Consider the following 72,089-nt stretch of genomic DNA (forward strand, 5'->3'; position numbering starts at 1 on the left):
GTCGCTACCGAAGTACCCCTCCTCAAAGAAGGATTCCAAGATCGAGATTCACCGAGAAAGCCTGCATTCTTATATAATGCTCCCTACTTCTCCACTCTGAGGAGTATTAATGTAGCATTTATGTTTACATCGCCCAAGATTTTTCTGAATCACTGACTTTTTTTCTATTTCAGGTATTTAACTTTCTGTTTCAGCCAAACATTATGCGATTATGAATAATTAGTCGTATTTTTAGGAATAGTTTCTAGCTTTATTTTCTATCCTGTTTGGATACCACAAATTTAATCGGACGAGAAGGTAGCTTTAGATAGCTGAATCAAAAAGTTGGCGTCCAAATTCATATTAATAACATAAATAGGTGGAAGTTGTATTATCCTGGAATATGTGTATCGTTTGGGTAGGAATGTAACTTCGAGGACGTGCTGAAAAGCAGTGCCTTCGAATTTTCTGTGTGGAAACTCTTAGAGCTTTTTGAATAAAAGAAACATTATTATCATTCTACATCTTATTCTTCATGTATACATATTTATTTCTCACCATGGTCACCCTGGAAACGAACACATTCCCCCAAACGAGAGAGCAGTATGTTGATGACGTCACTGTAGAATGTTCGATATTCTTGATGGAGCCACAACCTCACCTCTGCTTCTAGCCCTTCATCACTATCAAAGCGAAGTCCTCAGAGGTGTTGTTTAACTTTTGGAAACAAAAGTAAATCAGATGGGGACAAGGCGGGATTGCGTGGAGGATGACCCAAGGCGTCGGATTGCTGTAGATAAAGCAGCGCTCATGTGGGATCTGACATTGTCATCCTGAAGGGGGCTGTGCTCCACATGTGGATGAACTCTTCGAATTCGAAACTCGATTATATGATGCTGTTTCTCACACACCGATGTAGTTACGATACATTCAGCCATATGAAAAGTTATAATTCGGAGCCCTCTAACGGCAGAAGGCTGCAAATATGTAGACATGAAGAATAAAAGTAAAGAATATTAACAACTTTTGTTTCATATAAGCATCTTTAAGTGTTTTCACACAAAAAGTTCATAGGCATTACATTTCAGCACGCACTCGTACCTTAAAAGTACTGGCCAGAAATTTATCATACTTTTAGAGTACAATATTTATTGTACCCTAGTTCTTTGGACACGACACTTTTCCAGACTCATCGAATCTTTTATATCCAAACCGGCAAGTTTTGAATATTAGCCCCTCTTCGAAAAGGTTAAGCGTACGCCCATAGACGTAACCTTTTAGTACTGTATTGTTTTATGCTACGCTAGTTTTTGAATCGTCAGTTATGCAATAGTGGCTATTAGAAGACGTTGTCGGGTAACAATATCTGGAGGTGCCCACATACAGCCATCGCAGTAGTGAAATGACAATTACGACGATACGAAAGTGAGAACAACACATCACACAGTCTCCAATCGGAGAAAATCACCGACCCATCGGGAAAACGAACCCGGACCACTTAGGTTAGCAATCCACTGCGCTCACTGCGCAGCTGCCAAGGTGGGCAGCCAGTGTCCTTCATAGAGCTCTCTTAAATTAGGCGATAACAGGTAACCACAGTAGCACCAGGAAAAATCCTAGACAGCCCAGAACTCCTTCTACATCAAGACCTGTTATCAACAAACAGACTTAGATCTAGGTCGCCTTTGTGGTACGGCTATACAGCTCTTTAAACAGAATTGTCGCGTTTTTCTATATGAGGTAGTATTCGCCAAAACCAGAAGTAAAATTCTTGTAACAGTATGATCGGAAACCAGTAAGATTATCTGTTGATATATGGACCCATCTGTTGTCATTCCTATATGACTGTTTCATAGAACTAGACACCGAAGGCAGTACTGTATGTGGTTAACACGCATCATGACACATCCTTCAGTCCATCTTCGCAGTGAGTCATGTTCTCTTTTCAATACACGTGGCTTCAATCGGATTGCGTCGCGTGCATTGTTCGGAGGCTCCTGCAACATCCGCACATTTTCGATGGGCTGGACGTACATAATTGCCTTTAAATTTCCCCATAGCCAGAAATCCTACTGGCTCATGTTCGACGAACGGAGATGCCATACTGGCAGATCTCCTAGATGAATCTATGTCGCATGAAACGTCACGGAAAAGTACTGATCCATAGAAAGTGGGATGGCACAATGAACAGTCGCTTACTCTTCGCAAAGGTAACGTTCTCCAGTAGCTCTAGTAACTTATTGTGCAGAAATCTGTGATACACAGTACATGTTATTCTGTTTGGTAAAGTTTATGGCCCTATGAGTCTGTCACCGACAATTCTTAGCATACATCGATACTGAATCGATCTTGATTGGTCGAATGTTCGTTTCTTTCCACAGGTGCATATTGTGGTAATTTACTATACCATCTTTTGTGAATCATGCTCCATCTGTAAAAACTATACATTATTCGTCACAACTAAAACGGCCCATATCTCAAAAGCTATTGGTTCCCTCACGTTTAATTGTAGTAACCTTTCTTCTAGTTTTGACCAATACTAGCGCCTGTTTATACAAAAGTTTTATGTGTATACACAACAGATAACTTGTATGTAGCATGCTTTAGAACTCTAGAAAATTTCAGCTTAAATACTGCAGTGTGGCACTATGGAATGAAAGAAGAAAAGTGTACCAGAGCTTTTATTTTTTTTTCACCTATTTGTGCCCACATTCTCACTGCAAATACAGATTCGTCTGGATGTTGAAGCCGTTCTCTAATACCCTATTCCCAACTGTATTCAGTATCGATTTATAAAATAAAGAATTCAGCACTGCCAAGGTACTGCAGCTGCACAGACTCATGTTTTATGTATATGCTCCTTGGAAAGCACTTACAGGTTGTGAATTGTGTATGTTGAATCCTTTCAAAGTTGCTTACAAATAGTTTATTAATGTAAATTAATATTTTATTAACTTTTCTTTCTAAAATGTACCCTATTTCATATTTTTCACAATATTTCTGTCATCGATAAAAAGAGAAAAGCTAGCATTTGACAGCGTGGCTGATAAAAGTTTGTTGACATTCAGAAGTAAAAAATAAAGATACCATCAGTATTATTATCAAATAGAAATTTAGTGTAGATAGCCACACGGTAACGTTAACGAAGAATGAACTGGATCGGTTTCGTCACTTGCATAGGTGTTTCAGTCTAGACGCCATCTCGCAGCAGTGATTCCTTTGATCTGATCAGTGACGTCATTGTAACAGGGGCTACAGAAAAATCAATTACTGTGATAGGGAAAGTAAGGAAGACGAGAGTCTCATGTCCCGTCGACAACGATGTCAGTAGAGACAGATCACGAGCTCGTATTAGGGAGGGAATAGCCCTTGTTCTTTCAAAAATATCGTCCCAGCATTCGCCTCAAGCAGTTTAGCGAAACCACGGGAAACCCAAACCTGGATGAACGGATGGTGATTTGAAGAGCCGTTCTTCCGAATACAGGTCCAGTGTATAAACCACTGCGTCAAGTCAATCGGTAAATGACACCATAATTATCCCGTTATACTGATTTAAAAAACCGGCCGGCAGTAGAACTAACAGTTATAATGAAATGCTCAAGTGTATGTGGACGAAATGATGTGCACAACTGTGGAGCCCTAGTGTGCATCAGCGTCTTAAAGTTTGTTGGTAGAGGTCAAATGAAGTCTAGAGAACGTTGGCATTATTAAATTGTAATTCACGTTCCACACAACGATCAGATGGCGATGCACCAAGAATTAACAGGAGAACTGGAAAATACGAGGTGTGGCTATAACATAAGCGGACTATTCCTGTAAGACTTCACATTTCAAAAACATACATATTCTCCCCTCCTCAGTCTTAGAACGCTCCTTGAGAATTTTCGAATGGTGGAAACAGCGCAGGACGTCTTCCTCTGTGAGCTCCTTGATGACGTGTGCCGCTTTTTCTTTCACTGCTTAACTGCCGGCCGGGGTGGCCGAGCGGTTCTGGACGTTACAGTCTGGAACCGGGCGACCGCTATGGGAATGGATGTGTGTGATGTCCTTAAGTTGGTTAGGTATAAGTAGTTCTGAGTTCAAGGGGACTGATGACCTCAGAAGTTAAGTCCCATAGTACTCAGAGCCATTTGAACCATTTTGAACTGCTTAACTGACTGAAATTCTGTTTCTTTCATTGAAGATTTTTCCTTTGGCAGTAGATGAAAGTCGCATGGTGCTAGGTTTGGCGAATATGGTGGATGGTCTAAAAATAGATGTAACTTTCCTAGAAACCTCTTAACAGATAACGCCGTATGAGCCAGTGCGTAGTATTGAAGCAGAACCTATGGCTTGTTCTTCCACAATTTGGGTCTTATTTTCTCATGGAGTTGAGCAATAACCTCAAGGTAATAGTGTTGATTAGTAGTTTGACCTTGAGGAACCATGTGAAGATACATAATTCCATGAATATCGAAAAAAACAATTACCATCGCTTTGGATGTTGATTTTTGCTCATTCGAGGTTTTTCCCTCTGGACGAATTGTGCCCTCGAGTACATGGATTGGCGCTTACCTTCTGGTTCATAAGTGAAAAACCAAGATTCATTACATGTCGTCAATCTTTCCAAGAAAACAGGATCATTTTCAATGATATTCAAAGTATCACTGCAAAAATTTTCACGAGCTTCTTTTTGTTCGATCGTGAGAACTTTTAGCACCAATTTCACACACGCTTTTCTCATGTTAAGTCGGTCATGTCAGATTTACCTTACGCATTATTAGTCTGTTCTAGCAGTGTCAGCAATCGATCAAATAGTCAAGCGACGATCAGATAGAATCAGATTGACTACTTCTTCGGTATTTTATCCGTTTTTGATGTTGAAGGGCTGTCCGGGCTGAGTCATCTTCAACGTCTTCCCGTCCATCTTGGAAACGCTTGAATCACGCTAAAAGTCGTGTACGTGATAAACAATCTTCCCCGTATTTCCAGAATGAGATTTTCACTCTGCAGCGGAGTGTGCGCTGATATGAAACTTCCTGTCAATATCCTTTCTTTCAGGAGTGCTAGTTCTGCAAGGTTCGCAGGAAAGCTTCTGTAAAGTTTGGAAGGTTGGAGACGAGATACTGGCAGATGTAAAGCTGTGAGGACGGGGTGTGAGTCGTGCTTGGGTAGCTCAGTTGGTAGAGCACTTGCCCGCGAAAGGCAAGGGTCCCGAGTTCGAGTCTCGGTCCGACACACAGTTTTAATCTGCCAGGAAGTTTCAATCTTCCCCATACACTTTTTTTTTACTAAAAGGTAGGTATCAGTAGCGGTTTCTCCATGTTTCGTGTGAAACTGCACGACAATTCGTTGCTCTATTAGGACACTTATCAATTTTCCGGCAAAACAAAATAACAGCGATTAGACAAACGAAGGGCACATCTTTAGTCCGGAACGGTGCGACTGCTACCGTCGCAGGTTCGAATGCTGCCTCCGGTATGGATGTGTGTGATGTTCTTAGGTTAGTTAGGTTTAAGTAGTTTTAAGTTCTAGGGGACTGATGACCTCAGATATTAAGTCCCATAGTGCTCAGAGCCATTTGAACCATCTGAAGAGCACAGCCGCACTGATTTGTCTACAGACACTAGGGATGCCGCATTCAACTGAGAAGGCTTCACGCTTCACAGTAACAGATTTATATATACAGTACATTACTAGACAAGGAAAGGCACATCTTTTACTGAAGTCTGACGTTTGGTGAGGTAAAATGGCGGCGTCAGGAAAGTTGTATGTGGTGGTACTATCATTTTCTGAAACAAAATGACGTTGTAAGCTTTATACGAGGTGATCTAAACAAGTTTTGCAGCAGAAGAAATATTTGCTTCCTAGTTGTGTTTAACACATATATCGTAGAATCGTGCTATGAGAACTTTAAGTTACATATACAAACGTTTAAAGCATTGAAATATTTTCCTTTCCTTGTTTCCTCCGTCTGCTGTACGATAAATTACATCAAAACAAGAGCATGTATTGACCAGGATGTCAAAACTCTAAGGGTAACGCAGTTATATCAGTTTATCCTCACTTCTTACGACTGTTTTGTCAGCAAACAAACAGCTGTTTACACGGCCTTTAAGCTCGCCGCTATATTGTCTTTCTGAAGTAATGGCTTCAGTGACACCAATATGCTATATACGGTATTGTTAGTCTAGTAATTTAGAACAGTGTTTACGGTTATCGGTCGTTCATCTTTGGTGCCAGCCTGCTCACCCTCTGACACAATTAGTTCAGATATTTTGTAGCCACATCTCCCGTATGGTCCTGAAAATAAAGTAACTTCAGCGTAAACAGTTTCTCGGCATGGGCCCTGTGTTGACATATTTTAGAAGAAATAATTCCTGATACAGAACCATTAGAGGATTGGCATTGCCACACGAATACCAGCAGCGGAAACCTCGTGATCTACTGTATGATAAACGGTAAATATTAGCGTTGCGGAGCAAATAATAAAGGGAACACGGGTTAATGCTTGTTAAACTCTGCGGAAGGTGGAATGTAGCCGGAATTACGACAGAGGCCGTTATTAAACGGCGAGGCCGGACCTAAATATTTCATTGCTCGCGAGCGCTGGTGTGAAGCGCTGTAATTCCGGCACCGCGCCGGCTGCACAGACAACGTGCAGGGAATGCAGAGCCCGCGCCCGAATCCGTGCATTTGCGCGGAAAAGCTGCGCGTCACCAGAAGTTACCAGGCCCGCCGTCCGTATATCAGGCTTCCGGGCGCGCGACATAAACCCGCGGCTTTATTCCCGCCCCGCTCCGGCGTCCCGTTCCGGTCGCACACCCGCTCGATGCGTCGCCTCTGGCAGCGAACGCAGCCTAGCGGTAACGGACGAAAGCGGCGCCTGCCAGCTGACGCCTGTCAGCACACTATGTTTGCTGGGACACGGAGTCAAAGCCAGGCTGGAAGGCATGCGATATTGCCGGTTTTAACTATGTCCGACAAGGCCTGAAAGTAAAATTATTTAAATAAAAATATATTTTTAGTGTAACGCGTTTTTAAATCGGACTAAAAAGTGTAAAATAATTCCTCGTAGCCCAGTACACAAGGGTGGTTTGATAAATCTGCTAAAAAAGCAGGAAAAAATATTTGTTTCGAAAAAAGCTCATCTTACTTCTCGCAGTAGTCTCATTTGAGGAATATACACCCGGTCTAGTGATTCTCCAGCTCTTTCTGTGGTGTCACCGCCAGACACCACACTTGCTAGGTGGTAGCTTAAATCGGCCGCGGTCCATTTAGTACATGTCGGACCCGCGTGTCGCCACTGTGTAATCGCAGACCTAGCGCCACCACCAAGGCAGGTCTCGTGATACGAGAGAGCACTCGCCCAGTTGTACGAGAACCTAGCTACCGACCAGATGTACGAAGCCTTTCTCTCTCATTAGCCGAGAGACAGAATAGCCATCAGCTAAGTTAATGGCTACGAACTAGCCAGGCGCCATTAGCCATACAGTGATTGTACTTAAAGTCTCCTGTGTATCGTCAAGATCGATGTACCACAATAATATTAAAGATAAGTATTAATCCTGCTCCGTACTTTTCTTCCTAACATTAATTACGTATCCTGTTCCAGTGCATCACGCCCGTCTGCGTTAGTCTAGCGTACATTTTCAGCCATCTCAACTTCACGGTGTCGGCCCAGATACCGACACAACACTTTCACCACATCGGCAAAGTAGATTCTGTCAAACTCTGAAAAATACTCGTCGACTTCAACTACCACTCCGTCATTGATAAAAAAAAAATTCCCGGCAAGCCGAAGTTTCAAGTTAGGGAACAAGAAGAAGTCACTTGGGGCGAAGTCTGACGAAAAGGGTGCATTAGGAACCATTTCAAAGCCCAACTGATGCACTTTGACAACTATTATCGCTGATGTGTGAGATGGTACATTACCCTGGTGAAACTGCACTTTCTGGGTGCCACCTTCGGTCTTTTTTCAGCCAACGCAAGTTTCTAAAGCTCCAAAAATAAAGCATAATTGGGTACAATTATGTAATCTATGAGGATTATTCCTAGAAAATCCCCAAAAACAGTAGCCATCACTTTACCAGATTGGTCTTTGTCTTCTTCGGTGGACTGCCGTTTTGACTTTTGTGTGTAATTATGAATCCAGGTTTCATCAGCAGTCACAAATCGATGCAAAAAATCCTGATAATTGCAAAGAAACGTCGCTAGACACTGTGTTGAAGTGTTGTGCCGGATGCTCTTCCGGTCGACTGCGAGCAATCGCGACACCCACTTCGCTCACAGCTTCCTCATAGCCAACTCTCTGCGCAGTTTATTATGCACTCGTTCAGTGGAGATGCCTGCAGTCTCAGCAATCTCACGAATTTTTATTCGGCGGTCTTGTATTACCATACCAAGGATTTTGTCAATAGTGTCCTTCGGGATGCACTCTGTCGGACGGCCAGAACGTGCTTCGTCTTCGGTGCTTGTGCCACCAAGTTCAAGTTCATTAATCCAAAAGTAAATGGTATCCAGTGCTGGTACAGAGTCCGAGTGAACTTCATGCAGTTCTGTTTTGGTCTATGCGCGAGCCCACCATTTCAAATCAAAATGTTTAACAAGAGCACAAGACTCAGTTTTGTTTGTCTTCAGTCGCAGTCGACACACTGACCAATTCAGACGGCTGCTAGCAATGAACTGTATACTGTACGTTGTTGAAATACATCATACGATCCTTGGAATGATAAAGCTTATCACCAACGAAGGTGCAACAAGAATGTTCCATTCTTTCATGGAAGTTTAACAGACATATAAAACTACCCTCGAAGATTCCTAACACTATAGAGACAGTTCTGAAAGTTTGTGATTGGGAATTATTAAGAGATATCAAAATCAGAATGTTTAAATCCGGAGGTGTGCATCAAACATCATTCGAAACCGTGTTAAACGCGTTTTCTCAAAATTTTCTCGAGCAGTTAGTTCATGACCCCACTCGAATAGTAAACTGGTGTGAAAACAAACTTGACCTCTTGGCGACAAATAATCCTGAGCTAACAATGAGCATCAAAACGGGTATCGGGATTAGTGAACACAGGGTTGCCGCAGCGAAGTTAAATACCGTAACTCCCAAATCCTCCAAAAATAAACTAAAAATATACCTATAAAAATCAGATAAAAATTCGCTTGACGCCTTCTTGAGAGACAGTTTCCATTCCTTCCAAATTAACAATGTAAGTGTAGACCAGATTTGGCTTGCTTTCAAAGAAATAGCATCGACAGCAATTAAGAGATTTACACCAACTAAATTAACAAACGATGGAACTTGGTAAACAAAACGGCTCATAAGACTGTTACAGAAACAACGAAAAAAGCATACCAAATACACACGAACGCAAAATCCTCAAGATTGGCGATCTTTTAATTGAGCTCGAAATTTAGCGCGGACTACAATGCGAGATGCTTACAATAGTTTCCACAACAAAACGTCGCCTCGAATAGTGGCAGAAAATCCCAAAGGATTCTGGTTGTATGCAATGTATGGCAGCGAGAAAGACACAATCAGTGCCTTCCTTGCGCGAGAGCAATGGAAACAGTATCGATAACAGAGTGGTGACAGGTAGCCTTTGCAGATGAATCAAGTTTAATTCTCCATCGGACAGAGAGCGAACATCTGCAACAATCATGTGAAAGGTACAGGCCGGAGGAGGGAGAGCTTTGGTGAGGGGAATGTTTCCATGGCATTCAAAAGGTGATCTCGTCATTCTGGAAGGCGAACCCAGCGCGGTGGCATCTACCTGCAGGTCAATGCGACGTGTCACTCTGACCCCAGTGTACGTCTGTGGTTTAAAGAACATCAGAATGAGTTTACTGTACTCCCCCAGCGACCAAACTCCCCTGATTTAATCCCAATCGAGAATCTGTGAGACCACCTCGATCAGTCTGTTCGCGCCACGGAGGAACGTAGCGCAGGTGACTACGGCACCAGAGTGGGAATGGCTCCACATCCCTGTCGGTATCTTCCAGAAGCTCACTGACTCTCCTTCTGTACGTCTCGCAGCGGTTCGCACTGCAAAAGTGGGCTATTCAGGCTTTTGACAGGTGGTTACATTAATGTGACTGGACGATATAGCTTATCCTGCCGCCCTCTCACCGAGCAATATTCTTCGATGCAAAGTCAAATGCCACGGGAACGGACATGTGTACGCATAACAAAATACGCACGTCCGCAAACAAGGAAGCATGCAGCTAATGAAGCAAGCTTCATCAGGTCCCCCATACTCGTTCCTCTTCGCCGCAGGAGTGAGATGCTGTGTCTGCCGTCGGATACGTTCTCCATCATCCTAGAAAGTATGTAACATCATCACGGAATCACCCGTGTATACGTACATTTACAGACGCCTGCGCCTGTAACTTCGATGCTCTGTAGTCTCTTTGGGTGACGTTTCCGGACATGTGTTCCTATTCAAAATACGATGTACTCACTCCCCTCTACAAGCCCTAGAAGTCTGTAACGGGAATTTCCGACCACCCTGTATATCCGCTATAATTTTGCTCTGATGTTACAGGAGGCGCTGATAACGGGAACTACGAGTACAACCTGCTTGCACTTGATGTCAAATAATTCGTAAATGTCCACAAATAGCGGACAGCTTCACTCGGCCCTTGAAGAAGTGACCATCAGTTAGAATCAGTAACCAGTAGTCATCAGAAGTTATCACGCTGCCATAGTCGTCGCAATTTGTCGCAGTAAACTCCTAGTGTACCAGTAAGTTTTAATAATGGAGGCTGACCTTAGATATCGTTACCGACAGCAGAGCCGGATTGTAGCTATTATTGCTCATAGATTATATAGTCATCATTCACTGAGTTAGATTTAGACGACTGTTCATATTATTAAATCAGTGCCACGCCTTCTCATCTTTAACTAAAGTTGTGTATCTGTATCAAGTTTTTAATAAATTATTGTTAATTTTCACCCGTTGTCTTGCCATCATTATTTTGCAATAATTGACATTGCTCTTTGACGAGACATTTATTTATTTATTTGTTACTTTGTTTTAGTCTGTTGTCTAGATGGCAGAACAGACAAAATGTTGCATGTAGACTGACATGAACAGAACACGTAATATTTTAAAGTAATTTCAAATGTGGTTCTATGACTAAATGTTATGGTGTGTAAAGGAAAATCTACATAATATATAATTTGCTTAAAAAGGACCTTTCGGCCAACTCTCGCACGTGTATTCACCCCGTATGAAGAAGACACACGCTACTGGTCTACTGTATTGAGCTGCATTGCTGTGTCACTAATTTTGTAACTTATAATTCTGATCTACGCTACTATACAATACCACACTACACAGCACTACACTACATTGCTGTACTTGGCATCAGAAGCAATCTACATTTTCTCATTTGCTTGGATAGTTATGTAAAGGATGAGCCAGACAATAGGAGATTTTACTTTATTATGTGAGCCTCCAACCAGTAACTTCATTACTCCATTACGGCCAAGCCACTGCCGGCAGTGTTAGCTGCCTGTAAATTCTTTCGTCCCACGGTCTAGTAACAGGAAGTCAGCACCGAGAAAGGGCACCTTGTTCACGCGCCTCTCTCGTGTGCTGACGAGGTAACGCCGCCCCAGGCGTCGCTTAGCTGGAAAGTTCCATGCCGCCCGCACGGTTTGCTCGGTCCTGACCAATCAGGGCGGAGGAAGCCGCGTGGTGCGTCGAACATACCCGGCCGCCCGTCGCCGGGCTCGCTCTCTTGTATTCTTGCTCACCCGCGAGTCGGATGCGCGCCCTGTAGCATTGAACATCTCCCGCTTCTCCCGGTGCTGCGGCACTGTGGACTTAGTTTTGGCAGACAACAACTTCCGGTAGCTTCGCGAACAATGTTCGCCAAATTGCAAGCTCTGGCTCACCCTCACCTCCCTAGGCCTATGTAGCCCCTTTCATCATGCTTTAGCCAATAAATGGCCTTTCTCTAAAAATTACTCTATTATTCCATAACGCCCACCGCCTGCCCATACCCGCCATCCTGTACAATTGGTGTCAGAAGTGGGATCCGTTCCCGTAGTGACTTTGTCGCTACACTAAATTTCTCCCGGCAAGACGCCGTACACTTCGCGCATGGAATGCGCCAACCGGCCGCCACGTTTGCTCCACGTGGGCCGTGGCTGCTCCACTAAACACGCACAGGGCGCGCGCTGCAGCGAGGCAGCCCACGCTAGTCAGCCACGTGAGCTGGACGCCGCCGCGCTGACCGCTGCTTGAGTTGGAGGGGCCTGCGCTGCGCGACGGGGCCGGGGCGCCGTCATCCGCCACGCCGCCGCCGCCCGCCGCTGTCACCGACGCGCCAGGGGCTGCCGCCATCGCCGACCGGCCGAGCCACCGCCGTCCGCCGCCAACACATTCGCCGCCGCCCGAGGGTCCGGACGCCGCCGCCGCAGCCACTGCACCACGCCGTCGCCGCCACCACTGCGTCGCACCGCCTCCATCGCCATGAAAGTCGCTGCGATGCTTACAACTATAGCTTCGACGATCTTCCGCCGCTGGATTGAGAATCTTTGTGGCCGTTCTTTTTTTTTTTTGTAACAATCATTACTTTTTTCTGGTCACTAGCGTCCCATAAAATTGTAAACATGCCGATGGGAACACGAGCAACGGAACGGGATACCCCCGTAGAGGCACCTGCCTCGCAAGACCCGCTCGAGGCCATAAATGCACAAATGCGCCAGTTATTCGCACAAAATCAGGAGCTACTTGAGCAAAACCGCGTCTTGAAACAGACGCTGGAAGCTAGTGCGCGAACTTCCATACCTGTGGCTAGCTCCACCCTTGTAACAAATGCTCAAACAGAGGCAACTAACACTAATTCTGTCTCTAATACAAACGTCACAATTTCTGCTAACATGGCGACTGTAAGCAATTTTCCTGCGGCTGATTTCATTCCCACCTTTTCTGGGAAGTCCCACGAAAATGTAGCTATGTTCTTACAAAATATTCGTGATGTGGGTCGCACGTGTGCCTGGCCGGATGATCTATTGGTCAATGTAGCCAGACTCAAGTTGACAGGGGAAGCCCGAATGTTCATAGAAACAGTGGACGAATTGCGTGACACGCACGAATTTGAAGTATTGGCCCGCGGATTGACTACGCGTTATTCCGATACCAGAGGTACCGCATATTACAGAGATCAGTTATCAACCCTTAGGCAGAAGCCTAACGAGGATTTTGATGCCTTTGCAGATCGCATACGAGCAGTATCTTGTCGTACCTATAAGCTAGGTGAAAATGCCAGTGAGAACAGAATTTTGCGCTCAGAAGCGGAAGCGCGTGCAATTGATGCATTTGTTCGCGGTATTGACCCCCGCATCGGAGGAGAAGTCAAAGCAGCCTCCCCCACTTCTCTGTTTGAAGCTGTTCGTTTGGCAATGTTACGCGAAGAGGTACTGCGTTTTTGCGCTGCCGCACCGCGCCCAACGGACCCAGTACCGGTCCCAGCAAAAGAAGTATTTTGTCAGCGTTGTGGGAAGCCCAACCATACGGCAATGCGCTGTCGCGCGCCGTATTGCACTATTTGCCAGACAGTAGGTCATGCTAATAATGTTTGCTCCACAAAGTCACCATTTTCAAATCAGATGCGCGGCCACTGCCGCAACGCGGGGTCGAATCAGGGAAACGCTTGGGGGGCAGGTTCCGCCACCCACCCGCGCCCCCGACAAAAATAATACACCCGGTTAGGACCGAAAAATGTAAAGAGGTGGAACACGTTAGTCTATTTGGCGTACTCGGGAACAAATCAGTTAGAATTTTAGTTGATACTGGTGCTCAAGTTAGTGTATTGTTTGTGGAGAAAAATGATCGAAGGGTGTTACAGCCACCCCGGTACCATATCAGTGGCCTTGGAGAGGAAGTAATTGTCCCTGCAGGTTCGTGTGTGGTGAATCTGCAAATAGACGGTGGTAAATACAGTCAAAGGATGGAGGTAGTGAGGCTAAAGAAGGGTGAATTTGACATCATACTAGGGAATGACTTCCTGCACCGTTATCAGGGGATAGTGGATTATCGAACGCGAACTGTGCAGTTCGGCGAAGCAATTCACCGATTTGGCAGTGCGCACCCCCGTCAGACGCGAGGGAGCTGCGAAAGGCGCCGTTCACAGTCTCCCATAAAACCGCAGATGTGGGCGATAAAAACCACTGACCCTGTGAGGACAAAAGGCGGAAGTGGAAAGATTCTCTGGATAGATGTCAAAAATCAAGAACAGCCTAAGACAGACATTCTGGTTGACCCGCTCACCCAGAATGATGTTTTAGATCGTCAGTCAGTACATATAAAGAGAAGTATCTACCGACCGGAGAGGAGACAGAAGGGTTTTGCGATACCAGTAAGTATAGATAATTTTGGTGTAGAAGATGTTGTGATACCGAAGGGTACTATTGTTGCCAGTGGTCAGGAAATTTTTGAGGAAATAAGAGGAGCTGAGAAGCAGCGAAATAAAGATAAGAAAGGAAGGAAAGGACAGAAATGTTCAGTTAGAGAAGTGCGATATGTCGCGTCGACGATAAGGAGTCAGTTAGCAGAGAAGTTAGGTCATTTAAACAGTGAGGAGAAAAGGATGTTGCAGCCGGTATTAGAGGAATTTTCGTGGTTGTTTGAAGAGAGGCAGTTTCTACCGGTTACGGATTTGGTTCAGCACGAAATTCCGACCGGAGAAGCTCGGCCTATTGCGCCAGTAGTTCCACCCAAAAAAGCAAGAAAGAAGGTAATACAACAGCCTAGACAGCAACGTAGATATGCTCTAAGGTCAAACCCCTACGATTTGCGTTCCAGAAAGTAGGTCTGAGATGGTATGTAAACAGTTGAAAAAGTCCTGCATGAAGCAAGAGAATTAATTGACGGAAAACACCGTCGTTATTATACCTTTAATTAAATTGTGCATGTTACTTATAAGTAGACATAAGAATTGGCAACTGTTGGTAACTGGTAATAGAATTTATGACGTCACATGTTAATGGAAGTGACTGAAGTTATGTGATCATTTTGTCTTGTCATTTAACGTCTCCAGTCATGTTATCGTAGCAGTCGAGAATTAAAACCACAAACATTCTTTAATCATGGAATTAAGGGGAAAGTTGTCCTTGTCAAAAGAACACGTAGAGAAAGAATCAGTTAATCTTGTATATTTCAAAGGGATTCACATTTCACTTGTTAATTTAGTGAATAGTGCACGAACACAGGTATTAAAGCTTTACCATAAAAACATGATACTAATACGCCTTCGTAACTGCCAGTAGATCAGTGACTACATGCAGCCGTCTACCTGTACTTTGAAAGACGCCCTATTACATGTATGTTTTGCAAAATGATCACACAACGATAATAACAAGAATTAAATACGTCCAAGTTAAACAACAAATAGGCTACTCTAAAGTAAAAGGAGTCTTCCTGAAGTGCTATTTTATTGTTTTCGTGATGCGATGTTGAACAGACAACGAGGTAAGTTTTTTGGTACCACGTATTTCTGTATATTAAATGCCATGGAAGGAGTGCGTAAATACCTCCACTGTGGTCTACAGCTGTTCACATGCGCCGAGTCCCGCCCCTCCCTGTCAGCTGGCGACGCGGCCCCCTTCCCTTCCCTCTCACCTGCCTGCCGAGAGAGCGGCCATTGCAGTTCCCCCTTCCCCACCCACCGCCTCTGTCTTTGGTGCGTGCAGCATCTGCACCTCTCCCCTCGCCCCTCCTCACCGCCCAACCATCGCCCTGCAGGCCACGTGCCTCAGCCACGCTACACCTTCCTACATTTGTACGTTGCAGTTTAAACAGCAAACCTAAAGTGATAGTTATAAAAATAAAATCACCAGCTTAATATTGCCCTACAGATTTTATTAGTCTTATCTAAAGACGGGAATCTATGTGTATTGTCGATTTGAATTTTCAGTATGGAACAAAAATCGTGAGAGAGAACTTTTCCTGGTACGCATTGTCTAAACCATCAGGATTAGTAAATGTTGGAATTTCAGATCAATCTCCGGCTATGTTGTATTACCACCACGGTTAATAAACGGATCTATATGGTGTCAAGGAAGCCGGCACTTGCCGCTATATCTGTCCTGTAAACGACCGCTGTGTGGGGAACGCGTTAGCCAAGGAGTTGGGTTTGGAATGCCATTGCAAAATATAGTTTATATAGAAGCCTAACACCTGCCATTTACCTAAATTTTGAAGAACAGAGTGTTTAAGTAAAATAGTTGTAAGCCGATAGTTTTGTGACCTCTAGCGATTGAAGTTATTAGAGTCCTTTAGAAAAGAACATCCTCCACGCATAACTGTCGTGAACAACATAAGATAACTTTGGAAGGAAATTTTGTGACTGTACCGAGAGATAAACTCCACGCGTAGCAAGAGGACGGACCCAGCGTGAACGCCAGTTCTGCCGCCCAGCCAGTGAAACCGGACGCAGCCGTACTGTCAGCTGTGCTGTCAGCAACTTTACAATCTCACGAGCGCGACGCGTGTCGCACCTTAGCACCTCAAGCTGCACTGAATCTCAACACAGAAATTCTTAACCATGATATAACGAACCCTATGAATAACTTTATGCACATTTTCAATAGTCAGGAACTTACTTTGCTCCCTACACACTTTTTATATGACAAATGAACTCTAATTTTATAAAAAACCAAAGCACCGACAGGTAAGTCATATCGACGTCTTCCGAGATGCAACCAGCTTCGTCGAGCCACCAATATTGATTATATGGAAGCAGGTGAGTGAGAGAGTTAACAAAAGGAACAACAATCATATCCCTGAACGATTGACTGGGTGACTGATAATCACAAATATTTGCAAAAACAAATCAACACGGCAAACAGCATATCACATGTTTAATAATTATTGGTCCGTCCATTGAAGGAGACAAATTCATTTTTCATCAGAATTTTGTTAAAGGAAGTATCAACGTGACATTACACTATTCCACAGCATTACACACAACATTGCCATTACTTAATGACAGTTTTCTTGTGGGTAGAAGTACCAAAGATCAGTTGGTATGAAAATACAAACGAGAGCTTAAAGGAATACCAGGGGATGCTTACATTCATTTTGCTACGAAATGTAACTGGAGGATAAGGAAGTTTGTTTGAAGGAAATAATATTTTAAACTTTTGCTTTTGTTGCGGATTTGCGATGTCTTGTATCACTATGACGAGTTGCCAATTACTTATGTCTAATTACTTGTGTCCAATTACTTAAGTCCATGTATTATCTTATTGTTGTTCATTTTGACTGTTTTATTACTAACTATTTAAAGAATTTTGCTAAAGTTTTTCCAGCACCAGTAATTTAGTATTTGTACCAGCCTAGTGTTTCTATGTGTCGCTGTGTTACTATATTGATGAGGATAGTCATTTTGTAGGATTTCAAGTATGCTAGAGTAAGTTCCCGAGTACTGCCAATTATTTGTTTAATAATAATGATGTCTTAGGTAATAAATTCTTTTGGAAGGGTAATTTAGGATGAACCATGCTTTATTTTCATTTGTATCTGAAAGTTTATCTGGAGGGATATACCACATGCCTGCCGCCGTGATAGGTAACATAAACAGAGTGAATCACGCCCACAGAACGAGCAAGCTTTGGCCATATATCTAGTCTATTGGATGAACAAGAGAACCACACCCGCAAGGGCACGTACCTTACGTGACGCGGCTGGCACCCGCGCGGTCCCTTAGCTGTCTGTGTCGTTTCTTCACTTTTCCGTTCCGCGACATAGTCTGTTCTACCCACTTTCGTCTTTCCACTATCAACAGAACAACCCTTGAAGAGTCATGCACCACCCGCAAGGGCACGTACCTTACGTGACGCGGCTGGCACCCGCGCGGTCCCTTAGCTGTCTGCGTCGTTTCTTCACTTTTCCGTTCCGCGACATAGTCTGTTCTACCCACTTTCGTCTTTCCACTATCAACAGAACAACCCTTGAAGAGTCATGCACCACCCGCAAGGGCACGTACCTTACGTGACGCGGCTGGCACCCGCGCGGTCCCTTAGCTGTCTGCGTCGTTTCTTCACTTTTCCGTTCCGCGACATAGTCTGTTCTACCCACTTTCGTCTTTCCACTATCAACAGAACAACCCTTGAAGAGTCATGCACCACCCGCAAGGGCACGTACCTTACGTGACGCGGCTGGCAGCCGCGCGGTCCCTTAGCTGTCTGTGTCGTTTCTTCACTTTTCCGTTCCGCGACATAGTCTGTTCTACCCACTTTCATCTTTCCACTATCAACAGAACAACCCTTGAAGAGTCATGCACCACCCGCAAGGGCACGTACCTTACGTGAAGCGGCTGGCACCCGCGCGGTCCCTTAGCTGTCTGTGTCGTTTCTTCACTTTTCCGTTCCGCGACATAGTCTGTTCTACCCACTTTCGTCTTTCCACTATCAACAGAACAACCCTTGAAGAGTCATGCACCACCCGCAAGGGCACGTACCTTACGTGACGCGGCTGGCACCCGCGCGGTCCCTTAGCTGTCTGTGTCGTTTCTTCACTTTTCCGTTCCGCGACATAGTCTGTTCTACCCACTTTCGTCTTTCCACTATCAACAGAACAACCCTTGAAGAGTCATGCACCACCCGCAAGGGCACGTACCTTACGTGACGCGGCTGGCACCCGCGCGGTCCCTTAGCTGTCTGTGTCGTTTCTTCACTTTTCCGTTCCGCGACATAGTCTGTTCTACCCACTTTCGTCTTTCCACTATCAACAGAACAACCCTTGAAGAGTCATGCACCACCCGCAAGGGCACGTACCTTACGTGACGCGGCTGGCACCCGCGCGGTCCCTTAGCTGTCTGCGTCGTTTCTTCACTTTTCCGTTCCGCGACATAGTCTGTTCTACCCACTTTCGTCTTTCCACTATCAACAGAACAACCCTTGAAGAGTCATGCACCACCCGCAAGGGCACGTACCTTACGTGAAGCGGCTGGCACCCGCGCGGTCCCTTAGCTGTCTGTGTCGTTTCTTCACTTTTCCGTTCCGCGACATAGTCTGTTCTACCCACTTTCGTCTTTCCACTATCAACAGAACAACCCTTGAAGAGTCATGCACCACCCGCAAGGGCACGTACCTTACGTGAAGCGGCTGGCACCCGCGCGGTCCCTTAGCTGTCTGTGTCGTTTCTTCACTTTTCCGTTCCGCGACATAGTCTGTTCTACCCACTTTCGTCTTTCCACTATCAACAGAACAACCCTTGAAGAGTCATGCACCACCCGCAAGGGCACGTACCTTACGTGAAGCGGCTGGCACCCGCGCGGTCCCTTAGCTGTCTGTGTCGTTTCTTCACTTTTCCGTTCCGCGACATAGTCTGTTCTACCCACTTTCGTCTTTCCACTATCAACAGAACAACCCTTGAAGAGTCATGCACCACCCGCAAGGGCACGTACCTTACGTGAAGCGGCTGGCACCCGCGCGGTCCCTTAGCTGTCTGTGTCGTTTCTTCACTTTTCCGTTCCGCGACATAGTCTGTTCTACCCACTTTCGTCTTTCCACTATCAACAGAACAACCCTTGAAGAGTCATGCACCACCCGCAAGGGCACGTACCTTACGTGACGCGGCTGGCACCCGCGCGGTCCCTTAGCTGTCTGCGTCGTTTCTTCACTTTTCCGTTCCGCGACATAGTCTGTTCTACCCACTTTCATCTTTGCTCTCTCAACACAACACATGAAGAGTCATACACCACCCGCAAGGGCACGTACCTTACGTGAAGCGGCTGGCACCCGCGCGGTCCCTTAACTGTCTGTGTCGTTTCTTCACTTTTCCGTTCCGCGACATAGTCTGTTCTACCCACTTTCGTCTTTCCACTATCAACAGAACAACCCTTGAAGAGTCATGCACCACCCGAAAGGGCACGTACCTTACGTGAAGCGGCTGGCACCCGCGCGGTCCCTTAGCTGTCTGTGTCGTTTCTTCACTTTTCCGTTCCGCGACATAGTCTGTTCTACCCACTTTCGTCTTTCCACTATCAACAGAACAACCCTTGAAGAGTCATGCACCACCCGAAAGGGCACGTACCTTACGTGAAGCGGCTGGCACCCGCGCGGTCCCTTAGCTGTCTGTGTCGTTTCTTCACTTTTCCGTTCCGCGACATAGTCTGTTCTACCCACTTTCGTCTTTCCACTATCAACAGAACAACCCTTGAAGAGTCATGCACCACCCGCAAGGGCACGTACCTTACGTGACGCGGCTGGCACCCGCGCGGTCCCTTAGCTGTCTGCGTCGTTTCTTCACTTTTCCGTTCCGCGACATAGTCTGTTCTACCCACTTTCATCTTTGCTCTCTCAACACAACACATGAAGAGTCATACACCACCCGCAAGGGCACGTACCTTACGTGAAGCGGCTGGCACCCGCGCGGTCCCTTAGCTGTCTGTGTCGTTTCTTCACTTTTCCGTTCCGCGACATAGTCTGTTCTACCCACTTTCGTCTTTCCACTATCAACAGAACAACCCTTGAAGAGTCATGCACCACCCGCAAGGGCACGTACCTTACGTGACGCGGCTGGCACCCGCGCGGTCCCTTAGCTGTCTGCGTCGTTTCTTCACTTTTCCGTTCCGCGACATAGTCTGTTCTACCCACTTTCATCTTTGCTCTCTCAACACAACACATGAAGAGTCATACACCACCCGCAAGGGCACGTACCTTACGTGAAGCGGCTGGCACCCGCGCGGTCCCTTAGCTGTCTGTGTCGTTTCTTCACTTTTCCGTTCCGCGACATAGTCTGTTCTACCCACTTTCGTCTTTCCACTATCAACAGAACAACCCTTGAAGAGTCATGCACCACCCGCAAGGGCACGTACCTTACGTGACGCGGCTGGCACCCGCGCGGTCCCTTAGCTGTCTGCGTCGTTTCTTCACTTTTCCGTTCCGCGACATAGTCTGTTCTACCCACTTTCATCTTTCCACTATCAACAGAACAACCCTTGAAGAGTCATGCACCACCCGCAAGGGCACGTACCTTACGTGACGCGGCTGGCACCCGCGCGGTCCCTTAGCTGTCTGCGTCGTTTCTTCACTTTTCCGTTTCGCGACATAGTCTGTTCTACCCACTTTCATCTTTCCTCTCTCAACACAACACATGAAGAGTCATGCACCACCCGCAAGGGCACGTACCTTACGTGAAGCGGCTGGCACCCGCGCGGTCCCTTAGCTGTCTGTGTCGTTTCTTCACTTTTCCGTTCCGCGACATAGTCTGTTCTACCCACTTTCATCTTTCCACTATCAACAGAACAACCCTTGAAGAGTCATGCACCACCCGCAAGGGCACGTACCTTACGTGACGCGGCTGGCACCCGCGCGGTCCCTTAGCTGTCTGCGTCGTTTCTTCACTTTTCCGTTTCGCGACATAGTCTGTTCTACCCACTTTCATCTTTCCTCTCTCAACACAACACATGAAGAGTCATGCACCACCCGCAAGGGCACGTACCTTACGTGAAGCGGCTGGCACCCGCGCGGTCCCTTAGCTGTCTGTGTCGTTTCTTCACTTTTCCGTTCCGCGACATAGTCTGTTCTACCCACTTTCATCTTTCCACTATCAACAGAACAACCCTTGAAGAGTCATGCACCACCCGCAAGGGCACGTACCTTACGTGACGCGGCTGGCACCCGCGCGGTCCCTTAGCTGTCTGTGTCGTTTCTTCACTTTTCCGATCCGCGACATAGTCTGTTCTACCCACTTTCGTCTTTCCACTATCAACAGAACAACCCTTGAAGAGTCATGCACCACCCGCAAGGGCACGTACCTTACGTGACGCGGCTGGCACCCGCGCGGTCCCTTAGCTGTCTGCGTCGTTTCTTCACTTTTCCGTTTCGCGACATAGTCTGTTCTACCCACTTTCATCTTTCTTCTCTCAACACAACACATGAAGAGTCATACACCACCCGCAAGGGCACGTACCTTACGTGAAGCGGCTGGCACCCGCGCGGTCCCTTAGCTGTCTGTGTCGTTTCTTCACTTTTCCGTTCTGCGACATAGTCTGTTCTACCCACTTTCGTCTTTCCACTATCAACAGAACAACCCTTGAAGAGTCATGCACCACCCGCAAGGGCACGTACCTTACGTGACGCGGCTGGCACCCGCGCGGTCCCTTAGCTGTCTGTGTCGTTTCTTCACTTTTCCGTTCCGCGACATAGTCTGTTCTACCCACTTTCGTCTTTCCACTATCAACAGAACAACCCTTGAAGAGTCATGCACCACCCGCAAGGGCACGTACCTTACGTGAAGCGGCTGGCACCCGCGCGGTCCCTTAGCTGTCTGTGTCGTTTCTTCACTTTTCCGTTCCGCGACATAGTCTGTTCTACCCACTTTCGTCTTTCCACTATCAACAGAACAACCCTTGAAGAGTCATGCACCACCCGCAAGGGCACGTACCTTACGTGACGCGGCTGGCACCCGCGCGGTCCCTTAGCTGTCTGTGTCGTTTCTTCACTTTTCCGTTCCGCGACATAGTCTGTTCTACCCACTTTCGTCTTTCCACTATCAACAGAACAACCCTTGAAGAATCATGCACCACCCGCAAGGGCACGTACCTTACGTGAAGCGGCTGGCACCCGCGCGGTCCCTTAGCTGTCTGTGTCGTTTCTTCACTTTTCCGTTCCGCGACATAGTCTGTTCTACCCACTTTCGTCTTTCCACTATCAACAGAACAACCCTTGAAGAGTCATGCACCACCCGCAAGGGCACGTACCTTACGTGAAGCGGCTGGCACCCGCGCGGTCCCCTAGCTGTCTGTGTCGTTTCTTCACTTTTCCGTTCCGCGACATAGTCTGTTCTACCCACTTTCGTCTTTCCACTATCAACAGAACAACCCTTGAAGAGTCATGCACCACCCGCAAGGGCACGTACCTTACGTGACGCGGCTGGCACCCGCGCGGTCCCTTAGCTGTCTGTGTCGTTTCTTCACTTTTCCGTTCCGCGACATAGTCTGTTCTACCCACTTTCGTCTTTCCACTATCAACAGAACAACCCTTGAAGAGTCATGCACCACCCGCAAGGGCACGTACCTTACGTGAAGCGGCTGGCACCCGCGCGGTCCCTTAGCTGTCTGTGTCGTTTCTTCACTTTTCCGTTCTGCGACATAGTCTGTTCTACCCACTTTCGTCTTTCCACTATCAACAGAACAACCCTTGAAGAGTCATGCACCACCCGCAAGGGCACGTACCTTACGTGACGCGGCTGGCACCCGCGCGGTCCCTTAGCTGTCTGTGTCGTTTCTTCACTTTTCCGTTCCGCGACATAGTCTGTTCTACCCACTTTCGTCTTTCCACTATCAACAGAACAACCCTTGAAGAGTCATGCACCACCCGCAAGGGCACGTACCTTACGTGAAGCGGCTGGCACCCGCGCGGTCCCTTAGCTGTCTGTGTCGTTTCTTCACTTTTCCGTTCCGCGACATAGTCTGTTCTACCCACTTTCGTCTTTCCACTATCAACAGAACAACCCTTGAAGAGTCATGCACCACCCGCAAGGGCACGTACCTTACGTGAAGCGGCTGGCACCCGCGCGGTCCCTTAGCTGTCTGCGTCGTTTCTTCACTTTTCCGTTTCGCGACATAGTCTGTTCTACCCACTTTCATCTTTCTACTCTCAACACAACACATGAAGAGTCATACACCACCCGCAAGGGCACGTACCTTACGTGACGCGGCTGGCACCCGCGCGGTCCCTTAGCTGTCTGCATCGTTTCTTCACTTTTCCGTTCCGCGACATAGTCTGTTCTACCCACTTTCGTCTTTCCACTATCAACAGAACAACCCTTGAAGAGTCATGCACCACCCGCAAGGGCACGTACCTTACGTGACGCGGCTGGCACCCGCGCGGTCCCTTAGCTGTCTGTGTCGTTTCTTCACTTTTCCGTTCCGCGACATAGTCTGTTCTACCCACTTTCGTCTTTCCACTATCAACAGAACAACCCTTGAAGAGTCATGCACCACCCGCAAGGGCACGTACCTTACGTGAAGCGGCTGGCACCCGCGCGGTCCCTTATCTGTCTGTGTCGTTTCTTCACTTTTCCGTTCCGCGACATAGTCTGTTCTACCCACTTTCGTCTTTCCACTATCAACAGAACAACCCTTGAAGAGTCATGCACCACCCGCAAGGGCACGTACCTTACGTGAAGCGGCTGGCACCCGCGCGGTCCCTTAGCTGTCTGTGTCGTTTCTTCACTTTTCCGTTCCGCGACATAGTCTGTTCTACCCACTTTCGTCTTTCCACTATCAACAGAACAACCCTTGAAGAGTCATGCACCACCCGCAAGGGCACGTACCTTACGTGACGCGGCTGGCACCCGCGCGGTCCCTTAGCTGTCTGTGTCGTTTCTTCACTTTTCCGTTCCGCGACATAGTCTGTTCTACCCACTTTCGTCTTTCCACTATCAACAGAACAACCCTTGAAGAGTCATGCACCACCCGCAAGGGCACGTACCTTACGTGACGCGGCTGGCACCCGCGCGGTCCCTTAGCTGTCTGTGTCGTTTCTTCACTTTTCCGTTCCGCGACATAGTCTGTTCTACCCACTTTCGTCTTTCCACTATCAACAGAACAACCCTTGAAGAGTCATGCACCACCCGCAAGGGCACGTACCTTACGTGAAGCGGCTGGCACCCGCGCGGTCCCTTAGCTGTCTGTGTCGTTTCTTCACTTTTCCGTTCCGCGACATAGTCTGTTCTACCCACTTTCGTCTTTCCACTATCAACAGAACAACCCTTGAAGAGTCATGCACCACCCGCAAGGGCACGTACCTTACGTGACGCGGCTGGCACCCGCGCGGTCCCTTAGCTGTCTGTGTCGTTTCTTCACTTTTCCGTTCCGCGACATAGTCTGTTCTACCCACTTTCGTCTTTCCACTATCAACAGAACAACCCTTGAAGAGTCATGCACCACCCGCAAGGGCACGTACCTTACGTGAAGCGGCTGGCACCCGCGCGGTCCCTTAGCTGTCTGTGTCGTTTCTTCACTTTTCCGTTCCGCGACATAGTCTGTTCTACCCACTTTCGTCTTTCCACTATCAACAGAACAACCCTTGAAGAGTCATGCACCACCCGCAAGGGCACGTACCTTACGTGAAGCGGCTGGCACCCGCGCGGTCCCTTAGCTGTCTGTGTCGTTTCTTCACTTTTCCGTTCCGCGACATAGTCTGTTCTACCCACTTTCGTCTTTCCACTATCAACAGAACAACCCTTGAAGAGTCATGCACCACCCGCGAGGGCACGTACCTTACGTGAAGCGGCTGGCACCCGCGCGGTCCCTTAGCTGTCTGTGTCGTTTCTTCACTTTTCCGTTCCGCGACATAGTCTGTTCTACCCACTTTCGTCTTTCCACTATCAACAGAACAACCCTTGAAGAGTCATGCACCACCCGCAAGGGCACGTACCTTACGTGAAGCGGCTGGCACCCGCGCGGTCCCTTAGCTGTCTGTGTCGTTTCTTCACTTTTCCGTTCCGCGACATAGTCTGTTCTACCCATTTTCATCTTTCCACTATCAACAGAACAACCCTTGAAGAGTCATGCACCACCCGCAAGGGCACGTACCTTACGTGAAGCGGCTGGCACCCGCGCGGTCCCTTAGCTGTCTGTGTCGTTTCTTCACTTTTCCGTTCCGCGACATAGTCTGTTCTACCCACTTTCGTCTTTCCACTATCAACAGAACAACCCTTGAAGAGTCATGCACCACCCGCAAGGGCTAGTACCTTACGTGAAGCGGCTGGCACCCGCGCGGTCCCTTAGCTGTCTGTGTCGTTTCTTCACTTTTCCGTTCCGCGACATAGTCTGTTCTACCCACTTTCATCTTTCCACTATCAACAGAACAACCCTTGAAGAGTCATGCACCACCCGCAAGGGCACGTACCTTACGTGACGCGGCTGGCACCCGCGCGGTCCCTTAGCTGTCTGTGTCGTTTCTTCACTTTTCCGTTCCGCGACATAGTCTGTTCTACCCACTTTCGTCTTTCCACTATCAACAGAACAACCCTTGAAGAGTCATGCACCACCCGCAAGGGCACGTACCTTACGTGAAGCGGCTGGCACCCGCGCGGTCCCTTAGCTGTCTGTGTCGTTTCTTCACTTTTCCGTTCCGCGACATAGTCTGTTCTACCCACTTTCGTCTTTCCACTATCAACAGAACAACCCTTGAAGAGTCATGCACCACCCGCAAGGGCACGTACCTTACGTGAAGCGGCTGGCACCCGCGCGGTCCCTTAGCTGTCTGTGTCGTTTCTTCACTTTTCCGTTCCGCGACATAGTCTGTTCTACCCACTTTCATCTTTCCACTATCAACAGAACAACCCTTGAAGAGTCATGCACCACCCGCAAGGGCACGTACCTTACGTGACGCGGCTGGCACCCGCGCGGTCCCTTAGCTGTCTGTGTCGTTTCTTCACTTTTCCGTTCCGCGACATAGTCTGTTCTACCCACTTTCGTCTTTCCACTATCAACAGAACAACCCTTGAAGAGTCATGCACCACCCGCAAGGGCACGTACCTTACGTGAAGCGGCTGGCACCCGCGCGGTCCCTTAGCTGCCTGTGTCGTTTCTTCACTTTTCCGTTCCGCGACATAGTCTGTTCTACCCACTTTCATCTTTCCACTATCAACAGAACAACCCTTGAAGAGTCATGCACCACCCGCAAGGGCACGTACCTTACGTGACGCGGCTGGCACCCGCGCGGTCCCTTAGCTGTCTGTGTCGTTTCTTCACTTTTCCGTTCCGCGACATAGTCTGTTCTACCCACTTTCATCTTTGCTCTCTCAACACAACACATGAAGAGTCATACACCACCCGCAAGGGCACGTACCTTACGTGAAGCGGCTGGCACCCGCGCGGTCCCTTAGCTGTCTGTGTCGTTTCTTCACTTTTCCGTTCCGCGACATAGTCTGTTCTACCCACTTTCATCTTTCCACTATCAACAGAACAACCCCTGAAGAGTCATGCACCACCCGCAAGGGCACGTACCTTACGTGACACGGCTGGCACCCGCGCGGTCCCTTAGCTGTCTGTGTCGTTTCTTCACTTTTCCGTTCCGCGACATAGTCTGTTCTACCCACTTTCGTCTTTCCACTATCAACAGAACAACCCTTGAAGAGTCATGCACCACCCGCAAGGGCACGTACCTTACGTGACGCGGCTGGCACCCGCGCGGTCCCTTAGCTGTCTGTGTCGTTTCTTCACCTTTCCGTTCCGCGACATAGTCTGTTCTACCCACTTTCGTCTTTCCACTATCAACAGAACAACCCTTGAAGAGTCATGCACCACCCGCAAGGGCACGTACCTTACGTGACGCGGCTGGCACCCGCGCGGTCCCTTAGCTGTCTGTGTCGTTTCTTCACTTTTCCGTTCCGCGACATAGTCTGTTCTACCCACTTTCATCTTTCCACTATCAACAGAACAACCCTTGAAGAGTCATGCACCACCCGCAAGGGCACGTACCTTACGTGACGCGGCTGGCACCCGCGCGGTCCCTTAGCTGTCTGTGTCGTTTCTTCACTTTTCCGTTCCGCGACATAGTCTGTTCTACCCACTTTCGTCTTTCCACTATCAACAGAACAACCCTTGAAGAGTCATGCACCACCCGCAAGGGCACGTACCTTACGTGACGCGGCTGGCACCCGCGCGGTCCCTTAGCTGTCTGTGTCGTTTCTTCACTTTTCCGTTCCGCGACATAGTCTGTTCTACCCACTTTCGTCTTTCCACTATCAACAGAACAACCCTTGAAGAGTCATACACCACCCGCAAGGGCACGTACCTTACGTGAAGCGGCTGGCACCCGCGCGGTCCCTTAGCTGTCTGTGTCGTTTCTTCACTTTTCCGTTCCGCGACATAGTCTGTTCTACCCACTTTCGTCTTTCCACTATCAACAGAACAACCCTTGAAGAGTCATGCACCACCCGCAAGGGCACGTACCTTACGTGAAGCGGCTGGCACCCGCGCGGTCCCTTAGCTGTCTGTGTCGTTTCTTCACTTTTCCGTTCCGCGACATAGTCTGTTCTACCCACTTTCGTCTTTCCACTATCAACAGAACAACCCTTGAAGAGTCATGCACCACCCGCAAGGGCACGTACCTTACGTGACGCGGCTGGCACCCGCGCGGTCCCTTAGCTGTCTGTGTCGTTTCTTCACTTTTCCGTTCCGCGACATAGTCTGTTCTACCCACTTTCATCTTTCCACTATCAACAGAACAACCCTTGAAGAGTCATGCACCACCCGCAAGGGCACGTACCTTACGTGACGCGGCTGGCACCCGCGCGGTCCCTTAGCTGTCTGTGTCGTTTCTTCACTTTTCCGTTCCGCGACATAGTCTGTTCTACCCACTTTCGTCTTTCCACTATCAACAGAACAACCCTTGAAGAGTCATGCACCACCCGCAAGGGCACGTACCTTACGTGACGCGGCTGGCACCCGCGCGGTCCCTTAGCTGTCTGTGTCGTTTCTTCACTTTTCCGTTCCGCGACATAGTCTGTTCTACCCACTTTCGTCTTTCCACTATCAACAGAACAACCCTTGAAGAGTCATGCACCACCCGCAAGGGCACGTACCTTACGTGAAGCGGCTGGCACCCGCGCGGTCCCTTAGCTGTCTGTGTCGTTTCTTCACTTTTCCGTTCCGCGACATAGTCTGTTCTACCCACTATCGTCTTTCCACTATCAACAGAACAACCCTTGAAGAGTCATGCACCACCCGCAAGGGCACGTACCTTACGTGAAGCGGCTGGCACCCGCGCGGTCCCTTAGCTGTCTGTGTCGTTTCTTCACTTTTCCGTTCCGCGACATAGTCTGTTCTACCCACTTTCGTCTTTCCACTATCAACAGAACAACCCTTGAAGAGTCATGCACCACCCGCAAGGGCACGTACCTTACGTGACGCGGCTGGCACCCGCGCGGTCCCTTAGCTGTCTGTGTCGTTTCTTCACTTTTCCGTTCCGCGACATAGTCTGTTCTACCCACTTTCGTCTTTCCACTATCAACAGAACAACCCTTGAAGAGTCATGCACCACCCGCAAGGGCACGTACCTTACGTGAAGCGGCTGGCACCCGCGCGGTCCCTTAGCTGTCTGTGTCGTTTCTTCACTTTTCCGTTCCGCGACATAGTCTGTTCTACCCACTTTCGTCTTTCCACTATCAACAGAACAACCCTTGAAGAGTCATGCACCACCCGCAAGGGCACGTACCTTACGTGACGCGGCTGGCACCCGCGCGGTCCCTTAGCTGTCTGTGTCGTTTCTTCACTTTTCCGTTCCGCGACATAGTCTGTTCTACCCACTTTCGTCTTTCCACTATCAACAGAACAACCCTTGAAGAGTCATGCACCACCCGCAAGGGCACGTACCTTACGTGAAGCGGCTGGCACCCGCGCGGTCCCTTAGCTGTCTGTGTCGTTTCTTCACTTTTCCGTTCCGCGGCATAGTCTGTTCTACCCACTTTCGTCTTTCCACTATCAACAGAACAACCCTTGAAGAGTCATGCACCACCCGCAAGGGCACGTACCTTACGTGACGCGGCTGGCACCCGCGCGGTCCCTTAGCTGTCTGTGTCGTTTCTTCACTTTTCCGTTCCGCGACATAGTCTGTTCTACCCACTTTCGTCTTTCCACTATCAACAGAACAACCCTTGAAGAGTCATGCACCACCCGCAAGGGCACGTACCTTACGTGAAGCGGCTGGCACCCGCGCGGTCCCTTAGCTGTCTGTGTCGTTTCTTCACTTTTCCGTTCCGCGACATAGTCTGTTCTACCCACTTTCGTCTTTCCACTATCAACAGAACAACCCTTGAAGAGTCATGCACCACCCGCAAGGGCACGTACCTTACGTGAAGCGGCTGGCACCCGCGCGGTCCCTTAGCTGTCTGTGTCGTTTCTTCACTTTTCCGTTCCGCGACATAGTCTGTTCTACCCACTTTCGTCTTTCCACTATCAACAGAACAACCCTTGAAGAGTCATGCACCACCCGCGAGGGCACGTACCTTACGTGAAGCGGCTGGCACCCGCGCGGTCCCTTAGCTGTCTGTGTCGTTTCTTCACTTTTCCGTTCCGCGACATAGTCTGTTCTACCCACTTTCGTCTTTCCACTATCAACAGAACAACCCTAGAAGAGTCATGCACCACCCGCAAGGGCACGTACCTTACGTGAAGCGGCTGGCACCCGCGCGGTCCCTTAGCTGTCTGTGTCGTTTCTTCACTTTTCCGTTCCGCGACATAGTCTGTTCTACCCACTTTCATCTTTCCACTATCAACAGAACAACCCTTGAAGAGTCATGCACCACCCGCAAGGGCACGTACCTTACGTGACGCGGCTGGCACCCGCGTGGTCCCTTAGCTGTCTGTGTCGTTTCTTCACTTTTCCGTTCCGCGACATAGTCTGTTCTACCCACTTTCGTCTTTCCACTATCAACAGAACAAACCTTGAAGAGTCATGCACCACCCGCAAGGGCACGTACCTTACGTGAAGCGGCTGGCACCCGCGCGGTCCCTTAGCTGTCTGTGTCGTTTCTTCACTTTTCCGTTCCGCGACATAGTCTGTTCTACCCACTTTCGTCTTTCCACTATCAACAGAACAACCCTTGAAGAGTCATGCACCACCCGCAAGGGCACGTACCTTACGTGAAGCGGCTGGCACCCGCGCGGTCCCTTAGCTGTCTGTGTCGTTTCTTCACTTTTCCGTTCCGCGACATAGTCTGTTCTACCCACTTTCATCTTTCCACTATCAACAGAACAACCCTTGAAGAGTCATGCACGACCCGCAAGGGCACGTACCTTACGTGACGCGGCTGGCACCCGCGCGGTCCCTTAGCTGTCTGTGTCGTTTCTTCACTTTTCCGTTCCGCGACATAGTCTGTTCTACCCACTTTCGTCTTTCCACTATCAACAGAACAACCCTTGAAGAGTCATGCACCACCCGCAAGGGCACGTACCTTACGTGAAGCGGCTGGCACCCGCGCGGTCCCTTAGCTGCCTGTGTCGTTTCTTCACTTTTCCGTTCCGCGACATAGTCTGTTCTACCCACTTTCATCTTTCCACTATCAACAGAACAACCCTTGAAGAGTCATGCACCACCCGCAAGGGCACGTACCTTACGTGACGCGGCTGGCACCCGCGCGGTCCCTTAGCTGTCTGTGTCGTTTCTTCACTTTTCCGTTCCGCGACATAGTCTGTTCTACCCACTTTCATCTTTGCTCTCTCAACACAACACATGAAGAGTCATACACCACCCGCAAGGGCACGTACCTTACGTGAAGCGGCTGGCACCCGCGCGGTCCCTTAGCTGTCTGTGTCGTTTCTTCACTTTTCCGTTCCGCGACATAGTCTGTTCTACCCACTTTCATCTTTCCACTATCAACAGAACAACCCCTGAAGAGTCATGCACCACCCGCAAGGGCACGTACCTTACGTGACGCGGCTGGCACCCGCGCGGTCCCTTAGCTGTCTGTGTCGTTTCTTCACCTTTCCGTTCCGCGACATAGTCTGTTCTACCCACTTTCGTCTTTCCACTATCAACAGAACAACCCTTGAAGAGTCATGCACCACCCGCAAGGGCACGTACCTTACGTGACGCGGCTGGCACCCGCGCGGTCCCTTAGCTGTCTGTGTCGTTTCTTCACTTTTCCGTTCCGCGACATAGTCTGTTCTACCCACTTTCATCTTTCCACTATCAACAGAACAACCCTTGAAGAGTCATGCACCACCCGCAAGGGCACGTACCTTACGTGACGCGGCTGGCACCCGCGCGGTCCCTTAGCTGTCTGTGTCGTTTCTTCACTTTTCCGTTCCGCGACATAGTCTGTTCTACCCACTTTCGTCTTTCCACTATCAACAGAACAACCCTTGAAGAGTCATGCACCACCCGCAAGGGCACGTACCTTACGTGACGCGGCTGGCACCCGCGCGGTCCCTTAGCTGTCTGTGTCGTTTCTTCACTTTTCCGTTCCGCGACATAGTCTGTTCTACCCACTTTCATCTTTCCACTATCAACAGAACAACCCTTGAAGAGTCATGCACCACCCGCAAGGGCACGTACCTTACGTGACGCGGCTGGCACCCGCGCGGTCCCTTAGCTGTCTGTGTCGTTTCTTCACTTTTCCGTTCCGCGACATAGTCTGTTCTACCCACTTTCATCTTTCCACTATCAACAGAACAACCCCTGAAGAGTCATGCACCACCCGCAAGGGCACGTACCTTACGTGACGCGGCTGGCACCCGCGCGGTCCCTTAGCTGTCTGTGTCGTTTCTTCACTTTTCCGTTCCGCGACATAGTCTGTTCTACCCACTTTCGTCTTTCCACTATCAACAGAACAACCCTTGAAGAGTCATGCACCACCCGCAAGGGCACGTACCTTACGTGACGCGGCTGGCACCCGCGCAGTCCCTTAGCTGTCTGTGTCGTTTCTTCACTTTTCCGTTCCGCGACATAGTCTGTTCTACCCACTTTCATCTTTCCACTATCAACAGAACAACCCTTGAAGAGTCATGCACCACCCGCAAGGGCACGTACCTTACGTGACGCGGCTGGCACCCGCGCGGTCCCTTAGCTGTCTGTGTCGTTTCTTCACTTTTCCGTTCCGCGACATAGTCTGTTCTACCCACTTTCATCTTTCCACTATCAACAGAACAACCCTTGAAGAGTCATGCACCACCCGCAAGGGCACGTACCTTACGTGACGCGGCTGGCACCCGCGCGGTCCCTTAGCTGTCTGTGTCGTTTCTTCACTTTTCCGTTCCGCGACATAGTCTGTTCTACCCACTTTCATCTTTCCACTATCAACAGAACAACCCTTGAAGAGTCATGCACCACCCGCAAGGGCACGTACCTTACGTGACGCGGCTGGCACCCGCGCGGTCCCTTAGCTGTCTGTGTCGTTTCTTCACTTTTCCGTTCCGCGACATAGTCTGTTCTACCCACTTTCATCTTTCCACTATCAACAGAACAACCCTTGAAGAGTCATGCACCACCCGCAAGGGCACGTACCTTACGTGACGCGGCTGGCACCCGCGCGGTCCCTTAGCTGTCTGTGTCGTTTCTTCACTTTTCCGTTCCGCGACATAGTCTGTTCTACCCACTTTCGTCTTTCCACTATCAACAGAACAACCCTTGAAGAGTCATGCACCACCCGCAAGGGCACGTACCTTACGTGACGCGGCTGGCACCCGCGCGGTCCCTTAGCTGTCTGTGTCGTTTCTTCACTTTTCCGTTCCGCGACATAGTCTGTTCTACCCACTTTCGTCTTTCCACTATCAACAGAACAACCCTTGAAGAGTCATGCACCACCCGCAAAGGCACGTACCTTACGTGACGCGGCTGGCACCCGCGCGGTCCCTTAGCTGTCTGTGTCGTTTCTTCACTTTTCCGTTCCGCGACATAGTCTGTTCTACCCACTTTCATCTTTCCACTATCAACAGAACAACCCTTGAAGAGTCATGCACCACCCGCAAGGGCACGTACCTTACGTGACGCGGCTGGCACCCGCGCGGTCCCTTAGCTGTCTGTGTCGTTTCTTCACTTTTCCGTTCCGCGACATAGTCTGTTCTACCCACTTTCATCTTTCCACTATCAACAGAACAACCCTTGAAGAGTCATGCACCACCCGCAAGGGCACGTACCTTACGTGACGCGGCTGGCACCCGCGCGGTCCCTTAGCTGTCTGTGTCGTTTCTTCACTTTTCCGTTCCGCGACATAGTCTGTTCTACCCACTTTCATCTTTCCACTATCAACAGAACAACCCTTGAAGAGTCATGCACCACCCGCAAGGGCACGTACCTTACGTGACGCGGCTGGCACCCGCGCGGTCCCTTAGCTGTCTGTGTCGTTTCTTCACTTTTCCGTTCCGCGACATAGTCTGTTCTACCCACTTTCATCTTTCCACTATCAACAGAACAACCCTTGAAGAGTCATGCACCACCCGCAAGGGCACGTACCTTACGTGACGCGGCTGGCACCCGCGCGGTCCCTTAGCTGTCTGTGTCGTTTCTTCACTTTTCCGTTCCGCGACATAGTCTGTTCTACCCACTTTCGTCTTTCCACTATCAACAGAACAACCCTTGAAGAGTCATACACCACCCGCAAGGGCACGTACCTTACGTGACGCGGCTGGCACCCGTGCGGTCCCTTAGCTGTCTGTGTCGTTTCTTCACTTTTCCGTTCCGCGACATAGTCTGTTCTACCCACTTTCATCTTTCCACTATCAACAGAACAACCCTTGAAGAGTCATGCACCACCCGCAAGGGCACGTACCTTACGTGACGCGGCTGGCACCCGCGCGGTCCCTTAGCTGTCTGTGTCGTTTCTTCACTTTTCCGTTCCGCGACATAGTCTGTTCTACCCACTTTCATCTTTCCACTATCAACAGAACAACCCCTGAAGAGTCATGCACCACCCGCAAGGGCACGTACCTTACGTGACGCGGCTGGCACCCGCGCGGTCCCTTAGCTGTCTGTGTCGTTTCTTCACTTTTCCGTTCCGCGACATAGTCTGTTCTACCCACTTTCGTCTTTCCACTATCAACAGAACAACCCTTGAAGAGTCATGCACCACCCGCAAGGGCACGTACCTTACGTGACGCGGCTGGCACCCGCGCGGTCCCTTAGCTGTCTGTGTCGTTTCTTCACTTTTCCGTTCCGCGACATAGTCTGTTCTACCCACTTTCATCTTTCCACTATCAACAGAACAACCCTTGAAGAGTCATGCACCACCCGCAAGGGCACGTACCTTACGTGACGCGGCTGGCACCCGCGCGGTCCCTTAGCTGTCTGTGTCGTTTCTTCACTTTTCCGTTCCGCGACATAGTCTGTTCTACCCACTTTCATCTTTCCACTATCAACAGAACAACCCTTGAAGAGTCATGCACCACCCGCAAGGGCACGTACCTTACGTGACGCGGCTGGCACCCGCGCGGTCCCTTAGCTGTCTGTGTCGTTTCTTCACTTTTCCGTTCCGCGACATAGTCTGTTCTACCCACTTTCGTCTTTCCACTATCAACAGAACAACCCTTGAAGAGTCATGCTACACCCGCAAGGGCACGTACCTTACGTGACGCGGCTGGCACCCGCGCGGTCCCTTAGCTGTCTGTGTCGTTTCTTCACTTTTCCGTTCCGCGACATAGTCTGTTCTACCCACTTACATCTTTCCAATATCAACAGAACAACCCTTGAAGAGTCATGCACCACCCGCAAGGGCACGTACCTTACGTGACGCGGCTGGCACCCGCGCGGTCCCTTAGCTGTCTGTGTCGTTTCTTCACTTTTCCGTTCCGCGACATAGTCTGTTCTACCCACTTTCATCTTTCCACTATCAACAGAACAACCCCTGAAGAGTCATGCACCACCCGCAAGGGCACGTACCTTACGTGACGCGGCTGGCACCCGCGCGGTCCCTTAGCTGTCTGTGTCGTTTCTTCACTTTTCCGTTCCGCGACATAGTCTGTTCTACCCACTTTCGTCTTTCCACTATCAACAGAACAACCCTTGAAGAGTCATGCACCACCCGCAAGGGCACGTACCTTACGTGACGCGGCTGGCACCCGCGCGGTCCCTTAGCTGTCTGTGTCGTTTCTTCACTTTTCCGTTCCGCGACATAGTCTGTTCTACCCACTTTCATCTTTCCACTATCAACAGAACAACCCTTGAAGAGTCATGCACCACCCGCAAGGGCACGTACCTTACGTGACGCGGCTGGCACCCGTGCGGTCCCTTAGCTGTCTGTGTCGTTTCTTCACTTTTCCGTTCCGCGACATAGTCTGTTCTACCCACTTTCGTCTTTCCACTATCAACAGAACAACCCTTGAAGAGTCATGCACCACCCGCAAGGGCACGTACCTTACGTGACGCGGCTGGCACCCGCGCGGTCCCTTAGCTGTCTGTGTCGTTTCTTCACTTTTCCGTTCCGCGACATAGTCTGTTCTACCCACTTTCGTCTTTCCACTATCAACAGAACAACCCTTGAAGAGTCATACACCACCCGCAAGGGCACGTACCTTACGTGAAGCGGCTGGCACCCGCGCGGTCCCTTAGCTGTCTGTGTCGTTTCTTCACTTTTCCGTTCCGCGACATAGTCTGTTCTACCCACTTTCGTCTTTCCACTATCAACAGAACAACCCTTGAAGAGTCATGCACCACCCGCAAGGGCACGTACCTTACGTGAAGCGGCTGGCACCCGCGCGGTCCCTTAGCTGTCTGTGTCGTTTCTTCACTTTTCCGTTCCGCGACATAGTCTGTTCTACCCACTTTCGTCTTTCCACTATCAACAGAACAACCCTTGAAGAGTCATGCACCACCCGCAATGGCACGTACCTTACGTGACGCGGCTGGCACCCGCGCGGTCCCTTAGCTGTCTGTGTCGTTTCTTCACTTTTCCGTTCCGCGACATAGTCTGTTCTACCCACTTTCGTCTTTCCACTATCAACAGAACAACCCTTGAAGAGTCATGCACCACCCGCAAAGGCACGTACCTTACGTGAAGCGGCTGGCACCCGCGCGGTCCCTTAGCTGTCTGTGTCGTTTCTTCACTTTTCCGTTCCGCGACATAGTCTGTTCTACCCACTTTCGTCTTTCCACTATCAACAGAACAACCCTTGAAGAGTCATGCACCACCCGCAAGGGCACGTACCTTACGTGAAGCGGCTGGCACCCGCGCGGTCCCTTAGCTGTCTGTGTCGTTTCTTCACTTTTCCGTTCCGCGACATAGTCTGTTCTACCCACTTTCGTCTTTCCACTATCAACAGAACAACCCTTGAAGAGTCATGCACCACCCGCAAGGGCACGTACCTTACGTGACGCGGCTGGCACCCGCGCGGTCCCTTAGCTGTCTGTGTCGTTTCTTCACTTTTCCGTTCCGCGACATAGTCTGTTCTACCCACTTTCGTCTTTCCACTATCAACAGAACAACCCTTGAAGAGTCATGCACCACCCGCAAGGGCACGTACCTTACGTGAAGCGGCTGGCACCCGCGCGGTCCCTTAGCTGTCTGTGTCGTTTCTTCACTTTTCCGTTCCGCGACATAGTCTGTTCTACCCACTTTCGTCTTTCCACTATCAACAGAACAACCCTTGAAGAGTCATGCACCACCCGCAAGGGCACGTACCTTACGTGACGCGGCTGGCACCCGCGCGGTCCCTTAGCTGTCTGTGTCGTTTCTTCACTTTTCCGTTCCGCGACATAGTCTGTTCTACCCACTTTCGTCTTTCCACTATCAACAGAACAACCCTTGAAGAGTCATGCACCACCCGCAAGGGCACGTACCTTACGTGACGCGGCTGGCACCCGCGCGGTCCCTTAGCTGTCTGTGTCGTTTCTTCACTTTTCCGTTCCGCGACATAGTCTGTTCTACCCACTTTCGTCTTTCCACTATCAACAGAACAACCCTTGAAGAGTCATGCACCACCCGCAAGGGCACGTACCTTACGTGAAGCGGCTGGCACCCGTGCGGTCCCTTAGCTGTCTGTGTCGTTTCTTCACTTTTCCGTTCCGCGACATAGTCTGTTCTACCCACTTTCGTCTTTCCACTATCAACAGAACAACCCTTGAAGAGTCATGCACCACCCGCAAGGGCACGTACCTTACGTGACGCGGCTGGCACCCGCGCGGTCCCTTAGCTGTCTGTGTCGTTTCTTCACTTTTCCGTTCCGCGACATAGTCTGTTCTACCCACTTTCGTCTTTCCACTATCAACAGAACAACCCTTGAAGAGTCATGCACCACCCGCAAGGGCACGTACCTTACGTGACGCGGCTGGCACCCGCGCGGTCCCTTAGCTGTCTGCGTCGTTTCTTCACTTTTCCGTTCCGCGACGTAGTCTGTTCTACCCACTTTCGTCTTTCCACTATCAACAGAACAACCCTTGAAGAGTCATGCACCACCCGCAAGGGCACGTACCTTACGTGACGCGGCTGGCACCCGCGCGGTCCCTTAGCTGTCTGCGTCGTTTCTTCACCTTTCCGTTTCGCGACATAGTCTGTTCTACCCACTTTCATCTTTCCTCTCTCAACACAACACATGAAGAGTCATACACCACCCGCGAGGGCACGTACCTTACGTGACGCGGTTGGCACCCGCGCGGTCCCTTAGCTGTCTGTGTCGTTTCTTCACTTTTCCGTTCCGCGACATAGTCTGTTCTACCCACTTTCGTCTTTCCACTATCAACAGAACAACCCTTGAAGAGTCATGCACCACCCGCAAGGGCACGTACCTTACGTGAAGCGGCTGGCACCCGCGCGGTCCCTTAGCTGTCTGTGTCGTTTCTTCACTTTTCCGTTCCGCGACATAGTCTGTTCTACCCACTTTCGTCTTTCCACTATCAACAGAACAACCCTTGAAGAGTCATGCACCACCCGCAAGGGCACGTACCTTACGTGAAGCGGCTGGCACCCGCGCGGTCCCTTAGCTGTCTGTGTCGTTTCTTCACTTTTCCGTTCCGCGACATAGTCTGTTCTACCCACTTTCGTCTTTCCACTATCAACAGAGCAACCCTTGAAGAGTCATGCACCACCCGCGAGGGCACGTACCTTACGTGACGCGGCTGGCACCCGCGCGGTCCCTTAGCTGTCTGTGTCGTTTCTTCACTTTTCCGTTCCGCGACATAGTCTGTTCTACCCACTTTCGTCTTTCCACTATCAACAGAACAACCCTTGAAGAGTCATGCACCACCCGCAAGGGCACGTACCTTACGTGACGCGGCTGGCACCCGCGCGGTCCCTTAGCTGTCTGTGTCGTTTCTTCACTTTTCCGTTCCGCGACATAGTCTGTTCTACCCACTTTCGTCTTTCCACTATCAACAGAACAACCCTTGAAGAGTCATGCACCACCCGCAATGGCACGTACCTTACGTGACGCGGCTGGCACCCGCGCGGTCCCTTAGCTGTCTGTGTCGTTTCTTCACTTTTCCGTTCCGCGACATAGTCTGTTCTACCCACTTTCATCTTTCCTCTCTCAACACAACACATGAAGAGTCATACACCACCCGCGAGGGCACGTACCTTACGTGACGCGGTTGGCACCCGCGCGGTCCCTTAGCTGTCTGTGTCGTTTCTTCACTTTTCCGTTCCGCGACATAGTCTGTTCTACCCACTTTCGTCTTTCCACTATCAACAGAACAACCCTTGAAGAGTCATGCACCACCCGCGAGGGCACGTACCTTACGTGACGCGGCTGGCACCCGCGCGGTCCCTTAGCTGTCTGTGTCGTTTCTTCACTTTTCCGTTCCGCGACATAGTCTGTTCTACCCACTTTCGTCTTTCCACTATCAACAGAACAACCCTTGAAGAGTCATGCACCACCCGCGAGGGCACGTACCTTACGTGACGCGGCTGGCACCCGCGCGGTCCCTTAGCTGTCTGTGTCGTTTCTTCACTTTTCCGTTCCGCGACATAGTCTGTTCTACCCAGTTTCGTCTTTCCACTATCAACAGAACAACCCTTGAAGAGTCATGCACCACCCGCAAGGGCACGTACCTTACGTGACGCGGCTGGCACCCGCGCGGTCCCTTAGCTGTCTGCGTCGTTTCTTCACTTTTCCGTTTCGCGACATAGTCTGTTCTACCCACTTTCATCTTTCCTCTCTCAACACAACACATGAAGAGTCATACACCACCCGCGAGGGCACGTACCTTACGTGACGCGGTTGGCACCTGCGCGGTCCCTTAGCTGTCTGTGTCGTTTCTTCACTTTTCCGTTCCGCGACATAGTCTGTTCTACCCACTTTCGTCTTTCCACTATCAACAGAACAACCCTTGAAGAGTCATGCACCACCCGCGAGTGCACGTACCTTACGTGACGCGGCTGGCACCCGCGCGGTCCCTTAGCTGTCTGTGTCGTTTCTTCACTTTTCCGTTCCGCGACATAGTCTGTTCTACCCACTTTCGTCTTTCCACTATCAACAGAACAACCCTTGAAGAGTCATGCACCACCCGCAAGGGCACGTACCTTACGTGAAGCGGCTGGCACCCGCGCGGTCCCTTAGCTGTCTGTGTCGTTTCTTCACTTTTCCGTTCCGCGACATAGTCTGTTCTACCCACTTTCGTCTTTCCACTATCAACAGAACAACCCTTGAAGAGTCATGCACCACCCGCAAGGGCACGTACCTTACGTGACGCGGCTGGCACCCGCGCGGTCCCTTAGCTGTCTGTGTCGTTTCTTCACTTTTCCGTTCCGCGACATAGTCTGTTCTACCCACTTTCGTCTTTCCACTATCAACAGAACAACCCTTGAAGAGTCATGCACCACCCGCGAGGGCACGTACCTTACGTGACGCGGCTGGCACCCGCGCGGTCCCTTAGCTGTCTGCGTCGTTTCTTCACTTTTCCGTTCCGCGACATAGTCTGTTCTACCCACTTTCGTCTTTCCACTATCAACAGAACAACCCTTGAAGAGTCATGCACCACCCGCAAGGGCACGTACCTTACGTGACGCGGCTGGCACCCGCGCGGTCCCTTAGCTGTCTGTGTCGTTTCTTCACTTTTCCGTTCCGCGACATAGTCTGTTCTACCCACTTTCGTCTTTCCACTATCAACAGAACAACCCTTGAAGAGTCATGCACCACCCGCGAGGGCACGTACCTTACGTGACGCGGCTGGCACCCGCGCGGTCCCTTAGCTGTCTGCGTCGTTTCTTCACTTTTCCGTTCCGCGACATAGTCTGTTCTACCCACTTTCGTCTTTCCACTATCAACAGAACAACCCTTGAAGAGTCATGTACCACCCGCAAGGGCACGTACCTTACGTGAAGCGGCTGGCACCCGCGCGGTCCCTTAGCTGTCTGTGTCGTTTCTTCACTTTTCCGTTCCGCGACATAGTCTGTTCTACCCACTTTCGTCTTTCCACTATCAACAGAACAACCCTTGAAGAGTCATGCACCACCCGCAAGGGCACGTACCTTACGTGACGCGGCTGGCACCCGCGCGGTCCCTTAGCTGTCTGTGTCGTTTCTTCACTTTTCCGTTCCGCGACATAGTCTGTTCTACCCACTTTCGTCTTTCCACTATCAACAGAACAACCCTTGAAGAGTCATGCACCACCCGCAAGGGCACGTACCTTACGTGACGCGGCTGGCACCCGCGCGGTCCCTTAGCTGTCTGCGTCGTTTCTTCACTTTTCCGTTTCGCGACATAGTCTGTTCTACCCACTTTCATCTTTCCTCTCTCAACGCAACACATGAAGAGTCATACACCACCCGCGAGGGCACGTACCTTACGTGACGCGGTTGGCACCCGCGCGGTCCCTTAGCTGTCTGTGTCGTTTCTTCACTTTTCCGTTCCGCGACATAGTCTGTTCTACCCACTTTCGTCTTTCCACTATCAACAGAACAACCCTTGAAGAGTCATGCACCACCCGCGAGGGCACGTACCTTACGTGACGCGGCTGGCACCCGCGCGGTCCCTTAGCTGTCTGTGTCGTTTCTTCACTTTTCCGTTCCGCGACATAGTCTGTTCTACCCACTTTCGTCTTTCCACTATCAACAGAACAACCCTTGAAGAGTCATGCACCACCCGCAAGGGCATGTACCTTACGTGAAGCGGCTGGCACCCGCGCGGTCCCTTAGCTGTCTGTGTCGTTTCTTCACTTTTCCGTTCCGCGACATAGTCTGTTCTACCCACTTTCGTCTTTCCACTATCAACAGAACAACCCTTGAAGAGTCATGCACCACCCGCGAGGGCACGTACCTTACGTGACGCGGCTGGCGCCCGCGCGGTCCCTTAGCTGTCTGTGTCGTTTCTTCACTTTTCCGTTCCGCGACATAGTCTGTTCTACCCACTTTCGTCTTTCCACTATCAACAGAACAACCCTTGAAGAGTCATGCACCACCCGCGAGGGCACGTACCTTACGTGACGCGGCTGGCACCCGCGCGGTCCCTTAGCTGTCTGTGTCGTTTCTTCACTTTTCCGTTCCGCGACATAGTCTGTTCTACCCACTTTCGTCTTTCCACTATCAACAGAACAACCCTTGAAGAGTCATGCACCACCCGGAAGGGCATGTACCTTACGTGAAGCGGCTGGCACCCGCGCGGTCCCTTAGCTGTCTGTGTCGTTTCTTCACTTTTCCGTTCCGCGACATAGTCTGTTCTACCCACTTTCGTCTTTCCACTATCAACAGAACAACCCTTGAAGAGTCATGCACCACCCGCGAGGGCACGTACCTTACGTGACGCGGCTGGCACCCGTGCGGTCCCTTAGCTGTCTGTGTCGTTTCTTCACTTTTCCGTTCCGCGACATAGTCTGTTCTACCCACTTTCGTCTTTCCACTATCAACAGAACAACCCTTGAAGAGTCATGCACCACCCGCAAGGGCATGTACCTTACGTGAAGCGGCTGGCACCCGCGCGGTCCCTTAGCTGTCTGTGTCGTTTCTTCACTTTTCCGTTCCGCGACATAGTCTGTTCTACCCACTTTCGTCTTTCCACTATCAACAGAACAACCCTTGAAGAGTCATGCACCACCCGCAAGGGCACGTACCTTACGTGACGCGGCTGGCACCCGCGCGGTCCCTTAGCTGTCTGTGTCGTTTCTTCACTTTTCCGTTCCGCGACATAGTCTGTTCTACCCACTTTTGTCTTTCCACTATCAACAGAACAACCCTTGAAGAGTCATGCACCACCCGCAAGGGCACGTACCTTACGTGACGCGGCTGGCACCCGCGCGGTCCCTTAGCTGTCTGCGTCGTTTCTTCACTTTTCCGTTTCGCGACATAGTCTGTTCTACCCACTTTCATCTTTCCTCTCTCAACACAACACATGAAGAGTCATACACCACCCGCGAGGGCACGTACCTTACGTGACGCGGTTGGCACCCGCGCGGTCCCTTAGCTGTCTGTGTCGTTTCTTCACTTTTCCGTTCCGCGACATAGTCTGTTCTACCCACTTTCGTCTTTCCACTATCAACAGAACAACCCTTGAAGAGTCATGCACCACCCGCGGGGCACGTACCTTACGTGACGCGGCTGGCACCCGCGCGGTCCCTTAGCTGTCTGTGTCGTTTCTTCACTTTTCCGTTCCGCGACATAGTCTGTTCTACCCACTTTCGTCTTTCCACTATCAACAGAACAACCCTTGAAGAGTCATGCACCACCCGCGAGGGCACGTACCTTACGTGACGCGGCTGGCACCCGCGCGGTCCCTTAGCTGTCTGTGTCGTTTCTTCACTTTTCCGTTCCGCGACATAGTCTGTTCTACCCACTTTCGTCTTTCCACTATCAACAGAACAACCCTTGAAGAGTCATGCACCACCCGCGAGGGCACGTACCTTACGTGACGCGGCTGGCACCCGTGCGGTCCCTTAGCTGTCTGTGTCGTTTCTTCACTTTTCCGTTCCGCGACATAGTCTGTTCTACCCACTTTCGTCTTTCCACTATCAACAGAACAACCCTTGAAGAGTCATGCACCACCCGCGAGGGCACGTACCTTACGTGACGCGGCTGGCACCCGCGCGGTCCCTTAGCTGTCTGTGTCGTTTCTTCACTTTTCCGTTCCGCGACATATTCTGTTCTACCCACTTTCGTCTTTCCACTATCAACAGAACAACCCTTGAAGAGTCATGCACCACCCGCAAGGGCATGTACCTTACGTGAAGCGGCTGGCACCCGCGCGGTCCCTTAGCTGTCTGTGTCGTTTCTTCACTTTTCCGTTCCGCGACATAGTCTGTTCTACCCACTTTCGTCTTTCCACTATCAACAGAACAACCCTTGAAGAGTCATGCACCACCCGCGAGGGCACGTACCTTACGTGACGCGGCTGGCACCCGCGCGGTCCCTTAGCTGTCTGTGTCGTTTCTTCACTTTTCCGTTCCGCGACATAGTCTGTTCTACCCACTTTCGTCTTTCCACTATCAACAGAACAACCCTTGAAGAGTCATGCACCACCCGCAAGGGCATGTACCTTACGTGAAGCGGCTGGCACCCGCGCGGTCCCTTAGCTGTCTGTGTCGTTTCTTCACTTTTCCGTTCCGCGACATATTCTGTTCTACCCACTTTCGTCTTTCCACTATCAACAGAACAACCCTTGAAGAGTCATGCACCACCCGCGAGGGCACGTACCTTACGTGACGCGGCTGGCACCCGCGCGGTCCCTTAGCTGTCTGTGTCGTTTCTTCACTTTTCCGTTCCGCGACATATTCTGTTCTACCCACTTTCGTCTTTCCACTATCAACAGAACAACCCTTGAAGAGTCATGCACCACCCGCGAGGGCACGTACCTTACGTGACGCGGCTGGCACCCGCGCGGTCCCTTAGCTGTCTGTGTCGTTTCTTCACTTTTCCGTTCCGCGACATATTCTGTTCTACCCACTTTCGTCTTTCCACTATCAACAGAACAACCCTTGAAGAGTCATGCACCACCCGCAAGGGCATGTACCTTACGTGAAGCGGCTGGCACCCGCGCGGTCCCTTAGCTGTCTGTGTCGTTTCTTCACTTTTCCGTTCCGCGACATAGTCTGTTCTACCCACTTTCGTCTTTCCACTATCAACAGAACAACCCTTGAAGAGTCATGCACCACCCGCGAGGGCACGTACCTTACGTGACGCGGCTGGCACCCGCGCGGTCCCTTAGCTGTCTGTGTCGTTTCTTCACTTTTCCGTTCCGCGACATAGTCTGTTCTACCCACTTTCGTCTTTCCACTATCAACAGAACAACCCTTGAAGAGTCATGCACCACCCGCAAGGGCACGTACCTTACGTGACGCGGCTGGCACCCGCGCGGTCCCTTAGCTGTCTGTGTCGTTTCTTCACTTTTCCGTTCCGCGACATAGTCTGTTCTACCCACTTTCGTCTTTCCACTATCAACAGAACAACCCTTGAAGAGTCATGCACCACCCGCAAGGGCACGTACCTTACGTGAAGCGGCTGGCACCCGCGCGGTCCCTTAGCTGTCTGTGTCGTTTCTTCACTTTTCCGTTCCGCGACATAGTCCGTTCTACCCACTTTCGTCTTTCCACTATCAACAGAACAACCCTTGAAGAGTCATGCACCACCCGCAAGGGCACGTACCTTACGTGACGCGGCTGGCACCCGCGCGGTCCCTTAGCTGTCTGTGTCGTTTCTTCACTTTTCCGTTCCGCGACATAGTCTGTTCTACCCACTTTCGTCTTTCCACTATCAACAGAACAACCCTTGAAGAGTCATGCACCACCCGCAAGGGCACGTACCTTACGTGACGCGGCTGGCACCCGCGCGGTCCCTTAGCTGTCTGTGTCGTTTCTTCACTTTTCCGTTCCGCGACATAGTCTGTTCTACCCACTTTCGTCTTTCCACTATCAACAGAACAACCCTTGAAGAGTCATGCACCACCCGCAAGGGCACGTACCTTACGTGAAGCGGCTGGCACCCGCGCGGTCCCTTAGCTGTCTGTGTCCTTTCTTCACTTTTCCGTTCCGCGACATAGTCTGTTCTACCCACTTTCGTCTTTCCACTATCAACAGAACAACCCTTGAAGAGTCATGCACCACCCGCAAGGGCACGTACCTTACGTGAAGCGGCTGGCACCCGCGCGGTCCCTTAGCTGTCTGTGTCGTTTCTTCACTTTTCCGTTCCGCGACATAGTCTGTTCTACCCACTTTCGTCTTTCCACTATCAACAGAACAACCCTTGAAGAGTCATGCACCACCCGCGAGGGCACGTACCTTACGTGACGCGGCTGGCACCCGCGCGGTCCCTTAGCTGTCTGTGTCGTTTCTTCACTTTTCCGTTCCGCGACATAGTCTGTTCTACCCACTTTCGTCTTTCCACTATCAACAGAACAACCCTTGAAGAGTCATGCACCACCCGCGAGGGCACGTACCTTACGTGAAGCGGCTGGCACCCGCGCGGTCCCTTAGCTGTCTGTGTCGTTTCTTCACTTTTCCGTTCCGCGACATAGTCTGTTCTACCCACTTTCGTCTTTCCACTATCAACAGAACAACCCTTGAAGAGTCATGCACCACCCGCGAGGGCACGTACCTTACGTGACGCGGCTGGCACCCGCGCGGTCCCTTAGCTGTCTGTGTCGTTTCTTCACTTTTCCGTTCCGCGACATAGTCTGTTCTACCCACTTTCGTCTTTCCACTATCAACAGAACAACCCTTGAAGAGTCATGCACCACCCGCGAGGGCACGTACCTTACGTGACGCGGCTGGCACCCGCGCGGTCCCTTAGCTGTCTGTGTCGTTTCTTCACTTTTCCGTTCCGCGACATAGTCTGTTCTACCCACTTTCGTCTTTCCACTATCAACAGAACAACCCTTGAAGAGTCATGCACCACCCGCAAGGGCACGTACCTTACGTGACGCGGCTGGCACCCGCGCGGTCCCTTAGCTGTCTGTGTCGTTTCTTCACTTTTCCGTTCCGCGACATAGTCTGTTCTACCCACTTTCGTCTTTCCACTATCAACAGAACAACCCTTGAAGAGTCATGCACCACCCGCAAGGGCACGTACCTTACGTGACGCGGCTGGCACCCGCGCGGTCCCTTAGCTGTCTGTGTCGTTTCTTCACTTTTCCGTTCCGCGACATAGTCTGTTCTACCCACTTTCGTCTTTCCACTATCAACAGAACAACCCTTGAAGAGTCATGCACCACCCGCAAGGGCACGTACCTTACGTGAAGCGGCTGGCACCCGCGCGGTCCCTTAGCTGTCTGTGTCGTTTCTTCACTTTTCCGTTCCGCGACATAGTCTGTTCTACCCACTTTCGTCTTTCCACTATCAACAGAACAACCCTTGAAGAGTCATGCACCACCCGCGAGGGCACGTACCTTACGTGACGCGGCTGGCACCCGCGCGGTCCCTTAGCTGTCTGTGTCGTTTCTTCACTTTTCCGTTCCGCGACATAGTCTGTTCTACCCACTTTCGTCTTTCCACTATCAACAGAACAACCCTTGAAGAGTCATGCACCACCCGCGAGGGCACGTACCTTACGTGACGCGGCTGGCACCCGCGCGGTCCCTTAGCTGTCTGTGTCGTTTCTTCACTTTTCCGTTCCGCGACATAGTCTGTTCTACCCACTTTCGTCTTTCCACTATCAACAGAACAACCCTTGAAGAGTCATGCACCACCCGCGAGGGCACGTACCTTACGTGACGCGGCTGGCACCCGCGCGGTCCCTTAGCTGTCTGTGTCGTTTCTTCACTTTTCCGTTCCGCGACATAGTCTGTTCTACCCACTTTCGTCTTTCCACTATCAACAGAACAACCCTTGAAGAGTCATGCACCACCCGCGAGGGCACGTACCTTACGTGACGCGGCTGGCACCCGCGCGGTCCCTTAGCTGTCTGTGTCGTTTCTTCACTTTTCCGTTCCGCGACATAGTCTGTTCTACCCACTTTCGTCTTTCCACTATCAACAGAACAACCCTTGAAGAGTCATGCACCACCCGCGAGGGCACGTACCTTACGTGACGCGGCTGGCACCCGCGCGGTCCCTTAGCTGTCTGTGTCCTTTCTTCACTTTTCCGTTCCGCGACATAGTCTGTTCTACCCACTTTCGTCTTTCCACTATCAACAGAACAACCCTTGAAGAGTCATGCACCACCCGCAAGGGCACGTACCTTACGTGAAGCGGCTGGCACCCGCGCGGTCCCTTAGCTGTCTGTGTCGTTTCTTCACTTTTCCGTTCCGCGACATAGTCTGTTCTACCCACTTTCGTCTTTCCACTATCAACAGAACAACCCTTGAAGAGTCATGCACCACCCGCGAGGGCACGTACCTTACGTGACGCGGCTGGCACCCGCGCGGTCCCTTAGCTGTCTGTGTCGTTTCTTCACTTTTCCGTTCCGCGACATAGTCTGTTCTACCCACTTTCGTCTTTCCACTATCAACAGAACAACCCTTGAAGAGTCATGCACCACCCGCGAGGGCACGTACCTTACGTGAAGCGGCTGGCACCCGCGCGGTCCCTTAGCTGTCTGTGTCGTTTCTTCACTTTTCCGTTCCGCGACATAGTCTGTTCTACCCACTTTCGTCTTTCCACTATCAACAGAACAACCCTTGAAGAGTCATGCACCACCCGCGAGGGCACGTACCTTACGTGACGCGGCTGGCACCCGCGCGGTCCCTTAGCTGTCTGTGTCGTTTCTTCACTTTTCCGTTCCGCGACATAGTCTGTTCTACCCACTTTCGTCTTTCCACTATCAACAGAACAACCCTTGAAGAGTCATGCACCACCCGCGAGGGCACGTACCTTACGTGAAGCGGCTGGCACCCGCGCGGTCCCTTAGCTGTCTGTGTCGTTTCTTCACTTTTCCGTTCCGCGACATAGTCTGTTCTACCCACTTTCGTCTTTCCACTATCAACAGAACAACCCTTGAAGAGTCATGCACCACCCGCGAGGGCACGTACCTTACGTGACGCGGCTGGCACCCGCGCGGTCCCTTAGCTGTCTGTGTCGTTTCTTCACTTTTCCGTTCCGCGACATAGTCTGTTCTACCCACTTTCGTCTTTCCACTATCAACAGAACAACCCTTGAAGAGTCATGCACCACCCGCAAGGGCACGTACCTTACGTGACGCGGCTGGCACCCGCGCGGTCCCTTAGCTGTCTGTGTCGTTTCTTCACTTTTCCGTTTCGCGACATAGTCCATCCTACCCACTTTCATCTTTCCTCTCTCAACACAACACATGAAGAGTCATACACCACCCGCGAGGGCACGTACCTTACGTGACGCGGTTGGCACCCGCGCGGACCCTTAACTGTCTGTGTCGTTTCTTCACTTTTCCATTTCGCGACATAGTCCGTTCTATCCACTTTCATCTGACAACTTTCAACCGAACAACGCCTTTTGCAGTCTATTACCCGGGCGTATCCTAACACAAAACTATTCAGCCCAGACTTTGATCTTCCATCTCGAAGAAGAGTTCACGAGATCAGTGTTCCGTGCTCTCTGACGACAGCTGATCAGGCAACGTCAGACGCGAACCGCGTCTAGCCCGCAGCTAAACGCCAGTAAGCGGAAATCTCTGTTCAAAACCTTGAGCCTTCTTTGTTTTCCCATTGTATTTTCCGAAGGAATACCGACTATTGAAGTAGTAGCATTTAACTGTATGACGTGTCCCAGGACACTGCGATACAAGCAAGGATAGACGGAGTTTTAAGCAACCAGCTGGGCCCAATGAGGCCAGCACCATGGAGTTATAGAGACGGCGAGTTTAGTCGCAAAATGTTGAGAGGATGAAGACGGCGAATTTGGTCGCAAAGTAAAGTTAGTCGCAAGATGTTGAGAGGATGAAGACGGTGAATTTTGTCGCGCAGTGAAGTTTTGTTTTAAGGTGAGAGAAGTCGAGTTTGAAGAAGAGGAAGAAGTAAGTAGCAGCTATCTTGGAGTCGCAGAATTGTCATATACACAGTTAAGTAGGCGATAACGTCGTGCCAACGATGCGCCGTGCACTGCACCTTCATAAAGGGAAAGTCCTTCAGACATTACGCTCAGTTCAGGCTTTTCTAATCCAATTCCTTATACTCTCTGTGTCCACTATGGACATCGTCGAGTTTTGTTTTTCTCCTCTTGTTAGCAACAGCGTTGACATCCTACGACACAATCTATGTCCCACCTGCACCAAGCTGGTGTCACTTTTCTTTGTCACTCTCACTTTATGGTGTTTTGCAAATATATTGATGCATGAGAAACTTCCTCTCACAATGTGAATGTTATTGCATTTGGATGGTTAGCTCAAAGAGGCATTTAACCTTGATTGTTTACTGATATGGAGTATACAGTAAATATAATATGATATTCGTGTAACTCATTTTTATATTTTCATGAACCAATTTACTAATGCATAATGTAACAACGCATCTAACATGATGTCACGAGTAATCCCACTTCTATTTTGTTGGTCATCGATGAATAAACCCTGTCGATTACGCATATCTATTCCCCTTTATTCAGTAATGCTATACCCCTTTTTGTGACATTAATATTTGTCACTTTGAAGCACATAAATACGCTCATCTGGCGCAGGAGCCCAAGAACATGTGGAGAGAGCGTAAAATACAGACCGCGCAGTGAACAGCGTCGGTAAGCTTCATCGTTCTCTCTCGCTCTTACACCTGACGCTTGCTTCCTGCACGTAGCCGCCTCGGCTTCGCTTCTCAGCTGCCGCGGGCAGCCCTGACGCCACGCTGGCCTTGGAAGTTATCTGCCGCACGCCTTTCTGACTTGGCGCGAAATTCGGCCTTGCAGTCAGCTGCCACTCTGACGTAGCCTCCGCGCAGGTATTTAGCAAACGGTTCCTGTTGGAACACCATTAATAATCTTTCATGCCACTACGGCTTACTTAGTATTCACACCTCTTTAATTATGTTTCTTTTTTTTATACCTGAAAGCTTATTCGTGATCCCTTGTCAGCTAACTTGCCAGCTTTGTCTAACATATCAAATGTTCACCTCCTATCGTCAATTGATGATTTGCTAAAACATGAAAAAGGACAAATTTCTTACGTTCGCCTGTTGTGTTTAAATTTTCAACTTATTCTAACAAAAGCAAAAAAAGACATTTTTACCTCAACTTAACAACAAGAACACTTGACGTTTATCTAATTCACACTGCTAGGTTTTGTTCTAATTTTGTTTTGATGTTTTATGATGTTTTGATGTTTTATGATGTTTTGATGTTTTATGATGTTTTGATGTTTTATGATGATTATTGTATACACACAATATTGTTGACATGTGTAAGTTCCTTTGCGACCCCTAGGAGGTCTTCAGAGTCTCTATATCCTCCCGTAGGTTAAGACCCCTGCCGTCTTCCGTGAGGGCCATTCTTAACCAAGTAATGTTTACTTTGCTTTACAAGCTAAATTTGTTTACATCCAAATAATAATTACATTGAGCGAATTCACGTACGTTCTCCGCTCCCACAGAAGGGGGAGGAATGTAAAGGATGAGCCAGACAATAGGAGATTTTACTTTATTATGTGAGCCTCCAACCAGTAACTTCATTACTCCATTACGGCCAAGCCACGGCCGGCAGTGTTAGCTGCCTGTAAATTCTTTCGTCCCACGGTCTAGTAACAGGAAGTCAGCACCGAGAAAGGGCACCTTGTTCACGCGCCTCTCTCGTGTGCTGACGAGGTAACGCCGCCCCAGGCGTCGCTTAGCAGGCAACGCTCTGGAAAGTTCCATGCCGCCCGCACGGTTTGCTCGGTCCTGACCAATCAGGGCGGAGGAAACCGCGTGGTGCGTCGAACATACCCGGCCGCCCGTCGCCGGGCTCGCTCTCTTGTATTCTTGCTCACCCGCGAGTCGGATGCGCGCCCTGTAGCATTGAACATCTCCCGCTTCTCCCGGTGCTGCGGCACTGTGGACTTAGTTTTGGCAGACAACAACTTCCGGTAGCTTCGCGAACAATGTTCGCCAAATTGCAAGCTCTGGCTCACTCTCACCTCCCTAGGCCTATGTAGCCCCTTTCATCATGCTTTAGCCAATAAATGGCCTTTCTCTAAAAATTACTCTATTATTCCATAACGCCCACCGCCTGCCCATACCCGCCATCCTGTACAGTTAGGCCCTGATGCTAGGTGCTACAACTCAGAATTCACAGGGGTTGTGCTCCTTCCACCTACGGTGTGAAGATTGGGAGATGGCTATCAGGTTCTGAGGAAATCATGCCCTCACCGAAGAAGCTCATCTCCTCGTTGCTTCAGGAAGGTTGTTGTAGGCGAATGCTCTGCTGTGCTGTGCTGCGTCTCTTTGTCACGATGTATGGTCTCTTTTTGATTGTCTCTCGGCCATGTAGTCTTGCTCTTTTAAAAGGTGGTATTTAGGCTCCACAGCCTAAACTCCTAATTTCTTATTATGTTATAGGCAGGTGCATTACCAAAGACAACCCTCTCTTGTGATAAGAGAGTATAACAAATACTTACAGTGCTGGGGGTTTCGCTTCCTGCTACCTTTATTTTGGGTGCAGAATTTATTTGTTGAACACAGTAGGTACAATACACAAAGAGGGAAACCACACCACTGCAATCAAATAATGACATCAAATCATTTGTTGCTTTGAATGCAACTGTTTTATTTCTCCTAGTCTGCAAAATGTTTGAAGAACACATCAAGTGCTTAGATTAAACAAAATAGAGTAGGCAGTAATATTAAACAATGGCTAAATTTTGTACATGTTCGCCTAAAATTTGTGCAAACAGAATTTCGCTGTAAATGGAAGCTTGCTACTGGTGGTCGTATCACCTGTTGAAGAATGCATCGGTATGGCTTAAGAGACTGGCGCCCATTCTATGGAGCAGTGCCCTGCGATGCCTGAGTGTTATAAGTCGGGTAGTATTCACATTTGATGCCTATGGTCGCTTCTAGATACTCCTAATATTTCACTGGAATAACATGAAATCAGCTCTGCAGAACGTAAATGGTAGAGACTGATCTTATATCAGCTGAAGGAGCTAGAATGAGCCCGAATCAAATCAAGTTCTATAAATGACATCATAGTGCCCTTCGGTCTGCATAATTATTTATTTGTACAACTCACAACTGCATGACGTCATTTACAAAATTTTACATGATTTTGAACCTGACCTATGAGAAGTTAATCAAATTACTTGCGTCCTTTCATTACTTCTGTCCTGTGGGACTGAGATAAGCAGTCATCCCCTCCACATTGTCTCGATACAAGCGGAACTGCAGGAGGTGGCACCCTTGTGTTTTTCTTTGGGGGCAGCGTGGGAAATTCTTGTCTTTACAGTTGGTCCACCGATTCAGGAGACAATCTGAGTAGCCCTCTTAGACTGTTTGCAGATGACGCTACTATCTACTCTGTCGTAAAGTCATCAGAAGATGAAAACCAAGTGCAAGGTAGTTGATTCCAATTAATGAAAAGTGTGATGTCATCCACGTGAGTACTAAAAGGGTATCGCTAATTTCGATTACACGGCAAGTCGGACAAATATAAAAGCTATTAATACAACTTGCCGAAGGCTGGGTGTGCTGTGAGCACGACCTGTTGCTTATCAGGTGCTCCATGGGTATGCAGATTTGCTGTTGGTAAATCTGTCGCCCCAGATAACGTAAAACGACAGATTACTCCCATGAAGCTACTAGCCTACTTCAAAGATCAACTGCTGTGCACATCGAAAACGTTATCATGTAAGTTCCTGAACATGTCAGAGGCCTCGTCTATCGTTTATGGTTAGAGGATCCTGGGTTTTCATTTGAATAATCTAACAGCGTGGGGAAAAAATACTCATGCACATAAACGTCGAGGTTATAAACCATCTGAGAATGAATTAACGCCGGCCGTTGTGGCCGAGAGGTTCTAGGCTTTTCAGTCTGGAACCGCGCGACCGCTACGGTCGTAGGTTCGAATCCTGCCTCGGGCATGGATGTGTGTGACGTCCTTAGATTAGTTAGGTTTAATTAGTTCTAAGTTCTAGGGGACTGATGACTTCAGATGTTAGGTCCCATAGTGCTCAGAGCCATTTGAACCATCTGAATTAATTTATATAATTAAAATAGAGTAACGACAGTAAAATGAATTGCTGTTAAGATCGCCACCAGCATTATTCTGGACAATTACGCTTGAGATGCCAGGCACGCAAAGGGCACGAATTATGCTTTCAACCGTGATTGCAAAACTTTAAAATCACACGAAAAAGTTAAATTCGAATGGAGCATAAAACTGATCAATGAATAAACGAAGAATCAGAAAGAAACACCTCTAGGCCCCAATGTGTTAACTCGATAGCTAAACAAACATCATGAGTGATTACGAGAAAAATCCCTTTGCGACGAAAATTACATTTCAGAAAAACTTGCATACCAGTGCGCGGAGCGCGTAGATAAAGTTAGGAAGCCTAAAAAATAGAAATCAGGAATGAACTCCTCCTCCCTCAGTATATCATGATTCCCAAAGTTAGGAGAGCGCGTTTCAAACGAAATCTAACCGTGACTGCCTTTGCGGTGGTTGCCGATAAGTCGGGGTGCGCCGAACCGCGAGTGCTACTAACCGTTGCTGGGCTGAGACGACGTGATGAGATTGCAAGTTGTGGGACTCATCATCCTCCTGATTACCCGCCTCAGATGAGCGTAAGTTCAAAGAGAAACTTCGAAGACTTCGCAGAAGCCCAAAGTCAAGACACTTACGAGTGCAAAGTCCAGAGTTGCCTAACCAAGTAGAAGTTCGAATCAGAATGCCCATAATAATCCCAATACCACTTCGAGTGCCACTCAGCTTTTGGTGACCTTCCTTCAGGCCTCGGAAAGGCACCCAGAGCAATCTTTTCTACCCCATCATAGAAAGTGCCTAATCACCCTACGAATCAGGGATCTGGAGGCCCATTCCATAGCTACGACCATAAGTTAAAATGTGTCCAGCAATGAGATACGTGTATATGGAAAAGGGAGACCTCCCCATGTCCAGACTCGTTTGTTGGAAATTCTGGAAATTTTATTGGATTTCGCCTACCGTTCCCACGGGAAGGGAAAAGTTTGGAAGTTTGCAGACACACTGTGGGGCAGCGTGTTCGTAAATGTTGCTCAATACCATTCAGTCGTAAGTAATAGGAGAAAATATTTGAAATATTAGAATATTGTTGAATTGCTGTACATATGTATATACTGTTCGCTGTCTTTTACGAAAGCCTGGAAACTATTTCTGTGGTCAGCAAGAAAGCGATGGAGAACATACTGACCATAGCTCCCAGTCTGCAAGTCCACATTCATGTCCTGTCCACTGAAATAAATGTCTCTATTCTCTATTTGCTCAGCGGGACCAGGACTATGATTATAAATGAAGATTTTGAGTTCTAATTGGTGTCTATAGTTGGTAAAGTTTCACACGCTCAACACTGTAGTATTCATTATGTTAATACTGAATATCCTAAGCGGCACTATGAGCAGATCAGAGGCGACCTCTACGGTAAGTTCCTATTAAATTGTCTTTCGCCCTGACTTCTGATAATCAAAATAATTGCTCTCCACAAAAGGGAAAATAATTGTCACCACTACCCACGCGGATTTGGCAATATTATGGGCGGCATATTGACAGTCACTTCTGCAAAATGTAAGCCATCCAGGATGGTGTTCAGTCCTCGCTAGTTCACTTTATATCATTACTGAAAATAAGCGTTTAGCAACAACCTGTCTCTGACGTTATCTGAGGCAGCGGGCATTCGGCGTTTGACTGACACACATAATACAGTGGCTGGGTGCGAAGTGGAGCCTAGTCTTGCCTCTCCCGCTGTATGTATATATGTGGCACAGATGACGGCCAAGGGAACACCTGCTATCATCTGCCTTGTGCCCACAGTAGCAGCCTCTAAATGGCCGCTTTCTCGGAAACGTAATACTTTATAACACTGTTGTGTATTACTTTATAATCTTCATAATTTTTGTATGCATGTAGTTAAGTTGGTTAAAACCACAGAAAAAGTTTTAGCTCGCCTGCATTGAAGCACTGCGTCTATAATTTTCAGAACGGAACTGACAGTAGAAACTGGTCTCTGAACTACAACTTTAAAAGACCTTGAATTTGTTATTATTTGCATACAAGCCTTTAAACTTGTTATAGCTCTATTATTTAATACACTCCTGGAAATGGAAAGAAGAACACATTGACACCGGTGTGTCAGACCCACCATACTTGCTCCGGACACTGCGAGAGGGCTGTACAAGCAATGATCACACGCACGGCACAGCGGACACACCAGGAACCGCGGTGTTGGCCGTCGAATGGCGCTAGCTGCGCAGCATTTGTGCACCGCCGCCGTCAGTGTCAGCCAGTTTGCCGTGGCATACGGAGCTCCATCGCAGTCTTTAACACTGGTAGCATGCCGCGACAGCGTGGACGTGAACCGTATGTGCAGTTGACGGACTTTGAGCGAGGGCGTATAGTGGACATGCGGGAGACCGGGTTGACGTACCGCCGAATTGCTCAACACGTGGGGCGTGAGGTCTCCACAGTACATCGATGTTGTCGCCAGTGGTCGGCGGAAGGTGCACGTGCCCGTCGACCTGGGACCGGACCGCAGCGACGCACGGATGCACGCCAAGACCGTAGGATCCTACGCAGTGCCGTAGGGGACCGCACCGCCACTTCCCAGGAAATTAGGGACACTGTTGCTCCTGGGGTATCGGCGAGGACCATTCGCAACCGTCTCCATGAAGCTGGGCTACGGTCCCGCACACCGTTAGGCCGTCTTCCGCTCACGCCCCAACATCGTGCAGCCCGCCTCCAGTGGTGTCGCGACAGGCGTGAATGGAGGGACGAATGGAGATGTGTCGTCTTCAGCGATGAGAGTCGCTTCTGCCTTGGTGCCAATGATGGTCGTATGCGTGTTTGGCGCCGTGCAGGTGAGCGCCACAATCAGGACTGCATACGACCGAGGCACACAGGGCCAACACCCGGCATCATGGTGTGGGGAGCGATCTCCTACACTGGCCGTACACCACTGGTGATCGTCGAAGGGACACTGAATAGTGCACGGTACATCCAAACCGTCATCGAACCCATCGTTCTACCATTCCTAGACCGGCAAGGGAACTTGCTGTTCCAACAGGACAATGCACATCCGCATGTATCCCGTGCCACCCAACGTGCTCTAGAAGGTGTAAGTAAACTACCCTGGCCAGCAAGATCTCCCCCATTGAGCATGTTTGGGACTGGATGAAGCGTCGTCTCACGCGGTCTGCACGTCCAGCACGAACGCTGGTCCAACTGAGGCGCCAGGTGGAAATGGCATGGCAAGCCGTTCCACAGGACTACATCCAGCATCTCTACGATCGTCTCCATGGGAGAATAGCAGCCTGCATTGCTGCGAAAGGTGGATATACACTGTACTAGTGCCGACATTGTGCATGCTCTGTTGCCTGTGTCTATGTGCCTGTGGTTCTGTCAGTGTGATCATGTGATGTATCTGACCCCAGGAATGTGTCAATAAAGTTTCCCCTTCCTGGGACAATGAATTCACGGTGTTCTTATTTCAATTTCCAGGAGTGTAGATTTTGTCACGTGCTGTAACCAGAATATTCTAGCATTAATATATCAGGCACTTAATCAACGACAAATAAGGACGTTTTAGTTCGAAATTTAGTTTTCAGCAAATTACTGGAAAATATTTTTACGTTGAACTGAAGCTTCATACAAATTTTCATATTTCAACGTCAAATATTTAGCGCCTTCAGTTTTTCTTAAAAATGCAGATTCTTTTCAAAATATTTGTTTAACTACCACTTACTTTAGACATACGTCGGCACAGAATGACCAATTTTTGGGTTTCTAGCTGTATTATTTACTGCCACTTATTTTTTTATATTGACATATTTAGGGAAAAATATTGACCTGATCATTCTGAGATTTGATAGTTTAGAAATTGATTGCTAAGAAAACTCGAAAAAGCAACTTTAAATTTTAATTCCATTCTTAAATTATGGTGCAATAGTTGTGTGCCACGCACAGACGCGTAGTGGTGACGTAACGCTACTGGCAGTGAACGGGGGTAAGTCCCGGCACACTCGCTCGCCTCTGTATTTCTTCAATGATACAGCGCTTGTTTCGCCACAGCAAGGGTTTGCCATATATTTTTCTTGATGATGAATGTGTGTAGACCACTTGCAGCAGCATACCGAGAAGTGGACGGCTGAGGACTCTATCTGAAGTTCACTAACAAGCACAGTCCTCACCACTTACACCAGTGGTTTCCTATCCCACTAACAAGGATACCAGTCTTCCGTTCCGACGCTCGTTGTCGGTGAATTGTGAGCCAAGAGGGTAAACCCTGAAAAGTGCCAAGAGGGTAATCCTCGAAAACACTAGCTTGATTATCCATGTGGCCCACTAGCATGAGACGCTGCCCCCTAAATGAGACAGACAGCTTGTAGATAGGCTGTTAAGGTTTTTATGTTGGTAACGCCACGTAGCGCTCTGTATGAAAATCACTGTCTGTTCTGTGTGCAGTCTGTGGCTGGTTTGCTTTGTTGGAATTTTTGCTATTGTAGTGTTGGGCACATGGATGTGAGCAGCGCGTAGCGTTGCGCAGTTGGAGGTGAGCCGCCAGCAGTGATGGATGTGGGGAGAGAGATGGCAGAATTTTGAGAGCGGACGATATGCACGTGTGTCCATCAGAAAGAGTAAATTTGTAATACTGTATATCATGAACTGATATATATATATGAGAGATGGCTTTTGAATATTATTAAAGTAAATACATTGTTTGTTCTCCATCAAAATCTTTCATTTGCTAACTATGCCTATCAGTAGTTAGTGCCTTCAGTAGTTAGAATCTTTTATTTAGCTGGCAGTATTGGCGCTCGCTGTATTTCAGTAGCTCGAGTAACGAACATTTTTGTGACGTAAGTGATTCATGAAAGGTATAGGTTATTGTTAGTCAGGGCCATTGTTTTGTAGGGATTATTGAAAGTCAGATTGCGTTGCGCTAAAAAATACTGTGTGTCAGTTTAGTGTTGATAAGAATAAGTAAAGAGAGAAATGTCTGAGTACGTTCACTTCCGCTTAGCTGTTTTAAAATCAAATAACGTAAGAGGTTTATCAGCACAGTAATTCATTAATTTTTCTAAGAGGATGTTTCAAGCTCTTCAAGGACGTGCGCAAGTTCCTCCTGTTTTCGTCACAGTGAAATGGAGTTCCTGTGGTGAAGACCTAATGCATTTAATGAAAAAAACAATTACAGAAATGAAAAGTGAGATTATGTACACCGGTGTTAGTTACATCATTGATAGACGCTACCTTGTAGTCACTCATGTAATCAGCGGACAATACAGGTAGAAAGCCGAAAATAAAATGAAGCAAGAGATCCTCACTTCTAGACACCCATAAATGTCTTATAATAATACAGTTGTAACGATCATGGAGTTTCTACCTTGTAAGGTAATTAATTATTGAAAACATGGTGCACTATAAAGCGAGTGATAATTGAATCGCTACAAATTGGAAAAGCAGCACAAGAATACTCCTAAGAGACCCTCACACCAGCAGCACAATCAACCAAGAAGACCACAACTCAATGGTAAGGAAATGGTGGGATACAGCACAGAAAATATATGTAGTCATCATAGAATGTATGGGTCTATTCCAGTTTAAAAGCCTATCACGTTCTTGGAGTATATACACTGCTGGCCATTAAAATTGCTACACCAAGAAGAAATGCGGATGATAAACGGGTATTCATTGGACAAATATATTATACTAGAACTGACATGTGATTACATTTTCACGCAATTTGGGTGCATAGATCCTGAGAAATCAGTACCCACAACAACCACCTCTGGCCGTAATAACGGCCTTGATACGCCTGGGCATTGAGTCAAACAGAGCTTGGATGGCGTGTACAGGTACAGCTGCCCATGCAGCTTCAACACGATACCACATTTCATCAAGAGTAGTGACTGGCGTATTGTGACGAGCCAGTTGCTCGGCCACCATTGACCAGATGTTTTCAGTTGGTGAGAGATCTGGAACAATTTCTGTATCCAGAAAGGCCCGTACAGAACCTGCAACATGCGGTCGTGCATTATCTTGCTGCAATGTAGGGTTTCGTAGGGATCGAATGAAGGCTAGAGTCACTGGTCGTAACACATCTGAAATGTAACGTCCACTGTTCAAAGTGCCGTCAATGCGAACAAGAGGTGACCGAGACGTGTAACCAATGGCACCCCATACCATTACGCCGGGTGATACGCCAGTATGGCGATGACGAATACACGCTTCCAATGTGCGTTCATCGCGATGTCGCCAAACACGGATGCGACCATCATGACGCTGTAAACAGAACCTGGATTCACCCGAAAAAATGACGTTTTGTCATTCGTGCTCCCAGGTTCGTGTGACGCAGCGTCAATGGTAACCGCAGCCATGACCTCCCAGCTGATAGTCCATGCTGGTGCAAACGTCGTCGAACTGTTCGTGCAGATGGCTGTTGTCTTGCAAACGTCCCCATCTGTTGACACAGGGATTCAGACGTGGCTGCACGATCCGTTACAGCCATGCGGATAAGATGCCTGTCATCTCGACTGCTAGTGATACGAGGCCGCTGGGATCCAGCGCGGCGTTCCGTATTACCCTCCTGAACCCACTGATTCCATATTCTACTAACAGTCATTGGATCTCGACCAACGCGAGCAGCAAAGTAGCTATACGATAAACGGCAATCGCGATAGGCTACAATCCGACCTTTATCAAAATAGGATGCATCAAAACAATGTTTCACCAGGCAACGCCGGTCAACTGCTGTTTGTGTATGAGAAAACGGTTGGAAACTTTCCTCATGTCAGCACGTTGTAGCTGCCGCCACCGGCGCTAACCTTGTGTGAATGCTCTGAAAAGCTAATCATTTGCATATCACAGCATCTTCTTCCTGTCGGTTAAATTTCGCGTCTGTAGCACGTCATCTTCGTGGTGTGGCAACTGTAATGGCCTGTGGTGTATTTAGATCGTAGCATAGAGTACAGGTACGTTTAACAAATTCTTTTTAATTTAATATGTTTATGTAAAATACCAGATGAAGACGACTGACTGAATCACTTCTTTACCAACATTCGTCTTAAGTTATATTAAAAAAATTTGTTTAATAAAAAAGTTGTGTTCGAATTTAAGTTGTTATTTTTTATTTATGGGTTACCAGATTCGACCCACAACAGATATCATCATCAGGTCTACAGTCTATGAACAGGAATAAAACACATTACTTTAGTTACAATCGAAATGGACATTAATACACAATACGTAGTAAAAATGCACAGCATGATATAGGAGTCGCTGGCAGGGAACAGGCTGGCCCATGATGGCGTGGAGAACACCGCTGACTACGGCTCGGCTGTAAGTTCGCAAAAAGCAGAAGCCCCGCCCATTGTCTCTGGCATGACGTCTTTGGTGGCCGACTGCCGTGACACCTGATTACATTGTGTGGCGAACATGTATTAGATGCACAATGTTTACCATTTCGGTCTTTGAGAAAACAATGAAGGATATTTTGATTTTATAAAGGAGAACAGACCTGAGAAAACTGACGAAATAGAAAAACAGTCACTACCCAACGATAGGGCTCATTTAAATGTGGGCTGTCCTCTGTAGGGCCTTCTGGTACACTTAAAGACGGTCGGTAGGACGTTAGCTTAGTAAATAAGGAAACAATATACGTTCCACCATTAATCAATGATCTTATTGATTCCCGCTGGCAAGAAGGACTCCAGCTGGTAACCATGGAAACAATGTATAATCGATGAGTACCGTCATTTGCTAATGGATGTACTAAACATTGTGCAGCTAGTGTAATACACTTATGTAATGCGTATAACACGTAAATTAGCTGCTTGTTATGTCATTACATATAACTGATCTATGTTTAAATGACCTTGTCACTGCTAACAAGATATAGACCCACAGCATATATTACAAGACATTCAGTCAGTTTGTACTAGGGCAAGGTACATTTATATATCAAGAGAGAAGAAGACTCCGGATCGCAAAATGTTTTAGGTCCAAGTACGACAAAATTAGTAACCGTGATAAGGTGACGCAGTAAAAGGCATTCTTCATGACCACCTTCAACACTGACACTCGTAGGTATAAGAGTGTCACATTTTCACAAACACAACATTCATGATTTAAATCCCCTATCACTGTTTAAAGTTATTGTTTTGTATTATGACAGATTTATATAATTTTTATATTTATGTTCATTTCTATTTTAACTAAAGCAATAGGTTTTATTTTCTCTTCCAGATTGTAGATCCGATGATGATCTCTGTAGCAGATCAAAACTGGTCATCCATAAATAAAAAGTAACAACTTATGTGCGACCACAACTGTATTTATTAAATAAAATATAATATTTCTAGATCGCTATTTCTTTGGAACAAATTCCAAAAGATTTAAAAACATTTCTGTTCCTCAATTCTAGCTGATCTTTCAGTAACTTATCAGATTTTATTACTTCATTGTAGGTTTCAATTTCTTCAGTGATGTTCATTTTCTTTCTTTTAGGCAGGGAATGTAAGATTTTTAAAGCCTGATTGATTTTTTTACCTGGCAGTTACTATCTCTTAGGTGATTGCTAAAAGATGTACTGCTTTCTGTTCTCCTAAAACGTTCTTTATACTTATCTTTGAATCTGTCTAATTGAACAGTTGCCACAGTTGTCACACACAATCTTATGTATGCCCGATTTATCACTGGATTAGTTTTGTATGTACAATGCTTAAGGATATAAGTTAAGTTGTTATTAGTATGGAAACTAATCTGTACATAAGTTTTGTCAAATACTCTGGCAGTTTTATCCGGAACAGTATCAATACACAGGATGGAAGGTAATCTATTCTTTTTATTTTGTATTCTTCTCTCTGTAATGTGATTTCCTTTACATCATGATGATTAAAATCCTAGTTTTCTTATTATAGATTTTTGTAACTACGAGGTCTGGCCTGTTCCCATTTGTAACTGCAATATTTTTTTAGGATATGTAACTCTCAGTTTCATCATTTTCAAAGAGAGATTTACTAACCACTGCACCAAAGAGTTAAATATGCTTTTTTTATTCATTGGGTGAGTGGAATAATTATTAATAATGCTGGCTATGAATGTGGTTTCCTGTAGATTCCAAATACGCATTTATTGTTGATATTTCTGACTTTCAGGTCAAGGAAATTTATAGTTTACCGTTATTCAATTTCATTTCTGAATGGGATCCTGTAATGGAGGCTGTTTAACTAATTGTTTTTCCTTTAGAGAACCTTCAAACACAGGAATAGAATCATCATCATCATTTCTGTTATAATGGCAAATTTTGCCAGTTGACTGTTCAAATCCCTTAAAAAACTGTTGTCGCAAGCTGTTAATGAAGATGTCAGTTAGAGAGCCTGCTAAACAACTGCCTATGGTTAGACCTTCTTCTTGGATATAAATTTCACCTTGAAAAGTAAAATAGTTGTTAGCTGTGAATAACTCAAAAAGCACTATGATTTCTGTGATTTCAGCTAGTGGTAGTTTTTTATGCTTATTCATATTAATTTGTATGTTGTTGTACATATTGATATATCAAAAGATACTATTTTAGCATTATCAGGAATTATAAGATCCTTCATTTCATACGCTGCCCCCTGTGAATTATGGACTGACTAATGTTGCTGATAGCTGTAGAATTCGTTGAGTAACCTTGCAAGTTTTTGCTTATTTTATAAGCTGGGTTGTCTATCCAGTTAACAATCAGTCTGATGCGGATATTTTGGTTGTTTATCTGAGGTTGTGCTCTATGTTTTGGTGCACTCAGATTCATATTCATATGTACTCTGACTTCCTTATGTCTAAAGAGGAAGTTACAGCCTTTGAGTCTCTATTTCTACAGATCTTTAAAGTTAGTAATGAGGTCCTTGTTTGATTTTCTAATTTTGTTTTTCTCAAAGAAATCTTGTATTTTAGCTACATAGTTAACCTCATACGTAATGACAGTAGTATTGCATTTATCTGCTGTAATACTACTTGCCCAATTTATTTTTAGTTTCTCATTAATAATTTTACAGTTATAGTACTGATCAGTTTTATTACTGTAACCACTTAAGAGATAGTAATTACTAAGTAAAATAATCATTCAGACTTTAGAAATCTTACATACCTTGCCTAAAAGCTAGAAAATGAATGACGTTGAAGAAACTGAAACCAAAAGTAAAGTAATAAAATCTCCTGTTAACTTACTGATTGATGAGCTAGAATTGAGAAACAAAAAAATTAGATGTATTTAGACCAGTGTTGCTAAGAAACTGAGCCAGTTAGTTGTGTGTAACTGGGATTTTACATAACTATGATATATTCCACAGAATTTGATGAACATGCCTGTTCATTCAGATAGTGTGCTCTATGCAATTATCTAAGTTTATACTCCAAGAATGTGATAGGTTTTTAAAGTGCAATACACCCATATATTGGATGATGACTAAATACCTTTTCTATTTCAATTGCCTTACACATGGAAGTAAAAAGTCTTTTGCAATATTAAATTATATGTACCTGCTACTTTACATACATACACTATAATTAGTCCTGTAACCAGTAGTTATTATTCTTTCCATATTATCTTTTTAACTATTTTAAAATATAAAGTAGAATGTATTTTAATTATACACTTTGTACAACATTTGTTGCATGTTAGTACTAGAATTGTAAGAACTGATGTATGCATTCTAGTTATTAACTGGTATATTTAAGAAGTTGTTCCACATATGTCATAGTATGTCCCTTATAAACATATGTCTCACTCAGAGTCTCTGGTTTGGATGTATAGTTTCATCTTGGGTTGTAAATTATGTAACAGTGTCTCCATACTACATCCTTTCATAAGGATGGACTTACAGATATTGTTAAGAACCAAACAACTATTACTTGCGAAAAGACTTTTTATTGTACATTTATTTTCTTACAGAATTTTAAAATTTTCTTAACCCATATGCAAATTTTGATGTACATGTTAATGAAGCCGTGCTCAAACAGTTTTCAACAAATTTTGTTGATAAAAAATGTTTAAATGTGTGTGAAATCTTATGGGACTTAATTGCTAAGGTTATCAGTCCCTAAGCTTACACACTACTTAACCTAAATTATCATAAGGACAAATACACACACCCATGCTCGAGGGAGGACTCGAACCTCCGCTGGGACCAGCCGCACAGTCCATGACTGCAGTGTCCTAGGCCACTCGCCTAATCCCGCGCGGCAATTTTGTTGATATGGATACACACATTTTATTAGTACTTCAGTAAGTTTAGAACACAGACTCTACAGAGGTTTTATTTATATTTGATATTTGTCAGTGGTATGGATATGTGTCCAATAACCTTATGACTTCTGATTCCTCCTGCCTCCTCCCCCCCCCCCCCTCCCCTTGGGTACCACCTTCCTCAGACTATCCTCTCCTTTTCAATTCCACCCTCACCCTTAATTCCCTCCCTTCCTTGCACCCACACCACTGCCAAACCTATCCATTTTGAATAATGTCTCATGATCTGTTGGCTCCACTGCTGCATCCATATTCCTTCCCGCTCCCCAGCATTTCGTCACCATTGCATTGTGGTTTTCTTCGTTTATTGTGCTGGTGTTAAAGACTCTTAGGAGCATTTTCGTGCTACTTTTGAACTTTGTAATGATACGTATTACTACTCACCTATATAGCGCTCCATGTTTTACAAAAAAAAAAAAAGGGGGTCAAATGGTCCTGAGCACTACGGCACTTAACAGCGGAGGTCATCAGCCCCTAGAACTTAGAACTACTTAAACCTAACTAACCTAGGGACATCACACACATCCATCCCCAAGGCAGGATTCGAACCTGCGACCGTAGCGGTCGCGCGGTTCCAGACTGAAGCGCCTAGAACCGCTCGGCCACACCGGCCGGCCCATGTTTTACATAATTAACTATATTACAAGGCAGAAACTCCACGTTTGTTAGAACTATATTACAACATGACATTTAATAATGTTTAGATGCAAACTTTAATAGTGGATCTCCGAGCCATATACTGTAAACACTGTTATGTACTAATGTATGCAAACATAATGTATTTATCGCACAAAATAAATATTTCAGCTATCTTGCTCCCTAGCATTACACAGATGGCGTTGTGCAGATCATTGGAAGATCGTTTCGACTATGTCCATTGTAGTTGTTGTTTAGACAGGGTAGTGTGGCGCATACCTGTTTATTGGTTACCGGTTTAGTATTACAGCTGTGCTATAGGGTCCACAAATGAATGTCTTACACTTATTTAAGCTTTTTAGATATGTTCTAACTTTTACTAATGACAGAGTTGTGCTGTGTAACCAGACATGCCTTCCTGACAAGGACATGTCTTTCGTACCTGTGTGATGTCTTTTGACATATAAAGAAAATACAGAATCATGGTTGCCCTGTTTTTTGCTTTTGTAATTCATACTTCTATTGTTTATTCCAGCTTTTGTTCTTGAAAATGGCCTAAGGGTGATATGTAGATTGAATGACAACAAAATAAAACTTACTACGTTCAAATGGAGGCGGCATCTTTCATCAAATAGGATTCACGGAGGACGACAATAAAGTTCAAAGAAGGGCAACTCGTTTTGTATTATCACGAAGTAGGAGAGAGAGTGTCACGTATATGATATGCAAGTTCGGATGGCAATTATTACAAAAAAAGGTGTTTTTCGTTGCAGCGAGAGTTTTTCACGAAATTACAATCACCAATTTTCCCCTCTGGATACGAAAACATTTTGTTGGCACTCAGATACGTAGGCAGAAACGGTTATCATAATAAAATATGAGCGAGATTGAAGTATTCGTTTTTCCTGCACGCTGTTCGAGAGTGGAACGGTAGAGAAGTAGCTTAAAGGTGGTTTAATGATCGTATGTCGGGTACTTAGTTGAGAATTGTACAGTAGTCCTGTAGATGCAGACTTAGATGTAGGCGGTCGCATAGTTCTATTGGTCCAGAGGTTTCACATCGATGGTTGTTAACGGAAACCGCAGGAGTTTGTGCCGTGTAATGGTACTTTAGCTCGTGTTCTGTTGTGTAAAAGGAAGACAGTGCTTTTGAAGTCAACTGTTTACGACCTTAGTTAATCTCTTAAGAAACAGCAGGTGAGATGATAACAGTATAGAAAGCCATAAGATAGTCCTAAAGTTCATTAGGAGAACTAATACTGCTATTTGAATTTAAATTCTTTCATTTGCTATAAAATCAAAACATTAATTTCTGTTCATTATTAACTGAACAAAAATTTTAATACAAGTGATCTGTTCTGCAGTCAGTCCTCACAAGTTACAATTCTTAGTTTACATGCATATTCATTGATTACATTTCTAAGGGGAATGAGGATTCGCAAGCTAAGCAAAGTGATATTGTGTTGAGATTACGTCTAATGTCTACACAACATAGTTTAACGGTGGAACACAGGCGTCGATCCAGAGTCAGATACTGGGGAGGGGTAGGGGGGGGGGGGGGGTGTCACATTTTGCTACTGGGTTCCCCTCACCTCTCTCCTACTCAATATAACTTGCCGTCACAGCATTTCAACGTATCATAAAAATGATTTGATACAATATTGACATTAATTTGTTTAGATCCGTGCTTAGTACGTTACTTTAACATAGATTCCAAGAAACTGAAGTTGAGACAAATACTTAATTTGGAAAACATTCTCCTGAAAAATTGAAAACTGCATGCGTCATGCAACGTACTCTCAGAATTTTATCAACGTCATAACTTACAGGATATAAAATCGAAAAGTGCGTATTCCATAATCAGTGTTTCATTAAAGTTTACTACAGTGAGCAAAAGTCTGCAGTTTACGTCTAACAGAGTGTGAAAATGAGAGCAATGCTGTTTCTTTTATTCGTTAGCGTCAATTTTGTAGAAAATGAGTTTTAGTTATTTTTTTCCTTAGTTTAGGGTCATGCCCTTTCGATCTCGCGTTGCTCAGTTACTGTGATTTGTGGGGTCTACCTGGGGACTCAGGAACCGTGCTGGATTCGTTGTTGACAACAGGTACGGTCACTTTACCTAGCTGAAATATTTTCTGCAGCCAGTCAGGCCACAAGGCTAGGCTCTCAGGTAAGCAACTGCATTCTATTCTATTCTAAACAGAGCTCGTAATTTTTCCGAGATAAAATCAGTCGTCAAATTTAGAAAAATACAAATCATTAGAAGATATCCATAAAAGTTTGTAGAGTGCAAGAAGAGTGACGAAATAGTTCACGGATGAACGTCCTGACGTCATCGTCCACCGGGCACAATATTTCGGGAAGCTGCCACATTGCTATCATCAGACGTCCTGACGAGCAATTCGTCAGTACAGCTGGTGATGGCAAGATGGCAGCTTCCCGAAATATTATGCGTACTGGACACTGAGATCCAGCTGTTCACCCTAGAACTGTTTCGTCATGAATTATGCCGGTAGAAGTTGAAGAATTAAAAGAAGTGTATTGCAAGAAACGTACTCAATACTGATTTATAACATGGATAAGGAAACATCAGACTTGGATCTGCTATTCAAAAGTCCTGAAAAGATTAAGTTAAATATATTAAAATGTTTATTTAATATTATCTGGTGTGCAATAACTAAGAGTAGGACAAATAACATACATTCGTTAATGAGAAACAACAACGAGACCTATGGCAATATATGTATAGTGCATGCAGTAATTGTAAACTGCAGACTGGCTACTTAGAGTGAATTAATCACTCTTATAGACATATTCTGACTGAAGTAGGTCAACCAATAACGAAGAACGTTACAAAGGCGTATAACGTATGACTAAGCCAAATAGAAAGGAAGCCAAACGTTAGATAAAAGGACTTGCGATTTATCAAGTGTCAATATAACATTTAGTCAATGGAGCCTAATAAAAGGCCGGTATAGAACTGAATTTGCTAAAACTGTATGGTGGTCCATGGCCTGGTTGTGTGGCGGCAGTTTATTTTATTTTCCAGTATCCTGTAGATGAGGCTGGCAGCGGGAGGCGATTGTATAGAAACCCAACGAAAGTCGGCTACGTCTACTCTTCGGTGCTACCAAATGGAGAACTCCGGCGCGCGAGCATAGGAGGGGGTGGGGTGGGGGGGATGGGGCGACCATAGCGCTTCTTGTATTTTATAGACATGTCCTGATAATCGGTAGTTGCCTAAATTTTGTAGACCTCTGGTGAGAGAACAGATAAATCTGTCAAAAGTGATTAAGCACAGATGACGACTGATTTAATTTTCGAAAAAAAATGTACTCCATAGTTACTGGAAAAATAACAGTTATGAAGAAAAGAACAATCAATAATGCCATCACAGCACAAAAAAGACTAATATATCCTGAGTAGAGTTAGGGATGTAAAAGAGGAGAACTATCTCTTCGGCTTATTTGGCAGATTCAAAGACACTTAAATCGAAACATCTTGGCAATTTCGCACTTTCTTTACTTGTTAGTATTAGTACTTGTGTCCCGTGTGACAAATGCATTGTGTCAAGTAAAGTAACATTATACATGACGTCATGTCGTATAACATGACACATGACACCATATCATTCAATAAGGCATTTGTATGTCGTGCAATATGACACAACATATTATTGAAGTTTAGCACGCATGCATCTCCACTTTGGGATAATTCCTATTACGGATGCATTCCTACCATCGAATACTTCCTGTTGTAGATGAATCTCGCTCCCTTTGTGTCTGTTTGTTCTTACGCCCTTCACCGTACATGTAGCGGGGGAGTAGGTTGGGGGGGAGATGTGGTCTCCTTGTGGAAAAACCACCACCTGCACGCAGATATCAAAAACTTGTTTTAGAGTCCCTCCAGGAACAAATTCACCCCCCCCCCCCCCGCAGAAATTTTATTTCCCGGGTGAAACATGTTTATCTACTACACGTATGCTCTTCAGCCATATGATTTCACATATGGTTTAGTAGTAGCTGGCGAGTCTTCTGAATTTTGAGCACTGGGTCAGGGACTTTACCCTATAAACCACAAGATGCAGGTGCACCAACATCCTGGAGCTGAGAGAACTCACCGCGCTGGGAAAGTCGGGTTAACTTGTAAAAAACGGCAAATATGTCAAGATACTTTGATTTAAATGTCCTTGAAATTCACAAAAGACGAAAAACTAGTTCCCTTCTTTTACATTCCTCACTCTGCCCAGTACATATTCACGCTTGTTTGTGCTATCACAGGAGCAGCTTTTATTCTGGTTCTCAACTTCTACTCTAGCACGAAATTTTGCAGCAACCAATCTGAAGTAAATCTGAGTATGATAGGCTGAAATAAGCAGACGAACTTCAAAAAAATGTGTGAACGACAAAATGTTATCAGCTGCTCAGTCATGAACAAACTGACCAAATTAAGCTTGTTTTATAGGAAACTAAATTTTCTACGTGATAACATAGTATTTTTTGAAGATTTGACGTGCATTTTATGTGGAACTTTACACCGCTATTTCATGGCAATGGATAAAGCTTTCACAAAACAATAGGAAGACCATTAATTAGATGTATTTATCTACCTTTTTTTTCAAAATTTGAACCTATTTACACAAGTCTGAAACATAGAAGTGGTGTACGTAAAAAAACTTCCCCGAAAATTTTTTTTTTCGTGCTCCATTTAGCTCGGCTTCAACCAACGAATCCACTCCGTAGCTGAGAGGTCATCATAGCTGCTTGCTATGCGAGGGGCACAGATTAGATTTACGGCCAGGTCAGAGATTTCCTCTGTTCGGGGAGTGGGTGTTGTATATCGTCATCATCATCCACACGTAGGTCTCCGAAGTGGCGTCAAATAAAAAATACATGCACTGGGTCGCTGAATTCCCTAAAAGGGACTTACGGCCAACATATGTCATCCGCACATTTTTTTTTCTAGTCTCTTAGTTTTCATGCCACTTCATTTTCCAAAACTTGACTAAAAAATTTAGAAACTGACACATGTAAAAATGACTCCAATAATCCCCCAGCCGTTCCGTACTTTGGGAACCGCGTGTGTGTCACTTTCCATTACGATCCGTTGACGTCCGTTATGAATCGACCTTAATGCTACCAGATATCTTACAGTGGAGCTGAACCACAGAACCTACGCCGAGGACAGCAGTGGACTATGCATTTGGGAGTCGGTAAATCACGGTGCGCTGTGTCGCCGGCTGTGAGTTATGGGCAGGGTGCGCGCTGAAAGCGGCCGGACAGAGAACTTGCTGCTGCCCTGCCGGTTGCGTCGGTCATATATCGGCCGCTCTGCTCTCCAGCTGCGAGGCTTTTAGCTGCGGAAGCTGAGCTGCCGCCGCGCTGCCAGCTACCACTGCCGCTGCTGCTACCCAATTTTCAGAAACACTCTGCTGGCGTCGAGGAGGAGCAAATGCGGTTAGCCCGAGGGATTCCGGAGGGAGGGGGAGGATTTTATGACTCGTGCTGTCTCGTCTACTTTCTGGGAAACATCTGGCAGAGAGTACATCAAGTCTGAGTTACTTCCGGCATATAACAACCTCTGCCCTTAGAGACGTTGCGTTTTGCTTCCATAATATTGAGTTTATTTCGATCCACGTCGCAACAGACAAGTTTTTCTATCCAGATCCTGGCCGCAACAATGTTTATAGTGTCAGGACGTGTGTGTTAGAAGACCGTGACGAGGAAGATTACAAGACAGCTGTTGCCAGTTGTGACAGTACAGTATACAAAGCAATTCAAATGGTTCAAATGGCTCTGAGCACTATGGGACTTAGCAGCTGTGGTCATCAGTCCCCTAGAACTTAGAACTACTTAAACTTAACCAACCTAAGGACATCACACACATCCATGCCCGAGGCAGGATTCGAACCTGCGACCGTAGCAGTCGCGCGGTTCCGGACTGCGTGCCTAGAACCGCGAGACCACCGCGGCCGGCCAAAGCGATTCAGCTGCCCCTACTGCTGGGTTTTATGTACCCTACAACATCTTCAAAAACCGAGCATGAGTGTTTCATAATCTCCCGCTATAGTGCTACAACGATGAAAAATAATATTACGACGATGTCAAACCTTATTTTCATGATATAAAGAAGAATTGCCGATGTTAAAAATGGAATTATAATTTCATTATTTTAATTTTTGTGCTCAGTGAATCAAAGACTTTCTAGTGCACGGAATAAACTAGCATTGTTTGTACTACGAAACTATATATGATTGTTAAGTGAGAGCTGATTCTATGTAAGACATTTTGTCTGGGCGGATTTTGTTCTCGTACTGGTCGGTAGAGAAAGAAAAGTTTCTCCATCGATGTATGTAATGTGAATTAATAAAGGCTATAAAAAGGAGAGAGAGAGATAATCCTTGCGAACAATGACCATATTGTATAAGAAAAGGTAAATACCAGTTATTCAAAACAAACATATCTAAAGTGTACGTCTTGTGATTTCTAAAGACTGAAAATTGCGGTGTTTAATCTAAACCTGGCCTGAATAACAGCGAAGAACATTTATGTCATCATACATTTTATTCGTTTGACCACGGTTGCGATCCGCATGTTACTTTTTGTTACGCGACGTGTTAGGAATATTTTCATTATACGCGCAAAAGTGCACACAGCTTTAATCGAACCTGCGTCTTTCGAAAACGATAACTGTTAATCAGTACAACTGCGCGAGTACCGTCTAAGTCGCAACCGTGGTCACAAATGTGTTTCCTGGAACTGATTTTTATAAATGTGTAGACTTGAAAGCGAACAGCATTGCACCATCGCTG

Source organism: Schistocerca piceifrons, chromosome 2 (genome assembly GCF_021461385.2).
Source record: "Schistocerca piceifrons isolate TAMUIC-IGC-003096 chromosome 2, iqSchPice1.1, whole genome shotgun sequence".
In the NCBI taxonomy this organism is placed as follows: Eukaryota; Metazoa; Arthropoda; class Insecta; order Orthoptera; family Acrididae; genus Schistocerca; species Schistocerca piceifrons.